The 72,028-nt window shown below is 34.4% G+C and overlaps 6 protein-coding genes and 1 long non-coding RNA gene across 13 annotated transcripts; 4 read left to right on the forward strand and 3 right to left on the reverse strand.

Moving 5' to 3' along the window:
- Positions 1 to 11,380: 11,380 nt before the first annotated feature.
- LOC106430303 lies at positions 11,381 to 12,565 on the reverse strand. The gene is made up of 3 exons (XM_048764005.1): positions 11,838 to 12,565; positions 11,666 to 11,786; positions 11,381 to 11,620 (listed from the first exon to the last, which is right to left on the reverse strand). Exons 1-3 carry the CDS (start codon positions 12,563 to 12,565, stop codon positions 11,381 to 11,383), a joined length of 1,089 nt encoding a protein of 362 aa, XP_048619962.1.
- An 883-nt stretch (positions 12,566 to 13,448) lies between these two features.
- On the reverse strand, positions 13,449 to 14,270 carry LOC125590442 (glutamic acid-rich protein-like). Its single transcript, XM_048764006.1, has 2 exons — positions 13,889 to 14,270; positions 13,449 to 13,816 (listed from the first exon to the last, which is right to left on the reverse strand). Exons 1-2 carry the CDS (start codon positions 14,268 to 14,270, stop codon positions 13,449 to 13,451), a joined length of 750 nt encoding a protein of 249 aa, XP_048619963.1.
- Positions 14,271 to 23,731: 9,461 nt separating this feature from the next.
- Positions 23,732 to 33,030, reverse strand: LOC111207140. Of its 3 annotated transcripts, XR_007325990.1 has the most exons (7): positions 32,739 to 33,030; positions 32,505 to 32,618; positions 32,308 to 32,410; positions 32,022 to 32,108; positions 31,432 to 31,906; positions 25,382 to 27,323; positions 23,732 to 25,300 (listed from the first exon to the last, which is right to left on the reverse strand). It is a non-coding gene; the product is annotated as an uncharacterized LOC111207140 (long non-coding RNA). The 3 variants fall into 3 exon arrangements; XR_007325989.1 differs by lacking the exons at positions 23,732 to 25,300; positions 25,382 to 27,323 and having other exon boundaries at positions 30,478 to 31,906; positions 32,739 to 32,782; positions 32,899 to 32,996; XR_007325988.1 differs by lacking the exons at positions 23,732 to 25,300; positions 25,382 to 27,323 and having other exon boundaries at positions 30,478 to 31,906; positions 32,739 to 32,991.
- Positions 33,031 to 33,811: 781 nt separating this feature from the next.
- LOC106430319 (protein LIKE COV 1) lies at positions 33,812 to 35,520 on the forward strand. 2 transcript variants are annotated; one of them, XM_013871105.3, is made up of 7 exons: positions 33,812 to 34,152; positions 34,266 to 34,318; positions 34,396 to 34,505; positions 34,591 to 34,758; positions 34,854 to 34,951; positions 35,021 to 35,147; positions 35,235 to 35,520. In XM_013871105.3, exons 1-7 carry the CDS (start codon positions 34,024 to 34,026, stop codon positions 35,336 to 35,338), a joined length of 789 nt encoding a protein of 262 aa, XP_013726559.1. In that variant the 5' UTR covers positions 33,812 to 34,023; the 3' UTR covers positions 35,339 to 35,520. The 2 variants fall into 2 exon arrangements, with proteins under 2 accessions (XP_013726559.1, XP_013726561.1); XM_013871107.3 differs by having other exon boundaries at positions 33,824 to 34,152; positions 34,278 to 34,318.
- A 19,405-nt stretch (positions 35,521 to 54,925) lies between these two features.
- LOC106430304 lies at positions 54,926 to 55,762 on the forward strand. The gene has a single exon (XM_013871092.1). It carries the CDS (start codon positions 54,926 to 54,928, stop codon positions 55,760 to 55,762), a length of 837 nt encoding a protein of 278 aa, XP_013726546.1.
- Positions 55,763 to 57,610: 1,848 nt separating this feature from the next.
- Positions 57,611 to 59,170, forward strand: LOC106430305. The gene has a single exon (XM_013871093.1). The coding sequence runs from the start codon at positions 57,611 to 57,613 to the stop codon at positions 59,168 to 59,170; it is 1,560 nt and encodes a 519-aa protein (XP_013726547.1).
- A 7,351-nt stretch (positions 59,171 to 66,521) lies between these two features.
- On the forward strand, positions 66,522 to 68,391 carry LOC106430287 (phytyl ester synthase 2, chloroplastic). Of its 4 annotated transcripts, none has more exons than XM_013871063.3 (5): positions 66,522 to 67,239; positions 67,360 to 67,399; positions 67,509 to 67,603; positions 67,690 to 67,820; positions 67,954 to 68,391. In XM_013871063.3, exons 1-5 carry the CDS (start codon positions 67,183 to 67,185, stop codon positions 68,033 to 68,035), a joined length of 405 nt encoding a protein of 134 aa, XP_013726517.1. In that variant the 5' UTR covers positions 66,522 to 67,182; the 3' UTR covers positions 68,036 to 68,391. The 4 variants fall into 4 exon arrangements, with proteins under 4 accessions (XP_013726517.1, XP_013726516.1, XP_048620424.1 ...); XM_013871062.3 differs by having other exon boundaries at positions 66,524 to 67,257; XM_048764467.1 differs by having other exon boundaries at positions 66,524 to 67,239; positions 67,905 to 68,391.
- Positions 68,392 to 72,028: the final 3,637 nt, after the last annotated feature.

Consider the following 72,028-nt stretch of genomic DNA (forward strand, 5'->3'; position numbering starts at 1 on the left):
GAAACAGATCATAAACATAGCATATTTCACGAAGGTTGTGCTGAATCCTTGTGAATAGCTCATTTTACAACATTCTCGCAATTTTAAGACATACCCTAAATAGCATGCAGTTTTTTCAGGTTCCTTCTAACGCCAGGGTGTGTGCATGGCGAAATAGACATGTAGGAGAGGCGAGGAAGTCATATTCTGGAAATTTGAAGGTTTTGTCGTATGTGTTGGAATATGGGTCAAGGAACGTCAAAAATCTCCACTGTAAATCATCTCCCATCTCAAATATGGCGTCTGGTTTAAAGGCAGAACAATGGTTTGCTGCGAACTACTCAAAGGTATATGTGGCTTCCATTTCTTTACCAAGGCATACGTAGAATATGCCAACAGCAAGGGTTGATAATCCATGCGTAGGAACATTTGGCTCTAATACTTTAATTGCCTCCTCAACCCCTAAAGTTGTTGATAGGTGAAGAGCTTCATAGTATATGGCCTCTATGTTGCCAACCTCAACGCACTTTAGGAAGAAGTTGCGAAAATGACCAAACTTTCGGATTCCAGAGGGCGTTTCATCAACAATAAGAGTCACTTTGCACGTCTTTAAGATGGATGGTTGATGGACAAGTTCGTATCCACGTTTCCCAGTCCGCATTAAGGCTCCAAGGTACCATGCTGATTCCTCTCTAAGATGCTCAATAATTTTAGACAGCAGTTCGTCAGGAAGATCTGGAATTTGTGACTTAGACATACTATTTTATTGATGGAGAAGATATGTTATTGCAGATTTATAAGAATAACTTAAAATGAGGATTTTTTATTAGCAGTTGTGTGACTTTAATACAAAAGTAATTGTGCAACCAATATTTGAAACCTAACCCCAGTACATGAAAGTTAATGGCATCTTATAGGCATGACATAACCACTAAACCCACACTACAGTTTAAGAGATTTAGTTTCCCAAGAAGGCAACCAAAAAGTTTGATTCATTTTAATAAAACGTATGAACTTGTTAAAAAGTAAAAGAAAACATGGAAGGGGTAAATTTGAATCCAAGTAGTAAAAGAAAATTGAGCGTTGAAGCCTTTAGTCACTTAAAATATAGCCGTTATATCTGAAAAATTCACTTTATATCTACTAGATATAGCCGTTACACTGACAATATGTCCGTTGTGGTTTTGGCAAATGCTATTTAAAGGGGGCATTATTGCTTCCTTACGCTTTCACTTCAAGAAAATGGAAATACCAAATCTTCCAGATGACATTTTAACTCAAATCTTAGAAATCGTAGGTGCTGACGGTTCATGGCGTCTGGGTCCTTTTCTAAGGGACGGGAAGCGGTCCTACGACCTTGTGCACCAACCTCAAATATTGCGTAACTGCAGCGTATTTTCAATGTGTCGTGATCCAAACGATATTTTCATTGGCGGCAGGTGTCGGGGTTTCTTTGAAAAGTGCTTGAATGTCGGTAATATTGATGCCGTCTACATCGAAAGTCTCCATTTGGCAAGTCGCCATCAGGACTTGGAAGCAGCGGTTGCGCTTTTGGAGCAAAATGTTCCTAACGATGATGAATCAACTTTAGCTTATGGAGTATTCAACGTGTGTCTAGGTGACATAGTCAAGGCCAGTGAAGCTTTTCAACAGTTTATTCAGCATCACGGCCAACTTCATTCGGAGAGAGTCAGGCAAATGTGTGATTCATTGGAGTGGAAACTATCATGGTACCATCCAGCACAAATGGACACCTATGCCAACAGTTTCAAATATCCAAATGATGAAGTCATTAAGGAGCCAGACTGCGCTTACGATCACGATCCATTCTTTGATCGTTTTTGCAACGAGTGCAATGTATTCTGGACTGCACGTAACGTTTGTAGTATGATATATGGGTCGTCGATAATGTTACCAATCTGTCATGTTTTTAATAAAATCTTCATCCTAATGTAGCATAAATGAAGTGTAAACCATATGCTACCTGACGTTTGTTGGGGTCAAAAACGGTCACGACGAAGTTAACATCCAAATCTCCGTAAAAATCAGTATGAACATTTTTACCGAAGATACTCATCGTAAAAAGAATCTCTACAAGGAATCTCGCGATAAAACTTTGTTCAAGTCTCCTTGAATCAAGTACCGGTTGTCCTAAGGCAACGGAAAGGTATCATAGCCAGCCATGGATAGGTTCGAATATGACGATCGGAACACGGACAAACCAAGCTCAGTCACTACGCAACTACCGTACATGCACACAGCCCGGTCAATGCGTAGCGACCGAACTCGAGCCAAGCTCGGTCGCTACGTAGCGACCGAGCTCTTCCGAAACGTCGATACGACACGAATCCATGCTCTCTCATCTACCCTTCGATGTTGTCTCCCGAAGACCATAGCGAACCCATTTCATGTTTTCCACTATTCGAAGTCATCAATGAAACTTTACGATAGAAACCGTGGAAAGTTCGTTTTTTATCGAAAAAAGTCGTATTAAACGCTTCAAGTCGAAAGACGGCCCAAAGGGACCTAAGACATGACTCGAAGCCCACCTTACGATTTCCTAACCAGCAGCTCGTAAACCATGGGACGGTTTAAGCTTGGTTCGCAAGGAAAGATAAATGTCAAGTTTCTGCGGATAAATACGAAATTTTGAAGATAATTACGAAGATCGGGAAAAATGGAATATCTCCATTTTTAGGCTATGACGGCTTAAGGGCAGAAGGGGAAAAGCGTAAACCGGCCTAGGAGCGAGTATATAAGGAGCCCTAGGCGAGAGGCATGGAAGGGAGAACTTTTTAGACTCTGAATTATCGGCACTTAGAAACTTTAGGCTTTATTCTCGACAAGTTCGGTTTCCATGACTGGCACTCAATTACTAGACGAACTCGCCCAGGCAGCCTTTAACAAGGTTCAGTCTGAAATCAATCAAAAACATTTTCTGTATCTTTTTCGTCTTTTGTTATCGACCTGCGACTCAACTACGTTTGAGCCTTAAAGCCGCTAGAACTAGGTTACTCGCTGACAGCCTTTGCGGTCAAAGCTTTTATGATCTCTTGTAATGATCGCAACGCTCTCACGCAGATTCGAAATAAGATCTATTGTTTTCTCTAAACTCATTTGTTATCTTTTCATGATTTCCGCATCTATTTGGTCACTAGTCGTTGGCTCTCGCAGAGATCCGGGACCTCTGGGAAATTAGGATTTTTCTAGTTTCCTAATTTAAACGTAAATCGACAGTGTGAATTTCGGTTCCCACAGTTTGGCGCTAGAAGGAGGGGGAGTACGGATTACTCTAACTCATAGTCGCAAAACGCTCGATCAAAACAATGTCTGGAAATATGAATGACAAAATCGCATTTCGCAACAACGCTGGTAAGAAAACTCCAGCCGCCACTGCTCCTATGGCCAACGCTTACGCAAACGCCACAGTTCTTGAGAAAATCAGAAACCTTGCCGCGACTTTTCGCCACAGGTAGTGCAATGAAATGAGCTCACGATTTCTCTTTCTAAACCTATAGGGAAACGATAAATCTTATCAAACCCCGTAAGTTTGGCTCATTACCAAACAAAAGAAATCTCAATGCGTAAGGATTTTACCAAAACACGTTTTCCGAAAACATTTCAAAAGGTTAATCGCGGAAAAAGGATGCACAACAAATCGATTACATAGCTCGGTCGCTACGTAGCGACCAGGCTCAAGCCAAGCTCGGTCGCTACGTAGCGACCGAGCACGCACACATCCCGGTCGCTACGTAGCGACCGAGCACGCACACAGCTCGGTCGCTACATAGGGACCGAGAAAGTACATGGCTCGGTCATTACGTAGCGACCGAGCACGCACACACTTCGGTCGCTACATAGCAACCGGGCACGCACACAGCTCGGTCGTTACGTAGTAGCGACCGAACTCCATCCATGCTCGGTCCCTACGTAGCGACTGAACAAGTACACGGCTCGGTCGTTACGTAGCGACAGAGCACGCACACAGCTCGGTCGCTACGTAGCGACCGATCTCAAGTGTACTCTCCACTCGCTACGTAGCGACCTGTCAGGCCTCATAAAGTTCCTCCTTTGCGTTCTGTTTTGAATCCTCATCGAAACGCTTTTCGTTTCGTCTCAATTGGAGTTTCCGTTGAGATTTTACGACGAGAACAAGTAGGACTCTTCTTGGCTTATTTCTACTCGCTACATAGCGACCTGTCAGACCTCCATATCGCTACATAGTGACCTTTCAGGCCTCAGAAAGGTCCTCCTTTGCGTTCTCTTTTGAATCCTCATCGAAACGCTTTTCGTTTCGTCTTAATCGGAGTTTCCGTTGAGATTTTACGACGAAAACAAGTAGGACTCTTCTTGGCTTACTTCTACTCGCTACATAGCGACCTTTCAGACCTCCAGCTCGCTACGTAGCGACCTGTCAGGCCTCAGAAAGTTCCTCCTTTGCGTTCTCATTTGAATCCTCATCGAAACGCTTTTCATTTCGTCTCAATCGGAGTTTCCGTTGAGATTTTACGACGAAAACAAGTAGGACTCTTCTTGGCTTACTTCTACTCGCTACATAGCGACCTGTCAGACCTCCAGCTCGCTACATAGCGACCTGTCAGGCCTCAAAAGCTCCTCCTTTTTGTTCTCTTTTGAATCCCGATCGAAACGCTTTTTGTTTCGTCTCAATTGGAGTTTCTGTTGAGATTTTACGACGAAAACAAGTAAGACTCGTCTAAACTCTTTCGCTTGCTCCTACTCGCCCTTACCTCCATCTTTGTGTTTTCCTTTAAATCTCGATCGAAACGTCTCTTGTTTCGTCTCGATTGGAGTTACCATAGAAACTTTACGATAAAAAAAAACCCGCAAAGACTTGTTTTCTCGCATGGATTCAGATTAATCGTATAAAACGGCAATGGTTAACTTAACACCTTAGCCGCCTCAACTATACGATTACGTTGAACCTTTTTATAAAAATTGACGTCGTATCTAAGGAGAAGATAACAGTCAAGTTCGAAAGATAAATGTCAAGTTTCAAAGGATAAACACCAACATCGAAAATGGTGAACATACACGAGAAGAGGAAGGGGAAATGAGCAAGCAAAACTGAGAAGAGACAAAACTGCATCTTCAAGAGAACTAAGGTATTTCCGACTTGAAATTTTTGAAATCAGACTTGGAATTATCGTAGGAAATTACTAAGAAATAAAACGCCTTTGAGACTGCCATAAAACTTTAGGGAACGTAAAACCTAGGTGGATAGTCTAGCGAATTAACTCTTAGGCGATTTTTCCTGTCTCGATATATCATTCCATAACTGTTCAGCCAAATCTTGCAAACTGATCTAAACTCTCGGAAAATCGAGAAACAATCGCCACGCGTATCCAGCTTGCTTCCTAAAGAGAGAAAAAACTAGAGACATGAACCTCGTCTTAAAACCGATTTGTTTCCAGTGATTTTCTCAAAACTGACATATCCCAAGTCGTCAACCTGGAAACAACCAAATAACAGTCCCAGCGTCGTCTTTAAATCGAACCGGATTGTCGATCATTCTAAACCTCGGAAGAAGAAACGTACACAACCCTTCAAAGTATCGGTTCAAACGTTTCCTTTCGTAAAAAAAAAAGGGGGAGTAGGTACATATACTATACTCTTATACTCCCAAACTTCAAAAATCTTTTGCCTTGTCATCAAAAAAATGCTTTCGTCAAAGCAAACTCTCGCAACAATAGGCAGAAAAAATTTAGGCAATACGATGCCTCCTTAAAATCGTCCCAAAAAGGCAAACGACAATCTAAAATTCGTCTAAACGCTAGCAACATATCCAGACGATGATGAACATAATCTTAAAAACTATACAACATTTCTTGTCGCAATCATGCGTATAGAAAACCTGTACCAATATCAAATTGAAACTCGTCAATTAGCCAAAGTCTTGAAGCCCTTTCCGGCTTTATAAAGCCAGCTTCGTATAAATATTTCTATGAGAAATCTTCAAGCATCAAAGCATTTCATTCCGTTTCCGTTGAACCAAGTGAGTCACGGAAAATCATCGAAAACATTTGCTACGAAAAAAACTCGAGAATAAATGTAGCATCGAGAACATTAAAGGGAACACTTTATTCCCGATCGTTGGCTAGATCTACTTCTGGGTTACCAATTCATTCCAGAAACGAATGTGTCATGAGAATCCTCTCAAAAAACCTATGGAAAAAGTTCTACGACTAGATCATAGTGAAATAAACTTCGGTAACACTGCATGAGTAACTCCAAGCAACTTTCACCTAAAATCGAAATCACAGCAGAAACGTTTCTCGTAAAACCCGCAGAAACAACGCTACTTTTACATGTGTATACATATCACCGATTTACAATCTTCGTAAAACCGGTCCCCATTATTTACACGAAAAATCCTTCGTACGATCAGACCAAGTCTTACGAAGAAACTTTTGAAAGTAAACATAACTGGTTTTACGAAGAAGTATATTTTGTATAGCAAACACAAAGCTGTAAAATTTGGCTGACCAATCTAAAGAGAGAGATCTTCGCATTACGATTTAATAGATCTCGTATTTTAGCCATGCGGCTCACTGGCTTCTGCGTTTCGTTCCCCTCGGTCACATCCGAGCAGGCAATCGTCCCGCAACTGACTCCGCACTGGTTCTGTATCAAACCTCTTGGGCTTTGTCTTCCTCCGACAAAAAAGACTCGATTTTCATAAGACTATATGTCAAATTATACGGAATATTCGTCGTATAACTGAAACCCACAGCGGAGAATCGTTTTCAACGACTATCGGCCATATTAGCACGAATAACTCTGGTAAACTTGGCCTATCAATCTCGACAAGCGCTCTTTGGCCCTCGGTCAATTACGCCTTCCAGTAAAGGTCCAAACCAGAATTTGCCATCTCCTTTAAAGACGATCGTAAACTAACACGACCTTACACGTTAAAGTACCATGGTCTAATCCTTGACCAACAACATCCTTGGCTATCTGAGTGAACACATCCTTCACGCCAAGCCAAACTATTTGAGAAACCATCTCTCCATCACTTAACGGCTAAACGACAATCTGCGATTTGTCTAAAAACGTCGTGAGACTATTAAGAGAATAATTACCGTATAACCCACGGTCGGAAATCATATGATAAATTCTTCGTAACGAAACTCAGTCCTAACAACTAAACGGTTAACGGAAAATCTAAACTTTTCGACAATCGACCAATTTCGATACATTTCACAATTCACTTTAAGCCCGCTATGTTTTACCCTTAATACGCGGCATGTAAGGAAAAATTCGTAAGAAAGCTTCTAGAGCTATACGAAACATCCTGAAAAATGCACGAAATAGATCTCAGAAGGCCAACACTTCACAAAGCACTATGAAAGAAAACGCTTCTTCCCATGGACAAATTTACGCGACACCTCAGTCCTAATTCCTCGATCGCAAATCAAATTATTAGCATCCAAATAGGAACAACAATTTTGGCTGCGAACATCCGTAGTAAAAAAAAAATGTTTCTCAAACGCAGGGCTAAGACTAAACCCTTGCAACATCGCAAAAGATCTTCAAGCCCGCGAACATTTCAAGCACGAAATGCGGCAAACGAAAGAATAACAAATCTTCAGCATCGCGAGATGTCGCAGACGCCTGAAGACTCGTTCTTCGACGAAATTTCCTTCCTCGGTAAAAACACTTTCTTGGAAGACCAGATAGTCATACGCACTAACATCTTCTCAAAACATATCCTTCGCGAAGACTCGAAACGTTATTTTTTACCATTAAGTTTGTTGCTGATCACAACAAACTCTTAACGTCCTAAACAGACTTAGCCATCTCGTGGAGATGACTCTCGTACATCCGACACAAGGATAATAGCGCTATAAAATAAACCCAAAATATTTGGTCAGCATTTCCAAGAAGCTTAAAAATTGTCCTTGGAGAGATGCTCGGTTCCAACCATACAAGTCGTATAAGCCGAGAACCTATCGCGGACTTTAAATCGGTATGGAATCAGGATGAAACTGAAATGGGATACGTAGGTCGAATTAGTCATCGCACCCTCTAAAACCAGGAGTAAACCTAGGTCTTGGCTAAACCCGGCGCACTGGTCTCTAACATCTCTAGGCGTAGTATCAAACACCCTGATACGAGATCCCAAAATTGTCTCTTGGCCAATATTCGAGCGTCTTCAGAAACCCCGTAAGTTTATACACTGCGGAAAAATCTCGAAACAGATCGCGGAGATAGCAGTTCTCACAGAGTTAGATTACGAGATGACAACTCGTAGTCTTCCCTCTACACCCATATAAAATGCCATCGGCAGCAACACGCCTGATAACATCTACATATAAACTAGACCGTAAAGGTCTCGCTGGAAAACTAGTCATAAGAACCTTAACTCCAGACGAACTACAAAAGACTTGATCCCTTCGACAAGGGTACGTAGGCAGCCTTCATAAGGCGCATCCCCAATTAAAAAAAAAACTTTTCTTTATATGCATAAGTTTTTCTTCGTCAATGATTGTCTACGAATCTTCGGATACAAACTTCGTCCAACATGCCTATCTTGCCTAACTCGCCTAACCGCACGCTAGAATCTCATCAACGATCCATGATTCTAACAGGCTGGGGGGCTAACTGTTAGGGTCAAAAACGGTCACGACGAAGTTAACATCCAAATCTCCGTAAAAATCAGCATGAAAATTTTTACCGAAGATACTCATCGTAAAAAGAATCTTTACAAGGAATCTCGCGATAAAACCTTGTTCAAGTCTCGATTGAATCAAGTACCGGTTGTCCTAAGGCAACAGAAACGTATTTAAGCCAGCCATGGATAGGTTCGAATATGACGATCGGAACACGGACAAACCAAGCTCGGTCACTACGCAACTACCGCACATGCACACTGCCCGGTCAATGCATAGCGACCGAGCTCGAGCCAAGCTCGGTCGCTACGTAGCGACCGAGCTCGAGCCAAGCTCAGTCGCTACGTAGCGACCGAGCGTCCGTCCCGCTCGGTCGCTACGTAGCAACCGAGCTCGAGCCAGGCTCGGTCGCTACATAGTGACTGAGCATCCGTCCCGCTTGGTCGCTACGTAGCGACCAAGCTCGAGCCAGGCTCGGTCGCTACGTAGCGACCGAGCGTGAGCCAAGCTCGGTCGCTACGTAGCGACCGAGCTCTTGTGAAACGTCGATATAGCGACCGAGCTCTTGTGAAACGTCGATACGACACGAATCCATGCATTCTCATCTACCCTTCGATGCTGCCTCCCGAATACCGTATCGAACCCATTTCATGTTTTCCGCTATTCGAAGTCATCAATCAAACTTTACGATAAAAATCGCAGAAAGTTCGTTTTTATCGAAAGAAGTCGTATTAAACGCTTCAATTCGAAAGACGACCCAAAGGGACCTAAGACATGACTCGAAGCCCACCTTACGATTCCTTAACCAGCCGCCCGTAAACCGTGGGACGGTTTACGCTTGGTTCGCAAGGAAAGATAAATGTCAAGTTTCCGCGGATAAATACGAAATTTTGAAGATAATTACGAAGATCAGGAAAAATAGAATATCTCCATTTTTAGGCTATGACGGCTTAAGGGCAGAAGGAGAAAAGCGTAAACCGACCTAGGAGTGAGTATATAAGGAGTCCTAGGTGAGAGGCATGGAAGGGAGAACTTTTTAGACTCAGAATTCTTGGCACTTAGAAACTTTAGGCTTTATTCTCGACAAGTTCATTTTCTATGAATGACACTTAATTACTAGACGAACTCGCCCAGGCAGTTCGATCTCTTGTCCATCTCTATCAATTGAACTACCTTCGGCTTGATCCTCGAAAGGGGTACGTAGGCAGCCTTTAACAAGGTTCAGTCCGAAATCAACTACGTTTGAGCCTTTAAGCCGCTAGAACTAGGTTACTCGCTGACAGCCTTTGCGGCCAAAGCTTTTATGATCTCTTGTAATGATCGCAACGCTCTCACGCGGATTCGAAATAAGATCTACTGTTTTCTCTATACTTATTTGTTATCTTTTCATGATTTCCGCATCTATTTGGTCACTTGTTGTTGGCTCTCGCAGAGATCCGGGACCTCTGGGAAATTAGGATTTTCCTAATTTCCTAATTTAAACGTAAATCGACAGTGCGAATTTCGGTTTCCACAACGTTCTTCACAACTCACCGAACACATAATAGGCGTATACAAACCGTTGTAAACATTGGTATACACTGAGAATGACTTTCAGAAAACAATTTGTGTACACTCATGTTACAACATTAGATAAACCTATCATACACTCACGGTTCTTATATGTTAATAAAAGTCGTATACCCCATTTCATATCTTGTCATTTGAAAAGGGGTGTACAAACAAATATAAGGTGTACACCGTATAGTGTTATACACCTTTGGTTGTAAACCCCATTTAATATCTTGTCATTTGATCTGTAAAATATAGTAATTAGGGATATAGAACTGGTTGAAATTAGTAATTATGGTTTAGGAATATGAAACCCTAAACCCTAAAAACCTAAAACTTAAACCCTAAACCCTAAACTCTAAACCCCACACCATAAAGTACGGAACCCTAAACTTAAATCGTTAATTTTCCACAAAACGCCCAAATATCAACAAAAAACGAGTTTATCGTAGGTCTAAAATACATTAATATCCAAAACACAACGATAATCAAAATACGATGATATCCAAAATAATGGGTTCGTCTGATTCCCAAAACACAATCATATCATAATTTGAAAAAAGGGTTCCTCCGAGTTCCATGGAATCGTGTTCCTCGTTACATTGATCAGGGCACTGGTTCCTTGCATGTAGTCTTCTTGTGACCTCCCTTAAAACACCTGGAACACTTGTTCAGCTTCTTCTTTTTCCTCGGCCCCTCCTATAAACGAAAAAAATAGTTAGAAATAGAAAGCGTACAATGCATTTCAAAAAGTATTAAGGAAAGGTATAAACAAAGGTTTTACCGCATAATCTGCGGCTCCAAGTTTTCTTTTAATGCATGGCCTTCCCTTCGTTCTTTTCGTCTTTGGTGGATAAAGGTCGACCTTTAGTATATCTGCGGGAATATTGACATCCGCTGGATCTGAAACCGGTAGTATGATACCCTTAACTGTTTCAGACCAAGTATCTTTGACATGGTATTATGAAACAAACAAGGCGTACTCCATATTCCGAATAGATGCAGTGGCAATAGCGTGTCGGCATGGCAACCCAAGCATCTGGAATTCAAGGCAGGAGCAAGTTCGTTTTTATAAATTAACAACAAAGCCGTATCCAGTTGGCTTATGTGTAACTTCAAATACCCAAGTGGAACAGGGCAAAACAAGAAGGCCAGTTGACAACACTAACTGTTCGACCATTATTTGATCAATTACCTTTGGAACAATACCCTGCATTTTACTAATATCGCAGCGCCTGCACTTGAACCATCTGCTCAACATCCGTCTTATAAACTCCAGCAATGCCATTAATAGGGCTATCACGCGCTGACAGCAGCGCTTTATTCAACGATTCAGCTATATTTGAACTCATCAAGTTAAACCTATTTCCTTCGAAATGTGAACGTGTCCATAACTTTTTGTCGATTTTCTCCAAGTAATCCCAACATCTCCAATCCATAAGCTTTATAAGGTCATAGATCTTTTGAAATTCCGAAACTTTGAAAGCTTATGCTGCTCTGCCCACCATCTGCTTCTGCTGCAGTCCTTTGTACTTATCGTCCACGTTACGCTTAAGGTGTACAAGACAAATACCATGGTGTGCAGATGGATACCATCTATCTTTAGCTGCAAATATAGCGGCGCATCTGTCAAAAATTATTGTTAATTCACAACTATCTTCTACGATTGTTGACAACCTTTCGAAGAACCACTTCCAAGAATCTGAGTTCTCGCTATCCACTACTGCGAAAGCAATAGGGAATATGCGGCAGTCTGCGTCTTGCCCGCTAGCACTAAGCAATACCCCTTTGTATTTCCCAAACATGTGGGTGCCGTCCACCACAAGGACCTTACGCAAATGCTGCCACCCATCGATACAAGCCTTCAGTGACATGAATGCATACAGGAACCTCGATTTTCCTTCTTTATCAAGTTCGGTTTTAATATCCGTGATTGTTCCAGGATTTGCTAATTTCAGTACGTGCAAGTACTGTGGTAACATCTTGTAAGACATTTCCTCTGTTCCTTGGGCAGACGCAATTGTTAGTTCCTTAACTTTCCAAGCTTTCCAGTACGTGCATGTATAGTTGAATTCCGTTCGAAGTACTTCTGGCAGTTCCATAGCACGAGGTCCATAGTGGAGTCCTTCGTATTTTGAGTGCAGAAGAGCAGCAAGAACTCTAGATGTTCCATGTTTTTTGTACAGCCTTCGCACATCAGATGTACATTGATGTCCCAAAATTGCCTTCTTTACAACATACGTAGGAGAATCACCCAGTTGCTTAGCACATACCCTCCAAGTACACTGTTTTTCAACGCATATAGCCATGACGAAGCGTTTGCAATGCCTGAATTTGAACCTGCACACCTCCGCGAGTGCATAGATCGACATCGTCAACTTGAACTGCGCTTTGTCCTTAAACATCCTTCCAATAAATATATCCGAGTCCTCCTAGCTGAAGTCGATTTCCTGCGGCTGAAACATGTTTCCTTCCATATCATTAAAAACAGGAACTACATCATTATATCCATACATTTCCCAAACTTGTATCCCTTTCATGAAAGCCTCTCCACCCTGAACTTGTGTACTCTCAGTTACAGGAAGATCCACAAACAGGTCCTCATCTTCGATCACACGGCTGTGTGTGTTGTGCTTTTCTGGTGGAGTAGTCTGACCAAGATCAACACTTGCACCTGTATCTGTTCCATCCGCATGTGTACAACTAACGGTTACAAAGGTAGATGGAAAATGTTTTCTTGGGATGCATGCTTCGCCACCCTCAAATTGTTAGTTTGGGTGAAAGGAGGACTAACAAACTCATCATCAGCTTCGATTACTCGGTTGTGTTTGTTGTATTGTTTATGTGGTGTAACAAGTACAATATGATCACTTTCGCCGGTAGGTGTTTCATCATTGTGAGCACATGAAAGGGTTCCTGTCTTCGGTGCTCCTCCACCATGAACAAGTGTAGTGTCGGTGAGAGGAGGATCAAAATACTCATCATCATCTTCGATCACGCGTCTGTGTTTCTCGTTTTGTTGTGGTGGTGTAACCAGAACAACATTGCCAACATCAGAGTTCCCGGTTGCAAAGGTAAGTGCACACCTTACTGTTTCAGATGACGATTTGGTGAAACGACGATCAACAGAATCATCGTCGTGGTTTTGTTGGTTTCTATCTTTTGGTGGAGTTACATGGACAACATCGACGCTTCCGCCGATATCAGAATCTTTGGTGTACGAAAAGTCAACCATTCGTGAGGTACATACGAAATCCCTTACTTGATCTGTGTTGTCTTCGTAATGTCTCATATTGCAACGCTGTTTGCTTGACGAAGATCCACCTGTAGCCCTTGACCATTGGCCTCTTCCAGACCCTTGACCTCTAACTTCGGTGACCCCAGAACGCTCATAACCGTTACGACCAGACCGTCCACCACGCCCTCCTTTTGGTGGACATCTACAAAATCATCATCTTCGTCTCTCTCACAATCATTTCCAACAAACTCATGCCAGCCATTATAATCATAGTCCTTGTCATCTTCGTTTGTGTCTTCATTTCCAACATCATCTTTATATTCATTTTCACCGTCATCTTCATCTTCATCATCATCTTCATCTTCATATTCTTCTTCATTATAATCATAGTCCTCGTCATCTTCATCTTCATCTTCATCTTCATCTTCATTTTCAACGTCATCTCTTTTGTTTTCTCCCGATGCTGCTTCAATGTTAGCCCGCTTTTTACTTCCATACTCCACTACTGTTCCTTCTCCACAGCTCTTTTCCTTCTCTTGTAGCATACAGTTTTGTTGATGCATATTATCCGGATTAACCCCACAAACGGCATCTTCAGCTGTTTCAACGTGAGCCCGCTTTTTACTTTCATTCTCCATTATTGTTCCTAGTGCACAGATCTTTTGCTTCTCTTGTTGCGTACTGTTTTGTTGAAGTATATTACTCGAAGCCGGATTAACCCCGCATACGGCATCTACAGCCGCTCCACTATCTTTATCCTTGGAACCTTGCACCCGTTCAGCCGTCTGTGAGTTCAATCCAAAAGATGCTTCAACTGCTTCTACTTGCCTAATTAAATACTCATCATCATCCATTCCGAGTGATGCATTCATTTGCGACAAGATATCTCGTTCGGACCTTAAAAATATCATTTTTTCTCCAACAATCTCTCCAAATGTCACGAAAACATTAAAAGACTTGTTTGTCCTATGAAGAGCCTTGAATATTTTATAAACAGTGGTGGTTGCTATCTCCACTGGTGCGGCCCCTTTACCAACCATTTCACTCTCTCCATCAATTACCCAATAACACATTTCAACCTCTATGTCTCTTCCCAACTAACCATAAGCAGCAAGAATACTATCTTTCAAACCGTTAACGCCTTTGATTTGCGAGAAGTCGACTGCTCTACCCATTCTCTCATTATCTATCTTGAAATCCCAACCACCATTATCATACATTATCCACCGACCAGCCATAACAACAACGTGTGACCGTGAGTTTCCTACACCCCAACGAACAATTACAATTAAATTTATACTAACAAAAACGCAAAGATTCGGCGATGTCGAAGGGAGATAACAGTGTACCTTCGGTGGTGTTGCTACTGCTTGCCTGAGCTTTACCACCAAAACTTCCACCGGAGCCACGCACACCGCTATTAGTTTCCAACATTTTCAGATCTGGTGGATGCATTTCGCCGAACATCTCTTCTTCTACTAGGGTTTCTTTATATTATCCACCAGACCATATTATGTCTCACCATTATCAGTTAACCACATCCACTAATTATTTTATTAAATTTATCACCAAGGATTGTACGGCTACTTAAATGGCGCGAAAAAATTAAGAGGTAAAACTACCCAGATTTACCTAGGTAAAAAAGTATTTCACCTTCACCGACGAGGTGACAAAAAAAAAAAATTTAACCACCGAGTCGGAACCGCCGAGTTTCGCACATGTGAGAAAGTCTTCGGATCGAGTTTGATGAGTCGCATGGGTTAAGTCATGTGGGTCGCTCGCGTTAAGTTTTTGGGTCAAAAGGCTAAAAGTGTCATCAATTATTTATCTCTCCACTAGGTATGCAAATGCCCAATAAAAACTTGGGCTGACCCATTCCCACAATTAAAAACTTCACGCGACCCTCGTAAAAAACGGACTCTAACTAGAAGGCAGAAAGATGAAGCTTAGGAAATGGTGGTAGCCTGGTAGGAATGAGGACTCATGTTTACTTTCTAAATTAAACCAAACCTCAGACTGATTTTTATATTTGAAAATGTTTTATAAACTTATAAAACATTATTTTTATTTATTTTCGAATCCACATATCACATTTTTTAGATTTTCTCAAAAACAAAATTTGAAATAAAAATACCATTGGAAACTTAAAAAAAAGATTATTAAGAGAAGAAAAAAAAGTAAAAATATACATGAGAATAACAAAAGGATTACAAAAATACCGATGTCAATTATCTATAAATGTTGATGTTTTCCATGAATTTTAATATCTAAAAAATATTATTTACTTGGAAAATAAAATTCAATATTTTATATTCATTTTTTTTTTCATACTTGCGAAGCACGGGAATATACTAGTAAATAGAATAAGGTAGAAAAACTAAGTTCCAATACAAGCTCTGGATAAGTCTTGGATCTTATCTTCTCTCCAAACTACTAAGAACCCTAAATTGTTTGTGTGAAAAGTATGAAAAGTAAAGAAAGTAAGTGTTGGCTAAGAAAAAGACAAAGCACATAAATATTAGGTTAAAATTCGATCAGAGGCATTCTTGTAATTATGTGAGACTTGGGTTTAAGTCGGTTGGGAACCAAGTCGGCCTTGGGCGCTTTGTTGTCGATCGACGACAGAAGGTGTTTGTCGATCGACGATTGACTCAGATGTCAACTTTTAACTGGTTCGATGAACAACTACGAATTTCTTCTATCTTTATCTCCAAAATGCTTAAAAATCACCATATTGCTCCAAAACATTCTTGAACCTGTAAATATTCTAAAAAGACTCCAATACATAATATATAAACTTTAAAACACTTATATACCATGGTTAAAATTGGTAAAATCAAATGTATATCTACTCCTCCAGATTTATCATTTTGTTTGTCCTCAAGCAAAACACATAGTCTTTAAGAAAAAAGTTTTAAAACAACGGGACTCACATAGCTTAAAATCACTACTCTCACTTCGGCAAATATGATGATGGAAGTGAATCATTACTAACCTTAGATGATTCAATGTACTACACTCTAGCTTATTCTCTGTATCATACAATCACACAATCAGGTCGAGGATATTGAATCGTATGAAATATTATCCAAGGACACAATTCAATATAAAGTACTCACTTTATTATTAGCTTTCTCAAAACTCAAACTCACACTTTATGCTACAACATTAGTATCTCCTTATATAACAAATCTAATTTCCTAATCTCATTAGGAAACATATCTTATAGATAACTCTCAATCTATATTAATCCTAATCTCATTAGGATATCTTATACTCTAAGTTATCTCAAGCTTAGGTCAACATTCTCCCCCTTGAGCTTGAGAACATCATTTGACACATCTTGACTTCCAACAAGGTCTCTCATCTCCTTGAACTTCAATCTTCCAAGAGGCTTTGTTAGTATATCCGCCTTTTGCCTTACTCCTGCAACATGTTCAACGGTTACTAGCCCATCTTCAACACACTCCCTTATGAAATGGAACCTTGAGTGTATGTGCTTGCTGCGGCCGTGAAACACCGGGTTCTTAGTCAATGCTATAGCCGATTTATTATCAATGCGAATGATCGCCTTTGTTGCCTCCCCTTCCGTGATCTCTCCAAGTAAATCTTGCAGCCAGATGGCTTGCTTTGCTGTCTCTGTAGCTGCCATGAACTCTGCCTCACATGAAGACAACGCGACAATCTCTTGCTTCTGTGAACACCAGGTGATTGGACATTCATTTAGATAGAATATGTGCCCTGTCGTACTCTTACCATCATCTGGATCGGAGTTATAACTACTGTCACTATATCCTATAAGCTCGAGACCTCTCCTTTCATTGCTTTTGTAGTAAAGACCAAGTGACTGTGTCCCTCTCAAATAACGCAAAACTTGTTTCAATGCAGCTCCATGAGACGCTTTTGGACTATGCATGTATCTACTCAAGACACCAATACAATGCGAAAGATCAGGTCTTGTATGAATCAAGTACCTCAGGCAGCCAATACACCTTCTGAACTCTTTCTCATTGACCGGTTCTTCTTTCGGTGCTTTTGTTAGCTTTACTCCTGCGTCCATTGGTATATGAACGGCATTGCAATCTCCCATTCCAGCTTCTTCCAGAATCTTATTTGCGTATCTCTCTTGCCTTAAGACCACTCCATCTTTCCTTTGAATTACCTCGATACCAAGATAGTAATGTAGAAGACCGAGATCACTCATCTCAAACTTGGTTGCCATCTCATGTTTGAACTCAAGTATATCCTTAACTCTAGAACCCGTGACTAGCAAGTCATCAACGTATACCGCTACGAGCACAAGGGATCCCTTCGTTACCTTTCTAAATAATGATGGCTCCTTAGAACACTTTCAAAAACCAAGCTCCTTGAGAATGGAGTTAAGCTTAATGTTCCAAGCTCTTGGAGCTTGTTTCAAACCATAAAGAGCTTTGTGTAGTTTGTACACCTTTTCCTCCTTGCCTTTGATTTTGAAGCCTTCTGGTTGAGGCACAAATACTTCTTCTTCTAGTTCTCCATGAAGAAACGCCGTTTTTACATCTAAATGATGTATTTCCCAACTGTTGGATGCAGCCAAGGTGATGATGGCTCTTACGGTTTCTAGCCTTGCTACAGGGGCAAATACTTCCTCAAAATCAATACCCTCACGTTGCACATAGCCCTTTGCTACAAGTCTAGCTTTATGTTTGTTGACGCTTCCATCAGCATTGCGTTTCAACTTGAAGACCCATTTCAACCCAATTGCTTTGTATCCGCTCGGTAGATCCACTAGAGTCCATGTTTTGTTCTTCTTTATCGATGCTTTCTCATCTTCACAAGCATCTCTCCAAACTCTCTCATTCTTCGCCTCATTCCAGTCCCATGGCTCCTCGTTGATCATAAGTAGGATCTTCTCGGTCTCAAGTTCTTCCATCAGAAGTATATAATCATCTAAGTACCTTGGCGTTGTACTTTGTCTCTCCGATCTTCTCAAGATCGGTTCTGTTTCCTCATGATCATCCTCATTACTCTGGACTTCATTTTCTCTCTCTTCTTCCTCACTATCATCCTCATGTAACGCTTTGTTGTTGTGATCTCCAATATCTGTCTTACTTTGAACATCAAACGTGATCACATCCGTCTCGTGTGACTCTTCTTTATTTGTTCTCCACTTCCAACGTTTGAACTCATCAAAGATTACGTCTCGGCTTACTGTAACCTTCCTGTCTACTGGATTGTATAGGCGATAAGCCTTTGATCCTGGCTCGATCCCTAGATGAACCAATTCTCTTGTTCTATCTTCCAACTTTCTAAGATGCGGTGCTTCGTTCCTCGCATAACAAACGCATCCGAACACACGGAGGTGTTGAACACTTGGCTTCTTGTTCTTGAGGCATTCATATGGAGTCAGTCCAGGTAGTGTTCGTGTTGCGACCCTGTTAATCAAATAGGTCGAATGTCTTACTGCTTCTCCCCACAGGTAGTTAGGCACTCCCATGTGCTTCATAATGCTCTGTGTCATCTCCATAAGAGTTCGATTGCGTCTCTCGACGACTCCGTTCTGTTGTGGTGAGTACGGAGCCGTGAGGTGTCGTTGTATTCCATGGCTTTCACAAAAAACCCGAAATTCTCCAGAACAAAACTCTCCACCTCTATCCGTTCGAAACGTCTTGATTTTATTACCTGTCTCTTGCTCCACAAGCTTCTTAAATCTCTTAAAGCTCTCAAATGCCTCACTCTTTTCGGTTAACAAGATCATCCACATGTATCGTGTATGATCATCAATCAGTACAAACACATATCTTTTCTTGGCTGCTGTTGGTGGAGATATCGGTCCACAGAGATCTCCTTTGGGAACGATTGACGTGTTTGCTTTCCCATTAAGCATGATGCACATGTCTCCTTATCAACTGTTATGTTGGGGATGCCTGTGACTATCTCTTTACTGATCATCTTCTTCATGGTTTCCAGGCTAACATGACCTAGTCTTGCATGCCAAGTCGCAGATACACCGTCTTTAGAGAGCTGGAGACACTTCAGTTTGATTTTCTCGACCTCCATAGTTACCTTATATAGCCGGTTTCTTGATCTAACTGCTCTTACCAAAAGATTTCTGTCACGGTCAAACAACGTAAGGTAGTTGTCTCTCATTCTTACATCACATCCGGCTTCAGTAGCTTGCCCCAAGCTGATAATATTACTTCTAAGGTCCGGAATATAATAGACGTTTGCTAATATTTTCTTCTTACCCTCCTTACCAATGAAGATTATTGAGCCCTTTCCTTTGATGTCTATGCGAGAATCATCGCCAAATCTCACTTTTCCAGTGACGTGTTCATCAAGCAAAGAGAAGAATTCTCTGTTTCCAGACATGTGGTTACTTGCCCCGTTATCTAGATACCACATGTTATCTCCATCAGTGTGTGTCTCGAACCTTCTTGGTATCACATTCCCCTCATTTAAGTACACAATCTCATGTACCATTAACTCCTCTGCTTCACGCGTACTCTCATTATCATTCTCATGAACTTCTTGCAGCTTAAGAAGTCTATCAGGACAATTGTAAGCATAGTGACCTGTTTTGTCACAACGGAAACAGACCACTCTCGTCGTATCTCTTCCATCTTTCCAGTCTCGTTGGTTATTCCATCGACCACGTCCTCTACCTCTGTTGAAGCGTCCACTACGTCCTCTTCCTCTCCCATAGGTTTCTTGAGCCTCAGAAGAATCAAGATTAGCGTACATCAGTTTGTTACCTTGATCCTCTGGTTGATCGTCTTCTTTAATTCTCTCTTCATACTCTTTCAGACGTCCAACGATATCCTCGAAGCTTGTGGTATTGAGGTTGAGAACTTGCTCTAGAGCTGCTATGACATGTATGTATTTCTTCCTCGGGAGACTACTCAAGAATTTCTTGACCATTCTAGGTTCTTCTATGTTCTCTCCTAAGGAAGCCAATCTTGCTGTCATCTCCGCAAGTTTTCCGGAAAACTCATCAATTGTTTCTGTCTCCTTCATCTTAAGCCGGTTAAAGTCATCCATCAAAGTTTGTAGTCTAGCCTCTCGAACTCTTTCGGCTCCTACATTCCTTGATTTTATTGCTTTCCATATTTCTTTTGCTGTCTCAAGATTCCCTATTTGTAGGATCAACGTCTCTGGTATGGACTGGAAAAGAAGAGCTCGAGCCAAGTCGTTTTTTTCTCCATCTTCTTTACCTGGCTCGATCGCCTCCCGGACTTTATGTACCTTAAGGGCAACCTTCATTCTCATGCTCCAAACTGTATAGTTTGTGGTGTTGAGCATAGGACATTGAATAGTCGTATGACTACTCTCTCTTGGTTTGCTTGTCGCCACAACAATATCTTTATCCTTATCTCCCATGTTTTTTTTTTTGTTTCTCTTACGAACTTCTTTCTTAGATCTTTTGGCTCTGATACCACTTATTGAATCATATGAAATATTATCCAAGGACACAATTCAATATAAAGTACTCACTTTATTATTAGCTTTCTCAAAACTCAAACTCACACTTTATGCTACAACATTAGTATCTCCTTATATAACACATCTAATTTCCTAATCTCATTAGGAAACATATCTTATAGATAACTCTCAATCTATATTAATCCTAATCTCATTAGGATATCTTATACTCTAAGTTATCTCAAGCTTAGGTCAACAGAGGAATCCTGATCGAGTCATAAATTTTGCTGATAACGAACTTGTTGTTAATGTCTCCAATTCCTGCCGAGTTCCAAACCGGGCGACTGTTGATTTGTTAAGAAAAATATTACTTTTTTTTTGTTGCAATCCAATGAAGGGAGAGATAACCGTCTTATTGTTTGTTTGTTGCACATGTTTCGAATAGCCTAATGAGGATTCCACAGCTCAAAACGACCAAAGGCTTTGCTTCAGTCAATACGCAAGTTGAAGCACTCTCTTTGGTATGGTACAACTGTTTCTGGTTCAGGACTTGTTATAATCTCTCCCTACTCTATATATATATGCTTTCCACTTTCTCTTTTGGTTCTCATTTGCAATCATAGTCGTGTAAAAATATACAAGCTTTGCATCTGAAGATATTTCTTTTCTATGCTCAGAGTTTAAAATTTTCTTCAATCACCACCAGGGTGTCTGCATTTTCTTGAATCTTATGTTTGTCTTTCGATGATGCAGAGGGATTTATAGCAGGAACAGCTGGAGTTGTTGTAGAAACAGCTTTACACCGTATTGATACTATAAAGACTAGACTTCAGGCAGATCAAAGGAACTTAAAGTATATATTTTTTCTTTGTTAAGACTTGTAACTAAACAGTTTTGCGTTGGACAATGATTTAAATTTCATTTTAATCAGTCATGACTAACGATTATTGTTATTATACAATGTTTGCTTTTGCAAAAGCCTTTTGATTTGTGTGCTTTCTTTGATAATGATATCTAGTTGTCTTGTTTATGGTTTACGTACTTAGGTGGTAAGTTCTAGGCAGTGGCCTCTAGTCTCCAAATACAGAGCATCTGTTCAAATATAGAGAAGTGGCTTTTAGTCTCCAAATACAGAGCATCTGTTACGTAGATGGTGAGTTCTAGGCAGTGGCCTCTAGTTATATTTATATATGTTTGTTCTTAAGATGATGTGAATGTGTTAAACGTTTACTAACACATGTTTTTCTCTTATTTGTTATGATATTGGGTGTTTTTCTACACTATGTGCAGTAAGAAATTTTTTAAATCTAACTTATATTTAAAAATAAATTTTATTAAATATTATAGATTTTAATATTTTTTTACTAATATTTAATATAGATTTGATATATATTAAATCAATTTGTATAAAAATAATAAAATGATATAACATTGTATAATTATCAAAACTTTAGCCTAAACAATATTTATAAAATTTATAGGTATATAAAAAACTAATAATCTTACGATTAGATATTTAAATTTTTAAAAAAAATTTGAAATTTTTGAAAGTTTTAGTAATACAAATTGTATAATTATATAAAATAATAATATTTCGAAATTTGAAATGTTATATATGAATATATTTATTTTATAGATGATGTATGAGCTATTACCATATTTAAAAAAAATTACCAAAAAGAAATATCAATATTAAATGTAATATATGAATTATTACTATATTCTAATAAGTTTGTCAAAAATATAAATCAACATTAAATGAATTTTTCCGGAAGTCATGTCATCAATTTTAGTAGTCATGTCATATTTGTTTTGTGAAATTGATTATAGAGAAGACATGTGGCAAAATCACTTCGTAAATATAGTTTAGGGGATTGTAAATAACTGAAAAACAATATTTTGAATGAAAAAGAGAAGAATACATTCCAAAGCAATAAGACAGACAATACAAAGGTTAGTAACAACCTTGTTTGAAATTAAAGCACCAATTTTGTGTTGTTTAGCATGAGTTGTTAAGTTCGTCGGTGACTGATTAAAATTAAAATCAGGGTTCCAAGCAAAGATCTCAGGATCTAAAGAAGAACCTCTGGGTTCCTCTATGGCCTCAGGGTTCCAAATATGATATCAGGAAAAGGCTAGAACCCCTGTGTAGCCTAAGGCGCATCGGGGTCATTGCGATTTCAAGAACCTCCGAGTTCCCACATGACCTCAGGGTCCAATTACGATCTCACGAACCTTCGGGTTTCCAAATGGCCTCTCGGTTCCAAATCTGGTCTCAGGATCTAAGGAAGAATCTTCGGGTTCCCATTCAGCCCCCGGGCTCCAGTCATGATCCCATGATCTAAGAAGAACCTCCGTGTTCCAAACGTGATCCCATGATCTAAAGAAGAAGCTCCGGGTTCCCAATATGATCTCAGGATCTAAAGGAGAGCCTATGGGTTCCCCTAAGACCTCTGGGTTCCCCTAAGACCTCTGGGTCCCAATTGTGATCTCAGGGTCTTGGGAAACCTCCGAGTTCCTAGATGACCTCCGGGTCTTTACGCAACCTCCGAGTTACGAGAGCAATCTCTAAACTCCTAGAGTCCATATTCCAGAAATCTTGCAACCTCCGGTTCAGAGCCTGTCTCACAGATACTAGCCGTAACCTCTGGGTTCCCTGGCGACTTTCTGGTCCTTACGTAATCTCTAGGTCTGGGGCAACACCAACATCCAAAGATTGACTTCCAGATTTTCACAACATCTCCTAAGGCAAAACCTAGGTTCGATTCTCGGAGTCCCGACTCCTGCATTTGTGGCTCTGGAAGATGCGCCCTGCTACCTCTCAAGAAGAGAATCATCGACGAAAACCCTGTTTTGAAGACAAGTTTGATACATAGCTAAGAGGTCCATTACGCGGAAATTAGAACAGAGTTAAAAATTCAAAAGAGTTAAAAATTCGAAAGCATTCTTTTTATAGAAAAAAGAGGCCACATCAGGGCCATTGTTTGACAAAACAAAAATAAGGCTCGAAGGCCTATAGATAAGTTTTAAAACCCTCACAGAGGGTGGGTACAACACAAAAGAAACCCCTACAAGGGGTTGAGAGTTAAGATGAGGATCAAGGATCAGTCGACGGGAGGATCATCAGCAGTAGGCTCCGAAGTCTTTTCAGCTTCAGTCTTGCTCGGGATCATCGGCTCTCCCTCGAAGGAAGGAGCGGGAAGTTCCTGGAGCTCAGCTTCGGAAGTCTTCACCATCTTATACCGCTCTAGAGCGCCCTCAAGATCCGAGCTGTCGGTCTGATGGTTGAGCCACTCCCTCATTAGCTCCCAGCGAGTCACCACTATGGCACCGTTTGATATCACTCAAATTACTCTAAGGAGTGAATTACTCTCTCAAATAAGAGGTTCAGTTGTAGTACTTAGGGATTGAATTCACAAGGAGCTAGGGAACCTAATAAATCTAATCAGAGTGATTAAGCTAGGTATGATTTTTTTTTTAATGTAAATAGCAGGTTTGTGAGCAAGGTAATTGTTCGATTGGGGTTTTGGTACTTAGATGAAAATAGCTAGACGTATGGCTTTTATTCAGGTAATGAGGATTATAATCCTGAGATGCTTAATAAGTTATATGCATGATATTGTAGAGCTCAACACTTATAAATAAATCACGAGGCTCTCGCTTTCTAGGTTTTTCTATTGACCAGTGTCGATCGATAGGAATATCGATCGATACACTTGTTGAAACATCGACCGATTATTCTATTGGAATATCGATCGACGCTTTTGGTCAAGCGTTAATGCGCGGGTTGAATGTGCTCACTAAGCTCACTAGATCAGCTATCGCCTTACTCTTAGCAAGTCTTAGCTCAATTAGGATGGTTTCAGGGTGAGATGCAAGCTATATATCTTACACTTTTAAAAAAAAAAGTTATTATGTTGGATCACAATATAAATTAACCTTGAGCCATTTAAAGAAAGTCTCATTTGATGAGATCGCCGAGTATTAAGTTTATCATATCATATACATTTATGTTTAGGTTAATATAAGTTTTCCTATCGATTGGATTTTGGACTTACTAAATTTTCAATTGATTCTTATTTAGCCACATAGGCCGAATTGACATTATAATTAAGTGATACTTAAATAATTTAAAAAAAAAATTAATATAAACTTAAGGTCACAATTTTTTAAATATTTCTCTATTAATATATAAGAGATTGTTATGGTATTAATCATGGTTCGTGGACATAACGTGGCAAACAAAATATCTATCGCCTAAAGGTGCACGTAGTGGAAGCCCCCTGGATCCAGTAGTTTGACCAAGAGTTCATTAATGTTTCTACATTATGAGGTTTGGGTTTCAAATTCCGGAAAAGATGGAATTATGTGAATTAAGAGAGAAAAAGCTTACAAGAGATTCGCAGTATGGCGCAAGGAGTACCGTCAAGCGTGGATCTCATAAGGCGTCTCAAGTGATGTAGTCGGATGTGAATCTTCATACGACATATAGAATTATCGGCTGTAAAATCGTATTATAATATTTATCATAGTTGTAATAGCATAATTATCGAGCATTAAAAAAGTGCACGTAAGAACTTACAAGTTTGAGTTCATGAAGCTTCTACACTTTTGCGGAAAAGATAGACTAATTATTTATAGTCTCTACCATCACATACATAGTGCTACCAACAACACAGTAACGAGGAATTGTCTCAGAGCAGTTCCATCTCTCAAAACCTGAAATAGTTCTTAAGAAAACAGAATATATCAATTTTGTAATTATACAATTTAATTGGTTCAACTGTTGAGTGACATATGTTATTACTTATTAGAGTTCTGAAAGATATTTGAAAAGTTCTTAGGTTAGCACTTTTCTCCGTTCTTTCTCATGTTTTTAATTATTTTTGTACTTAAAAATTATTATATACTAGAGACGTTGTCCGCGCTACGCGTGGAAAATGCTTTTAAATATATTAAATTTTTATTTATCATAATTTTTTTTGTAATTTTCAAAAATTGTATGAAAATTTTAAATATTTTATATAATTCAACCAAATATTATATAATATATACACAAAAATAGTTAAATGGTGATAACTTGGTTATTACATTGTTATTTCTTAACTTGATAAACTAATATTTATCACAACTTTCATTCCATTTCTCAACTAAAAAAATTACAAAATATAAACACTTTTTTTTTATCTTTTTCAATTTTCTTTACAATTATTTTTATTTTAGTTATACATTTAAATATTATGTATATTATTTATAATATAATCTTTATTATTAATATCATTACATTCGACTCTAAAATATTTAATAGTTGAAATAATCAAAACTAAACCTATATTATATTCTTATAACTTTAGTGATATAAAATATATAAAAGTAATTCAGCCATATGTTCTATGATAAATGATATCCCAATTCAATCATGTTATTGTAATTGCATAGGTTATTACCGAAAAAGACTCCTTGTTATAAAATTTATAAACATGTAAAAACTGATACATTTATATTTGGATAAACATAAAAATTTACACCATATATAATAATCATTCATTTACTGAAAATATAATAATGTGAGCTTATGTAAAAATGAATCTTTTGAAATTACTCAAGCATAAATTAAGAAGTTGGTAATATTAGTTATAATATTCATCAAATAAAATTTAGATTTATTTATACATTGTTTTTTGGTAGTGAAGAATTTTTTCTACCGAGATAGTTTTGATGGGTTAGACTTCTAGAATTCCTTGTAACCCAATTTTCATTTTTTATTTATTCACAAAAGAACACTGAGGTTGGTTTTTGAACAATTTGAGGGATAGACTTTGAACTGCTTCAAGTTGTTGAACATATTGTTCCTTGAGTCCCAAATGCATTGGCTTCATATAAGCGGTCCTTTGTATTCTCAGTGCACACTGATCATCCAAACAACTCTCATGGAACATGGCTTGAACAATCTCTGGGTGTCACATCCGATAAGGAAGACATTTCCCCAGTATTTCATCTGGCTATTTAAAAGGACGAAACAATACCGTTGTGCTTCATAGTAGACAACTGATCCTGCTCGATACATTTTTGACTGTAACCGAATAAACCAAGTTAGTTAGTATCCCAAGAAGTCTCAGGAGACGTCTGGTTCTCATTTGCAGCCTGACATGAATGCTTGAAGAACACTTTTCAAGTTGTTTGTCCCATGTACAGTTCTTCACTTTCTCCATCTTAGTATTACTTTTCTCGAAGCATTCTTCTATGGTGTAAGTTATTTGTGGAGCTGATTTCTCTGAACTTGCTTATGATATCTCGGTTTTTGCTCTCATCTCTCAGCTATAACTGGCTCCACGACCATCTAATCCCCTTGCCTACTCAGGCAACACACAATGAGACACATCCATGCCACATGCTGATGGAACTCATTGGCTTTGTTAATAAAGAACTACTTCCTCTTCTTATACAGCCTTATCCTTGTCTCTTCGTTCGTCTCTTCGTTCGTTGTCCTCACCGTATCTACCATCTTTCGAGCCGGAAAGATACTGAATACAAATATATCATTTGTTATTATTGCCCCCATGGTTTCTTGCAGAAAACGTTGGCCCACTATCTTATCTAGGATAGTGAGCATTTTAACCTGGACCCGAAAACCTGAACCGGAACCGACCAAAAATACTTGATCCAAACCCGACCCAGAAATATATAAGTACCTTTTGTGTCTAAAAATTCTTTACCCGAAAAAACCTGAAACTGAAAGGAACCGACCCGAATAGACGCGGACCCGAAAAGAACCGACCCGAGTAGACACAACCCGGTAAAAATCGACTTGTACTTAACTTGAAAATATGTATATTCAAAATTTGATGTTAGATTTTATATATATTATTTTATGATTTAGTTGAAATATCTTATGTTATCAATATTTGTTATTATTTTGCAACATTTTTAAGTAATATGAAGTTTTAAAATGAAAAATTTAGAGTTTGAAAATATTTTATTTTATTTATTAATAGTTTAGTTTAAGTTATTTTGTAAAATTTTAGATATATATGACAAATATTGATTAAATTTGATGGAATTAGAATATTTCATGTTTTTTTTAGATTTTAAGTAACCGAACCTGATCTGAACCCGATACGGATCCAAAAATTACGGGTATTTTAATTTTAGACCCGAACCGATCTGAACCTAAGAAGAACTGACCTGAACCCGAACCGAAAATTAGTAAATATCTATTGGGTCCAAATATTTAAGACCCGAAAGAACCTAGAGCCGAAGGGAACCGACCCAAACCCGACCAGAATATCCGAACGTCCAGGCTTAATCTTATATGTGACATGACAAGTGACTATGGAATAATGTATTATGATTGTCTGATTTTCAAATCTTATGTGTACACTCTCTCCTTTGAGCATATTTCCGTTTTATTTATTGTATTGTATGATTCATGGAGAACCTGAGCAATGGAGATGCTCTCGGTATCAATGCACTGTCTCTACGTTTGACTGACGACAATTTGAAATGAGTTTCGATTGAGTTTTCGTTATTAGCTTCATCCATCATGAAAGTATAAACTACTTTCTTCAAATACTCCCTTAAGAAGAACAACTGAGATGATGAAAATTTTACAGAAAAATCTACTATTTTTATTAGATTTCAGATTTACCAAGAATAAACTATTAATTTTCAAAAAAAATTCTTGAAGATGGTCAAACTAAGAAATTTAGGGGTTTTCTAATGAGGTGTAAACCATGTCCTAGAAATTTAGGTCCAATAAGTCATAAATCAAAGGTTGGAGTAAAACAATACGAAGTGGAAAGGTATCAGGCAAAACAGAAATTTTAAATGTTTTCTATAGTAATTCTTACAAAATCATCAAAAATAAAGAAAACTATATAATCTAAGATTCTCTTTATTTCCAAGTCAATTAGATTATCTCATTTTCCTGGCTAAAATTCTCCAAAGTTTATTGTATTTCTGAATTGATAACGACTTCAAAAATTATTTATTTATAAAATTTTAAGGTTATAGCTCTGGTTACAATAGGTACTAGGATAAGACCTGCGCAAAAGTGTAAATTTATATAAAAATTATTTAAAAAATATCATATGGAAAAAAATTTACATTATTGATCGAATTAATATATTTGGTCTTTAGACAAATTTTTTAAAAAATATTTTTGTTAATTACATAATTTGTTTACTAATGAACTGATCTCATTTTTAAAAACATTTTAGGTCAAAAAATTATTTATCGCATAAAAACCTAACGTTTAGGCCGAAGAATCTCATGTCTACTATTTGGTTACAATAAAACTATGTCAGCTTGGTTTTATATCATGATTTAGCAATTTAAAGTTAATTATGGTTATGAGAAGTTTACATTCACGTGGCAATTCTATCTATCTTCGATATTTTTCTCCTTTTTATGTCATTTTAGTTATTGCTCGATATAAATATTGATTTTTGAGTTTATTTTCATCTCTTTCTTTTATTTTGGCCAGAAATTTAAAAAATATTTAAGATTCAAAATTATTAAAGATATACATACATAGGTTAAGATCTACGCCTTGTGCAGAATAAATACTTATTTTATATTTTTATGTATATTATGAAATAATAAAATAATAATTATATATTAAATAACTAAGAAATCAGTTACTATTATGTAATAAATTGGCTTGCACATATAAATCAAATGACCGCTCTTGTTTATTCACGATCATTTTAGAATAAATAAATCAAAACAATCAATCTTATCTATCGTATATGATTATATAATTAAATTTAAATGATATGAAGTGTATATATATATATATATATATTAACATAAATACCTATTAAAATAAAATTATTTATTTATATGATTTTATTATCATTGTATCTTATTATAAAAAAAAAATTTAAACATTGATCACAAAAGTTTATGTGAAACTTTTAACAGTTTTAGTAATTTATATTCGTTTTGAAAAATTCAAAATACATCATATACAAAAAAATCTAAATTTTTAATATATGATTGATGTAATTGTGTAATTTATTTTAATAGTAAAGAATTAAAAAAAATGATGAAATCATAAAGATTATTGGTAAATCTTCATTATTTAAAATCATTAATTATTATATATATCTTAATTACATTAGGTAATTCCGTAAGTTTTATTTAAAGAAATAATATATAATAAATAGTCACCTTGCTCTAGTTAATATCATAAGATATCATATAGTTAATATTAAATGTTTCTAATGAGATATAAAAATCGAATTGGACCAACATGTTTTTCAATTTCAATGTGAAGCTGACACGTAGAGCTAATTAAATATTTTATTAATTGATACATAAGAAAGAAATCTTTTTTTAAATATTACAAAATTGAAGTTACATCTTTTTCTCAATTAATATTTTGGGATTTGGCCTAATCGTATTTGAATAATCAATACTATTAAAATTGAAGGACTTTTTTTGAAGTCACCTTCAAGTTTTGAAGTATTTACAATTGAATTATTTTTAAAGCTATGATTTCAATTAAATTATTTTATTTAACCATCCTATTTTATCGAGCCTTTTTCAACGCCTTTATTTAATTTACCATGTGTAATCTTACTTTTAATCTCTCTCTGCTATCGTATATGTATTAAAAGATGTATTCACATAAACAATTATACTTTTCAATCTTTCCATTGCTTAAACAATATATTCACGTAAAAAGTTGTACAATTAAATCCAGATATCAAGTTCCATCAACGATGACATGTTTATTTCATTAACAGAATTCGATTCTGTGTTTGCTTCAACACCATACATAAGGTTTAAAACCATCTTGAACTGCTATAACGCTCTTTTCCATTGCTTAAACAATATATGGCAGTAAAAATTTGTACATTTAAATTCAGAACATCAAGTACCATCAACGATTACATGTTTATTTTACTACCAGAATTCAATTTTGTGCAAGCTTCACCATTAAACAATATATGTATGGTCGGCGTTATGAATGGTTGAAATACTCATGTTTATATATTTGTATGGTTGCATTTTTAGATGTATAGATTGAGATACAGAAGAACCCCTAAACCCCTTTTTCATGCATTTATTTATTAATTTAAGTAAAAAAACTAACAATTGGGTTTAAAAGTACCATCTATGGAATAAACTTTTTCTATACAAAATACCCATATTTTGAGAAAAATACGGGATTAAACCACTTTGAAACATACTCGCCAAATTATTGTATTTGCAAATCTGTTTCAAATGCAATTATTAAAAAATAAGATATATACATAATCAAAAGAAAAAAAATCGGCAAGTAAATTCATTTGGAAAAATATATATACAAAACAATAAGAATAACTAAATCATAAATATCCGTCCAATCATTGTACTTGCATATCTTCAACATATCAATAAGAGAAAATCAAAACAAGAAACCACGAATTTTGGTAACGAAAATATCTATTATAATATACCCAAAAATCCAATTTCCCATTAATTTACTAAACTAACTGCATATATTCTTTAACTGTATTGAATAGGAAAACCTAAACCCACGACCTTTATTTTTCTTATATATACTGTCTTTTAACCTCAAAGCAACACACATTTTCTCAAAACGTTTCTCATAATATGTCTTCCAAGTAAAAGATGGTTTACCTTGATAAGATTAGGCAATGGAAGACGGGTTGGTCGAAGCCAGGGCCGGCCCTGGACCAAGCCCAATGAAACATTCGCCTAGGGCCCCCAAAATTTTTGAAAATCTTTATATGTAAATAGGCCCCCAATTTGTAAAAAAAAAATTTTTAGGCCTCCCAATTTTTTAAATCTTTACTAAATGGTCTTGGGCCTCCAAACTTTCTGGGCCGGCCCTGGTCGAAGCCAAAGTCACCACACCTGGAAACCATCCAATGCTGGGCTTGGTGAAAGTTTGGAAATCATATTTGCAGACAAAAAGGTAATAAAAACAATAACATGGAAATTCTGTTAAGTCATCATAGTTTAAATTCCTAAAATTTTGACCAAATGAAACAATGAATGGATCAAATTAAAACATGTATGGATGTATTCAGTAGAATACTTATCTTCGTACTGATTGTTTGTAGTGCACAGCATGACAACTGGATTGTAGTTCCTGAAAATGTATTTGTTTTAAATCAAATTATTTTTTAATCTTATACAAAATACATTATATTTCAATAGACTAATAATTGACAGTAACAGTATATATTATTTCATTCAGTACGCACCTGTGAATCTGTGATAGTTTATATCTCTATCAATGTTTAATGATACAGATTGTTTCATTTGTATGTTTGTGAACTCCCGTTGCAAACCTCACAATAAAAATAAAAGGAATATATTTTTTTGAAAAATCAGACGAAATTACAGGTGAATATGTAAATATTTAAGTTTTAGAGAATATGTGAATATTCCTTTTAATGAAAGTATAATATATTTTATAAATATTTATTTAATTTTATATGGTATAAGAATCTACAATTTTAACAAATGGGACTTTATTTAATTGTATACCTTTATGTTTGTACGGCTTACACTTTAAAGTTCCATTTTACTTCGAAGTCATCGCAACAAGTTCCCATCTCATCGGAATAAGAAAGAAAATCATCGGACCCAACTTGCAAAACAGATTTTAAAATTAGTTAGATCTGAAAATACAATATTTAAAAGAAATGGATGAAGAAGAGACAAAAAAGTAACATTGGAATTACCTTTTACGGATCGGATGGAGTTATACTTTCGGAGATTCCATCTTCTTATGTTTAACCAAGAGGAACCGGCAGTTAAGAAAGAAATGTTCTTTTATTTCTTCTGTCGAATGAAACCTGAAAGAAAGAAAGAAATGTAAATCGGTTCATCTAATGGGCTTTAAATAAATATGTTTTAATTAAAAATTCTTAAGTAATCATGTTATTAATGGTGGATTTACGAACATGAAGACAAACCTTTGGAGTTTTTTGTCTGTTGAATCAGCTCACCACGATATCAACTTCGATTATATTTAAGCCATCGGAGAGACATGCAAAAAAAAAAAAGCTTTATGTAAGAATTGATTCGAGTCAACTCTCTGTCAAGGATGAAGAAAATAGAGTAACAATGGGTAACCTTGGAGATGAGACTGAGTCGATTCGTGGAAGACACATATCGTTTGTTGGTTCAATCGCTATTAGAGAGTTTGTTTGTTTTTTTGGAAAACGAAAAGCTGTCTGAAAATGGCAAAAATATCTGGTATCTATCGTGTAAAAGCTATAGAATTTGTGTGGGCTTGGGCCGATTTTATTGAATTCCTTATGTAACAGAATTTGCTTAACATAAATATCTAAATAACAGCCCATCTTGATAATTTTATGAGCTTAAATATAGTCAAGCCACTTTCTGGCTCATTTAAAAAACAAATCACAATTATGTAGCAAAGAAAAATAATTAAATTATAATTAAGTCAACATTATAATGTATTAATAATATAAAGATTATTTTTTTCTTAAAAAAACTATAACAGTTTTTTCAAATTCATTAAAAATAATATACAATAAAGATAATTCTATTATGAATATAAAACAAACAATATAATGGTTTATTTACATTTATATAAAATGTATATAAGTATAATTATTAATTTATAATTTGAATTGGATGATATATTTACTTTACATTTTTCAAAAAAAAATATTATCTTATTACTTTATCGATTTGTGTCATATTTTGAACCTGTCCAACTTGGAATAATATTGATCATACCGCATTCCCAAGTTAAACTTTACCTTAATATAAATATTATAATGTGTTCAAAATAATTTATGTATAATTTAAAATCCGAAAGGAATAAAAAATTATAGTTTACCTTGACTTTGAAGTTAATAAATAAGAAATCATCTATACACTATTAAAGTAGATTGATATATTATCATTATGTCAAAAACTTAGACAATTTTATCTGGTGCTCGATTTAAAATTACACATTAAGAAATATAACCTCCTATAAATACAATCCAAACATACATATTTTCATTTTCATCAAAATCTAGTAATAATGAATTAAAATGAATAGAGACATTGTATAAGTTGAAAAATAAAAAGTTTTGCGAAACAGATAATCTCTCTTTTTCTGTGACCGTCGAATCAGGGATTAGGGATTTTCTTCATCGTTGAAGGCTTTGACAAATCTCCTCCTCATCCATTGTCGATCTCCCTTCCCTCTACTGCTTCTGGGTTTCAATTACTTCACTGTTTATGGGAGACGCGAAAGCCGGGATCGTGATGGCTAACCGAGATCGGGAGCTTCTGATTCCTGTCGGCGAAGATGACAACGATTCTACAACTAAACCCTCCTCTTCCTCTTCTCACAACGCTGGTCAGGAGGTAATTGCTCATATTTCTATCGAGTTCTAGGTTGTAGATTTCGAAAGTTAGCTTAGGGATAAAGATTTCAAGAAACTATGATCTGATGTTCTGTGTCTAACTGATGATTTAAGACGTTTTACAAGTTGATAAGAAGCTGGGCATCGAAGAAGTTCATGACTGGATGGTTAGTAACCTCTTTTCTTCCTTCACTTTCTATTTTTCGCCTAAGCAAGCAAAGTGCCTTTTTGTTGCTTCCTGCAGTGTTATCTTGCTGCCCATGGCCATCACTTTCTATGTCACGTGGTGGTTTATTCATTTCGTTGATGGCTTCTTCTCCCCGATATATGCTCACCTCGGAATTAACCTTTTTGGTCAGCTTCTCCCCCAATATATATATATATTTATATATCTTCATTGCCAATCTTCAAGATAAATATGTATCAATTTGGTTTCCAGGACTTGGGTTTATCACATCCATTACATTTATCTTCTTCGTTGGAGTGTTCATGTCGTCATGGTTGGGGACTTCGGTTCTTAATTTGGGAGAGTGGTTTATCAAGCGCATGCCTTTTGTTCGCCACATCTACAATGCCTCCAAGCAAATCAGTACTGCCATTTCACCAGGTGTCTTTCCCTTAAATCTCTCTCTCTCTGTTTTGGTGGAGTCTTCATTATATATATATATGATGACTTTGTCTCACCATTTGATTCTATTCCAGATCAAAACACACAGGCTTTCAAAGAAGTCGCCATCATAAGACATCCACGTATTGGTGAATACGCTATTGGGTTCATCACATCCACCCTTGTTCTCCAGGTCTGTTTACCAGAAACTCTTTACCTTTCTTTTCTTTCAGGTCTAAACAAAACTTCGAAATCCTTGCAGACTTACTCGGCTGAAGAGGAACTTTGCTGTGTATATGTTCCCACAAATCACCTTTACATCGGGGATGTGTTCCTTGTAAGTACAAAGGATGTGATCAGACCAAATCTCTCAGTTAGGGAAGGCATAGGTAAGGAAATGATCAGTTTGATTTCATCATTAAAACGTTGACAAGTGTTATGTTCTGATCTTTAGGGTGTGAATTATTTATCTGCAGAGATCGTAGTGTCAGGAGGAATGTCAATGCCGCAAGTTCTGTCAACACTTGATATCAGATCGCCTTCAGAAAGAAGTAGAAGTAGTAGAGTTGAAAGAAACTGAAGATTAGTCCTTTGCAGAAAACAAACAGATTCTCAATTCTATTTTTTTCTTCATGTCTTCTCCTTTTGGATTCAGTTAATTTCACATTTGATGTTCAAGCATTAGAAAGCATTAGTGTTCTCTTCTTGATACCAAGTCCATTTGTGCTAACACTGTTTCTGTCTATATACTAGATTCTGCTACACCTCTAAGTTATCCGTAAAATATATTTATTTCCTTTAAAAGCTTCTCATGGACTCGGTGTTCCTTCTATCTAGGGATGTTATGATGGGTTTACCCAAATCCATAAGTATTGGGCTGGGTTTTTTACCCTAAAATAAATAGATGGGTTTATTATGGGTTATTAATTTTAGAGTATATATCAATTTAGGTAAACCTAATAGGATAAACTGGGTACCCACCTTACCCGCAGACTAAAAAAAATTAAACGTAGTCGTTTGTTGAAGTAGTCTCTCTCTCTCTCAACGAGGTTAGATGTTGGAATTTATATGATTGATTCTTTAACTTTACTGGCATATGATAACGATATGAGCAGTAACTTTACTGTTTTGTGTAGATGGATTCGCAGTCACTTAACACACTTGCACAACTCGAGGCTATAAATGAGCAAATGGATGAGGACAGAGAGGAGGATGAAGCTGAACCTCAAGCAGCCCACAGTGAAACTCAAGAGACTCTACAACCAGGTTCAACACAAACGATATTTCTGTCTAACAAACGTTTAAAGGCTGATGTTTGGAAAGAATACATAGCGATAGGTGCAGGGTCAGATGGAAAGAAGAGAGGTCGTTGCATCTATTGTAGCAAGGAGTTAGTAGTAGAAGTTAGGAATGGAACATCAGCTTTGAAATGACATTTAGAAATCTCTCCAATGAACCCTATGGATGAAATGGTGAAAGGAAGTATGATCACAAAGTAGATCGCGAAATGACTAGTGAGATGATTATCTATCATGATTTGCCATTTCGGTATGTCGAGTACGAGAAGGTTAGGGCAAGAGATAGATATTTGAACCCGAAAGTTGTGCATATATGTCGACAGACTGCTGCTGCCGATGTCTTTAGAAGATATGAGATGGAGAAAGAAAAGCTCAAAAGATTTTTTGCAAAGCTCAAAAGTCGAGTTTGTTTTACATCAGATCGATCTTTGGACAGCTCGTAGCACGGTAATGGGATACACTTGCTTGACTGCTCATTATATTGACGAGGGTTGGAATTTAAACAATAAGATCTTAGCGTTTTGTGATATCAAGCTCACACGGGTGAAGAAATAGCTAAAAAAGTTTTCTATCAAAAGCTTCTTAGTTGTGATCAATCTTAACATTTGTTATTAATTTCTTACAGTGTTCTAAAATATGGTCCAGATGGCTGGTAATCATTTGTATTGTTCTTATGTTATATTGTACAATGCTTTATGTGGATTTATATAGTTTGGGCATAATACATTTAGACAGCTGTTATGCAGTCTACGTGGACAACTAAGTAAATTTTAAACATTAACTAGATTTTAACCCGCACGGTTGTTCTTATGTTATAATGTATAGTGCTTTATGTGGATTTATATAGTTTGGGCAAATAATGTTTTTTTTTGTTTTTGTCAACGGGCGAATAATACGTTTAGACGGCTCTCGTAGACAACTGGGTAAATTTTAAACATTAACTAGATCCTAACCCGCACAATCGTGATGGTTTTATTCTTTCTATACTAAAATATTCTAATTTATATAACTTTATTATGTAACAATACTATTTTACATACGTTTTCGTAGTTTGTAAAAAAAATTATTTTGTAAAAATTATTTTGTAACAATACTATTTTACATAATTGTATGTTTCATTTCTAAAATTTGGAATTTATATGGAAATTAAATTAAATTGAACCTATATAATAGAGAAGAATTTTTTGGGATACTATTAAAAACAACAAAACTTTTTTGGGAAAATTGTTTTTTTAGGCCAAAAAATGATAATTATGTCCTATTAGGCTAATTTCATATACTTTATGACCTATTACTCTAAATATTTTCAAAATGGCAATATTATCCTTAATTTCAGTTAAAAATTCGAAATTACAATTAATAAAACAATGGTTAAATATTAAAATATAATTTTAACTAAAATAATTAAAAAAAATATTAAAAATCCCCCCAAAAAAACCTAAAGTTTGAAGTTTTTTTTCTCAAAGGGATCGATCGATCCCATAAGAAAGCGTTTGATCTGAACCAGTCGATTCTGATAAATATATCCAGTCAACGAAAATATGCGGAACATATATTGATCGGCCAAGCCCAGGTCAGTCGATCGCAGAAGCTCGATCCCACTTCGATCGATTGGTCGCGTCTTTGGGATCGATCGATCCTGTGTCTAGGTAAGTCTTCCAAATCGATTTCCTGGTTTTCATCGGTTAAATCTGGTTTGATTCCCACTTGATTTGAACCAAACAAACACGAGTTGAACTCTTAAAACTCGATTTCTAATCAATCAAACCCATTTTTCTCTTCTCCTTGAAGAACAAAGGGGAGAAGAAGATGGCGTGAGAAGAAGTTTCCAAATCAGTGTTTTAATTTTTTTATTTAAAATTTAATTTTATAAATCACGATTTTTTTTTAAATCGATTTAATAAATATAAGGAAACATAATATTTTCAAATATTATCTTCCCATATTTTTGGAACTGATTATCTTTATCCATAGAATTTGTATTCTACTATATGTAGAACACAATAAACATGTTTGAAATCGTTTTCTACTAGTTTTAGACTAATAGTAATGTGTAGATTCCAGATTCTACAGATTTTAGAACGATAGGTTAAGCGCAGAATGTGTTTTCTAAATATTTTTAGATTACTATTATTTACGTAGATCATGTATTATAAACATATTAGATTCAATGAAAAATGTGGATTACATTTTCTACTTTGTAGAATGTCAATTCTACTTTTTGTAGAACAAAATATGAAATTATTATTTAAACATTTATAGAACTAGGAAAAAATATCAATAAGTTGATATAGGTTTTTCATCGGTAATTACTGTTTTTGAATTTTTTTTGTTTGTAAAACTATTTATTTGATTTATTTTGGAAAATACTAAATTGTACTAGAGGAAAAAGTGATACAAAAAAGACTTTAGCCTAATAGGACATAGTTATCATTTTTTTGGCCTAAAAATCAATTTTCCCAACATTTTTTAAAACTATAATATTTGTACTTGCAAAATAATTTTGTAGTAAAATTCTTATTTGAGAAATTGCTTGAAATACACCTAATTTGACAGCATTTCCAAAAAATAAATAAAGATATCCTAACTTTTGAACTTATGATTTAACCATTATTTTGAGTTATAAACTTCTGTAAATAATTCTTATACAATTATAAATGTTTTGCAAGGGTTAATTGTTTCTTTTAATTATAAATGTAACATATTTATGAAAAAATGATAATAATTTAAAGGTAAATTTGAAAAATAACATCAGATATGAAGTAAAACTAAAATTTGTTCGATTTTGTTAGAATTTTCTTAAATAAATATTTGTTTATTTTAAATAAAAAAGGCATTAAAAGATATTATAATGAGTTATGTACATTTGATAAACTTTCTAAGAAATGGTCCAATTTAAAATATCATACATGGAATGAAGTTGTCACTTCTATTTTAATAAAATAGATAAATAGATCTTTATTTCAAAATTTAAATAGAAATGGATATTGCTTCCAAAAAATGTTTTAAAAATCTTTGTAAACTGAATCTCTGAAAACTAATAATTTGAAATTGTCAATATCATGAATATATTTTATATAATTTAAATTTGGTTTATAAATCAAAGTTAAATTAAATTTAAATTTCTTAATATATTTTATGATAACTAAAATTAAAATTAATAAATTTTCGGAAATATATTTTAAAATGATTTTGAAAATATTTTAAAAGATTTTGTTAGAATTTTCTTAAATAAATATTTATTTTATTTTAAATAAAAATAAACATATTAAAAGATATTATAATGAAGTTATGTATATTTGATAAACTTTTAAAAAAATGGTCCAACTTAAAATATCACACATGAAATGATGTTGTGACTTCTCTTTTAATAGAATCGATATACAAAAATTAAAATATTCTTACATATATTATTAATGTTAGTATTGATATTAAGGGTCTAAATGGTGACATAGGAAATGAAGGGGAATAATCAATTCCTACTCATTTCTTAGAAATTACACAATTTATGAAGAATATTTATTGCGTATTATTTCTTGTCGTTCCTTAAATTTTAAAGAATTAAAGAACAAAATCATTCTTTATCAAAATTGATATGGAACAAAAGTAATAAATTTTTCTTTTCTTTTCATTCATTTTATTTTGTTTCTGCTCATTATTTTCTCACTCATTCATATTCTTATTTTAATGGTACCAGTTAGAGCCTAATTGTTATGTATTTTAAAGGATAATTCTCTCAAATAGTCTTTTCAGTTTTTATCACAAAAATAACCTTCAAAAACTAAAATGACTAAAATAGCTATTTTAATTTTTAAAATTTTGAAATCCCTCCAAAACTCCACCCCTTAACTCTAAACTCTAAACCATAAACCCAAAATTTCACCCCTTAACTCTAAACCTTAAGATCTAGGTTAATTAATGCTAGGGATATAAATGTATATTTACCTCTTTAATAAAAAAAATGTGGTCATTTTGATCATTATGAGCTATATTTGTAACAAAAACTTTTTTAGGGCTATCCTGAGGAATTTTTCTATTTTAAGCATATATATGATTATTGGTAATTGTCTGCAAAATAATTTTAAATTTATAAATTTCTCATCTTATATATTTAGCGTATTTCATTTTTATAATTTAAAACTATTTATATATGTTAAAATATACTTTATACACACAATTACTTGAAGGATAATTTTGTGTTTATTTTTAAAAACTAATATATGTATTTTATATTTTATGTTAAAACATATATCAGTTTAGGACCCGTTTAAGCGTTTGCTTTTACAGCTAGCTGGTAGAGGTTTATTTACTGTTTGATGACCATATAACCCGTTTTAGAACACTGGTTTATTATGTATATTTATCGGATTTTTTGTTTGATAAATAAATTTATTAATGTTTTGATTTTCATGAATTGTGGAGTTTCAATTTATTGTCTTTTGTGTTTGAATTTTTTTACTATCATCACCTTCTCCGGAAGAGTTTACTTTTGTCCTAAACGAGTACTAATTAGAGTTGGGCTTTCGAATTCTGTTCGGGTAAGGTTAGAATATCATTTATAAAAGTTGGTTGAATATTCTTTTTTGTTTTTTTTGTTTTTTTTTTTTTTTTTTTTTTTGAAGATTAAGTTAGTTGAATATTCACATGAAAGGAAATAGAAAAGAAGAGAAGCTGACCACATCGGAAAGGAGAGAAGAAAACACCACATGAAAGGAAATAGAATGAGGAGAAAGAGCCTCCCTGGCGGCTGGCGGTGACGGAAGCCAAACCACCGGGGAGGCAATGGACACGAGAACGAAGGTTTGGCGGCTGGGGACATAAAATATATGTATAAAAGTATCTATACATAGACATTATTTGAAAAGTAATTTTTCAAAATTTTCTTATGTGTCTTCTCTATAAAAACTTTTACTTAAAATGACATGGCATACTAACAATTGTGACATGACTTATGATAAATTGTGATATAGACAATTATATTTACAGTAGATTATATTTTTGGTACACTTTTCAAAATACGAGAATAACTCATACATCATCTTTAAAATAAACGAATTCAAATATAACATTAAATAGTATAATAGTTGACATATAAAAAATAAAATTTTCAAAATATTATTTATTTTATTTTTTTAATTATATATTTTTTACTACTAAAACAATTCTTAAACTTTTATGCAATTTTTATAAACTATAAATATTTAATATTAATATCATTTGTTTCTTTTTGATATTAACAAACTTTAGAAATATTATTTAGTTTTATTTTTTGATAATTATACAATTTTATATCTAAATGTTTTTCTTAATTTTGTACAAGCTGATATAATATATTTTAACAAGAATAAATAGATAAAAATATATCTAAGATCATAATTTCAAATTATACATATCTATTTGTAATTATAAATTTAAAATAAAAAAAAATTATTTTATCTGAAGTTTAGGGTTTAATTAAATTAAAATTAAAAAAAAAATATTGATAAGAAAATAATAAAACAGATTTCTAAAATTTAAAAAACAAATATTGATAGGAATATTTCAAGTATTTTTTAGTTATTTAATACATTTAATTTTGGTTATTTGTATAGATTTTAGGTATTTTAGACAACTTCAGAAAATGAATATTATGGATATTAAATCAAATAATAATCATTCTATATTTAATATATATAATTTTGGTTCAGATATTTTTGGGTACCAAAAATATTTTACTTTAGGTCGGGTTAGGTTTCAATTTTCTAAATACCAAAATTTTGACACAGTTCAGATATTAATCCATTTCAGTTTCGATTTAATACTATTTTTTTCAAAATCGGATTTGGTTTGGTTCTTCTGATTCATATACTTTGTCCATCCTTAACTTTAATGCTTTAGAAATAACCGAATATGAACATAGTAAAAGTATGCAATATTATTTGGTAAGAAGTCATTTTTCTACAAGCCACGATCACGTTAATGTTATAATAATCAATTAGAATGATAGTCTTAATTAATTATAAATATCATAAATAATGTTTTTAATAAATTTTCTATTTTTAATTTTTAATTTTAACTATTTTTATTTAATAATATTTTAAATTTTTATTCAATTATATTTTAAATTAAAACTTAACCTTTAATTCCTTTTTTACCATCTGTTGTATAACATACAACCTATATTTGCAGTATGCCTTGAAGAGACTCAAATATCAGTGACAAAGCAAAGAAGACCACTAAAATTTATGATTGTGTCTGTTAATGGCGGACCCAGGATCTCATTTTAGGGTGGTCATAAAATACGGGTCTTGGCCCAATAAAACAACAATCAGAGAAAACAAATTAAAAAATGCACTACATGTAGTGCGAACCTGAGTTATGGTGTGTCAGTAGATAGATTATGTAACCAACTGATCTACCAAAATCTTCAACAATACGTGCTAAAAGTACAATTATATAATTTAACCTGTGTCATATGACACCCTATTACTCCACATAGGTCCGCCTCTGGTGCCTGTTAATGTAATGGTAACATGCTTATGTAACAGGTTTATCGTTAAGAAACAACCCTAGGATGCTCGGGAGGGTCGATCTTGTAATGATTTGGTGGTGATTTATCAGGTTACTAACACTGATTGATAGATGATCGATTGGTGATTGATAGAAGGGGAGTGATGGTCGATGGTAGAGATGGATTCAGTGATGATCTGCGGAAGGATCATGCACTGGTTTGTTTGGTCTTAGTCCGTGAGAGGCAGCCCCACTAGTGAACAAGACCGAGGCTTAGGAAGATCTCTTCTAGCCAAATTCGATGTCCAGCAATTGAACAAAGGAATCACAAGTTTGTAAGAGATTTTTAAACAAGAAAAGTGATTGATTTTATTCAGAAAGTTGCAAAGAGTTTATGTAGAAAGAAAGGAATACAAACCACTCTTAAAACTTGTAGAAATCGAAAATAACTTAACTAGAAACTAGGTGATCTTGAAGACTGAACAATTGAACAACTTGATGGCTTCTTTCACTTGGTTTGCTTCAGATGTCGACATTAGTTTGGAGTAAACCAGGCCGAGAATTGCTTCCTTCAATTGTCTGGTCTTTGATCTGGTTATTGGCCCATTGAAGAAATGAAATGGGTCTTTGTCATTGTGTTGGTCGGATTGGGATGAAGATGGCCGAACAACATTAGGCCTAAGGTCTGGTCAATCCGCTTCAGGTTTGGGCTGTCCATCACCATCCAGCTCGCCCAGCTCACCATCCTCACTCTCGCCCAGCTCACCATCCTCACTCTTGTCCAGCTCGACATCCTCACTCTTGTCCAGCTCAAGTAGATCAGCTCGTCCAAGTGTACTGTTCAGCTCGTCCAAGTGTACTGTTCAGCTCATCCAGCTTCTCTTCAGTGTTACTCTCTTCTAGCTGGTTCAGCTCCTCATGCGGAAGATACTGATTCAGCTATGGTCACATCATTATGCCCTTTTTGTTGTTGATTATGTTGAAACGCAAATGTTGCCGGAATTTGCGGATTTGGATAGCTGTGACTTTTAGCGTTTCATAAAGTATTTTTTTCGTTTATATATTTATATATCTTTATTTGTGTATAAATTTTATAGTGAATATTCTTGGTTTATAGTTTTTATAAAATAAATTATGATACTGTTATTAAATTAAATTAAAATATAAATTTATAATATTTGATTTATAATATTTTAATTTTAAAATATTCTAAGAAATATTTTCATATTTATTTATTCATTCACAACTGTCCAAACCATAAACGCGAGCTGAAACCAACTTTTGATTTTAAAAGTTTTGTAGCGGTTTGAAACAATTTATTGCATTTTACGATTGTAAAACACCAACAACCACTACCAACCGCAAAAGTTAGTTTGCAAATGGTAGCGGAGAGACCAGTCATACCTTATGTCTTCCATTCACTTGTCAAACTAGTTCATTCTCTGCAATATTGGATGTTGCAGACTTCCAGCCAAGAAATGGTAATAAACTTACTTCTTTACACTGAATATATTAAGGCTAAGGATGATTCTAATATTCTGATCCAAATAGCTTTAAGCAAGAATGTTCTCTCACCTGATGAAGACTTTTATATGTGGCGGAATTCAATCACTGAGCCCCCTTCGTTATTCTCAGCTTCAAAGCTTTGGAGTTCTCTTTACCCAAATCCTGGCCCAGTTCCTTGGTATAAGGCTGCATGGTTCAAAAAGAGGATTCCTAAGCATGCGTTCATAACATGGATCATAGTGTGGGACATAATGAAAACAAGAGACAAGCTGATTTCATGGGGATTGATGTTCCTGCTTCTTGTCTGCTCTGTGGTCAGATGAACGAATCAACTCCACACTTTTTCTTTGAGTGTGATTATTCCATTGAGGTTTGGAGCAGACTGTTTGAAAGAAGCCGTATACAATGCCCTACTATTCTTGCGGAGATTGTCCCTTGGATCATTGCAGGTCCAGCTGAGGGAAAGTTCACCAAAATCATATATAATATTTGGAAAGAGAGAAATTCAAGGCTGCATTCCAACATCTCTAAATCGGCTTACTTAGTGGTAAAGGACATCTTCCTGCAACTGAGCTCTAAACTTTTCTCGTTAATTAGACAGAGAAGATCAGCATTGTAGGCCCCAACCTCAACAAAACCAAAGAGTATCTTCATATTTATCAGTCTGGTTTGACAGAGTGCAAACATAAATCCTATTCCAGTTCGTTGTCTAATTATCCTTCTTGCTCCATCAGAGTTTCTTCTTATAAATGTGTTTTATATTAACTCCACTCCTTTCTGATGTAAAACTCTTTGAAATTAATCAGAAATGGTATCTTATGAAAAAAAAAACAATTTCTCAAATAAACCTTTTTAAGTTTGTCACAAAAATAGGCCTTAGAAAATAAAATGTCAAAATAGCTTTTTTATTTTATAAATTTTAATTTTTTCTTATTTTTTTATTTGAAATCTCATCCATAAAACTCCACCCCTTAACTCTAAACTATATACCCTAAAACCTTAAGCTATATACCCTAAACCTTAAACTCTATACCCTAAACCCAAAACTCAACCCTTTAACTCTAAACTCTAATGTATAGATTAACTAACCCTAGGGGTATAAGTGTATATTTATCTTTTTAATAAAATATTTTGGTCATTTTTATCCTTAGAGGCTATATTTATGATATAAACTTTTATAGGGCTATCCTAGGGAATTTCTCATAACATAGTTTATAAATTACTTCAAAACTATAAATATATTATATGTTTTACACATACTTAAACTTTAAAATATTACTAGAGTTGAACCCGCACGTCCGTACGGATATAATTCTTAAAATAATTCATACAATAAATTATCAAATATATATATATTTTGTATACAAATATTATTTTGAAAATTTTACATGTATTGAAATTTATTTTGATAAAACTGTACTCATCATATATTCACCACTCACTTTGTTTAGTTATTGAAAAATGTAACATCATATTAATAATTTACTTTTAAACATTAGTTCTATATGTATTATTATAAATTTCTTATTATTTTTATTTAAAATTTTTGTATTCTTGAAATATATTAAATTAAATTAGTTAATACTATATTTTGAATTTTTTTATTAATGTATTATATTTTAGTTTTGTGTTTTTAGTTTTACTATAAAAATAAAACATAAAATGATACAACCAAGAAATTTCTATTTATTTTTTTATATATAAAAAGTTAATATGATAGTTTAAAAATGAATTAAGCTATACTAACTATTTTCGAGATTAATTACCCAAAATACATAAAATATGGCCTAGATTAAAATTAGCTACGAACTTAACATTTTTTGGTTTTGTCGCTATCCGTGGCAAGTTTCATCGCTAATAGTTATGGCTACGGAAATGTCCTCTCGAGTCCTTTGCTATTTTCAATAATTCTTGTAGTGATGGTAAAGAAAAACAATAATTGCATAATAGAAATGTATTTGGATTTTACATGAAATCTTATTGTTCAGATTTACATTGTTTTCTGCTAGAAAAATATCATATATGAATAAATTTAGGGAGTTTTTCAAAACCAACCCATATTTTCAAGTCAAACCCAAAATCAACCTATTTTTTTGTCATTACTATTCATCAATGAATTTTCTATATTATCCCTATATTTTGAATTATTTACAAAATTGCCATTATTATTTAGGTTTTTATTAATTTCGAAATTCACAAAAAGTCAAATACACCCACACTTTTTCTTCTTATTTACAATAATGCCATTATCATCAATTTTTCCAACCATCATAAACCACCATGTTTGAGCTCTTAAAGCTCTAGAATTCAATTTTTAACCACTTTTTCTCATTCTAAACCAACAAATCTTCATTTTCTCTCATTTCTTCTATATTTCCATCTAAAAACTCTCATAACTTTCATTTTCATAAACACAAACTTCATATTTTCGAGTTTTTTCATTAGTGAATCGTTAAAGCCGGTTCTTTTTGTTCATATTTGGAGTTTGGACGGTTGAGAAGGTTGGAAACGAGTTTTACACCAGAAAAAGATTACTATTTACATGGTTTTCATCATTTTTCAGATATGTGTCGAGATAGTAGACTGTTTTGTATGTCTACGCCTATATGTAGACGTACGATACACTCTACTTGTCAACACACAGGTCAGTTTTGCATTTGACCAAACAATTTTTTTTTGTACCGCAGACTTTCCTAGCAGTCTTCGTTTTTATCTTTGCCAACAAAAACAAAAATTTAGGTAGACTTACTAACACGTCTATGTAAAAGAGGTTAATTTTGCATTTGACCGAAATTTTGACTTTTTATTGTAGACTTCAACGGAAGTCTACGAAGTGTAGACTGCATGAGAAGTTTGCAAAATGTCAGTTTTGCATTTGACCAAAACTTTGACTTCGTTGAATATGTTACTTTTGTGTTTGACTAAAAAGTTTAAAAATTAATTAAAATTTTATTAAACTGTAGACTTCATATGCAGTCTTCTTAACTTAGAAAAAAAAAGTAGACTACATGTGAAGTCTACTATTTTATTTTGGTCAAATGCAAAACTAACCTGTCGAATTTGAGAGTAGACTTCAAACGAAGTCTAAAAATATGTAGATGTTCGTTTCCATTTACTCGTAGAAAGTCAAACTTGGTCAATTGCAAAACTAACTTTTTAAAAAAAAATTAAAAATGTAGACTGCATATGAAGTCTACTTCCGAAAGTCAAATCATGGGTGAATTTTGGTCAATTGAAAAAACTAACTATTTTGAAGTGTAGACTGAAATGGAAGTCTACATGTATAAAATCACAACATTTTTTCAAATATAGAAAGTAACCCGTAAAATTTTCAATTGCAAAAAGTAACCCAAAGAGTAGACTTATTTGATAGTCTACATTAGTAAACTGAAAAGAATGTCTACATCTACGTAGATTGAATATGGAGTCTACATAAAAAAATTATATTAAAAGTGAATTTGTATATTATTCATTAAGTTTTTTAATATTTTTTTTTGTTTGACAATGTGTATTAGTTAATCCTAATGGGTTCGAGTGATTTTGAAAAGAAAATTTGTTATAATTATGAAAGTATAATACTTTTGATTTGACTATATTGTTAGCTAATAATTGTAGACGTATTTGTAAGTCTACCTATATAGTTTTATGAAACATAAAATATTTCTCCGCTAATTATGTAAACTGTATTTTTTCTGGAAATAGTTATGTTACCTGTTGTATACGGAGAATGGGTGGTGAAAGATTCTTTGTAGGAGTTTGTGGTCAATAATCGGAAAGGAGGAAGAATGTTCCTTGTGCATGATGGCTGTACACATGGTAAACTTTTTGAAATGGCACAAGAAGATTATGATCTGGACAAGAAAATCGAGAAGATGGTGCTAACCTATTCCTTACCAGACGTCATGTTACAACAAATGACTCCGAATAGGCAAATACTCCTCTTATGTCTGTCACGAATAATCGACAAGTACGGAACTTGATCAAGTTATCTAAGACACACTTTGTACGCCTTTGTGTATCAAGCCAGCGCCAAATACACTAGAAATTTTTGGATTGACTATATGTTAGATAATAAGTGTAGACGTCTTTGTAAATCTACAAATGTAGACTGCGGTTGAAGTCTACGTCGTAAATTCTATTAAAAGTGCATTTGTATATTATTCATCATATTTTTTTCATGATTTAATTATTTTACAGTGTATGTTAGTAAAATTTTAATGGTCTTTGATGAATTTCAAAAGTTAATGTGTTATAATTATACACTTGAAACTTATTGCAAATTTTTTTGATTAGTTTTACTCTTGAAACTTTTTGGGAAAAATTTGTATAGATTTTCTTCTTCTCACATGTGTGTTAGTTATTATTTTAGCTTATGGTGGTTTTACTTGTTTGGTTGGTTAGATCTTGTGAAAAAAATGATATCTAACAAAAAATTAATAATATCAAACAAGTGAAACACAACTTAAAATGAATACAATGTTTATAGATTATGCATTAAAAATTTATTTAAAAATTAATATTTGATTATGAAAATTATTACAAAGCAATATATTAAAAAGTATTCTTGGGTATGTTTGATTTTTCATAATCTTGATGCCTCAAATAAAGTCTTGGAAAAAATACCTGCAAAATAAGATAGAGTTATAAGAAAAACATAAGATAAAAAAATTAAATCATATTTTAGTAGACTTTAGTTGAAGTCTACACTAATGGAAAGTTTTCATATCTAAAAGTGTAAATTTAGAAAATTTGAAAATACTTTGTTCTGGAAAATATTTCAAAAATAGTTTTTTTTGTCATCCTTGTAACAAAGCAAAAAGATAAAGTATGAATTTATAAAATTAGTTCATTATAGACACAAAATATCTTATAATGAATATATGTAAAGCTTACATTTTTGGGAAGATGATTTGAAAACTTTGGAAGAGAATACTTACAAAATAGGATAAAATTATGAAAAATAAGATAAAAATTAAAATCATATTTAAGCAAACTTCTAATGAAACATGCTTAAAAGTCAAGGCTAGTAGGCTTCATTTGAAGTCTACCAGTCCTAACTTTTAAGTAGACTTCAAATGAAGTCTACTCTATTAAAAAAACATAGATCTGAAAAATATATACAAAAAAAAATATGAAATAAGTTTAAATCTAAAAACCTTTTAAAAATATAATTTAATAGACAAAATAGTAAAAAAATAAAGACATAGAATTTTAATATGTAACTTTATTTAAATATAAATTCTAGAACACATATTTAAAAACTATAGATGTAAACCTTACATTTCTGGGAGGAGAAGAAAACAGCTATGGAAGAAAATACCTGTAAAATAAGATAAAATAATTAAAAAATATAGAAAAAAAATTAAAGTCATATTTTTGTAGATTTCCAATGAAATTTGCTTAAACTTTGTGGTTTAGTAAACTTCATATGAAGTCTGCAAGCTTTAGTAAACTTCTTTAGAAGTCTACACTGTCTGATAATTTTTAGATCTGAAAAAATCTATACATTTTGAAATGTGAAAATAATTTTAAATCTGAAAATACTTTACAAAATAGAATTTATAAGATAAACTAGAAGCAAATAAATGCACAGAGCTTGGCCTATAAATTTATTTGAATATAAACATATAAATACATATTTAAAATGTATTAATCTAAAACTTACATTTTTAGAGGAGAAGATGAAATCCATGAGTGATAATACCTAAAAAAAAGATAATATTGTGAGAAATAAATAACATAAAAATTCACATTTAAAATCTATAGATCTAAAACTTCCATTTTTTTAAAGGAGAAGATGAAAACCATGAATCATAATATCTAAAATGACAAGATAATATCGTGAGAAAGACTTGAAAAAATTTTAGAGAGAAAGAAGATAGATGAGAGAGTTTTAGAAACAATTGAGAGAATTTTAGAGAGAAGGGAGAAAGTTTTAGAGAGAAAGGAGAGAGTTTTAAGAACTTGTGCATTCACTTTAGAAAGAGAATGTATAAATTTTGTTTATATAGGGAGACAAAAATGTAACTAGGTTAAAATTTACGACACTGTAGACTTCTTTTGAAGTCTACTAAAATTAAAATTTTGGAGTAGATTTTACTGTAACATAGTAGACCTTTTTGGAAATCTACTATAATAATTTCATTATTGTTGTTTATTCTTTATTATTTTAATAATTTTAATATATGATTTATTAAATTTATTTCTTTATTTTTAATAGTTATAGTATATTATTTCACTTTTTTATTCTTAAGAAACTTGACTTAGTTTAAATATAATGATTTTTTGTAAAACAAATTGAAAAATATAGACTGAAAAAGACATCTTCAGATAAATAGACTTTATTGTAGGTCTACGAAACCCTAAACCACAAATCTCAAACCCTAAATGTTTTGCTTGATAATCAAAAAGTCTCAATTATACAAAATATAAACTACTATACATTAATATGCTGATTTAAGTTAATAAAAAAAAGAAAATCTAACCCTATGAAATCAACCACTATAAACATAACATATTAGAACTTTTTGTTTCTAAACTATGAACATTGTCTAATACATGATAACCAAATTAGTATATATTCTTCAAAATTGTTCAATTATATGAAATTTTAATTTATTTACTTCATATTATCCATTATATTGATGATTAGTTAAAAATATTACAATAATTATTTTTATACATTTTCAAAATTAAATTATTAGATCAAATTAGAGTGTAGACTACAAAACAAGTCTGTAAGGTAGACTTCGTAGGAAGTCTATATATATGTAGACTTTTTTTATTACGTGTAGACTTCCGAAGGATAGAAACGTAAAATACATTTATGTTTTTTTGTTTGGTCATAGGGGCTAAATAGTACTTTCACTATCCCTTTAGGTTGGTTTTGCATTTGACTGAAAGTGGGGTACACTTTTAGGTTTGACTAGAATATTTGGGTTCGTTTTAGCAAATGTCCCATAAATTTAGGATATTTTGTTAAATTTTTAGTTAATGATCTAACATAGACTTTTTATGGTAGATAAAATTAAGACTCTGTTTTAATATAGTAAATTCTAATGTTTTTAATTACATTAAATGTTTTTGGAAACACTCACGTATAACAAACATAGTTTATAAATTGCATCTTATATATTAAAACATAAGTCACAACTTTGACTCATGTGTGACTTTTTAAAAATGGACCTAATATTAGACCTATTACTAGAAAGTCATGTTACATTTAATCTCTAAACTTATCATTATTATAGGTCTAAATAACTCACTTTCTAGATTATAGGAACTAAATAATATGTCTATAACACAATATTATTACATTATAGGAACTAAATAACTAGCAATCCTTTCCAAGCAAAAAAATTGATCTGGAAACAACCAACTCAATAAAAAAATATACGATAAAATTATTATGTTTTAAAAGTGATAGACACACCTCATATATATATATATATATATATATATTATAATATATACCAATTTAGAATTAAAAACAAAATATTTATATAAAAATAAATGAAAACAAATACTTGCGCGGTTGCGCATGTCGAGATCTTGTGTATTTTTTAAGAAACAACATATTAGTTTTAAAAATAAGATTTCTTTATTATCTATATATCAGTTATAAATAAAAGAAAAATACTAACTAATTATTATGATTTAGTTATTTTGTAGATATTTATATTTCTGCAAGATCAAGGGAGAATCATCTAGTTCAAATATATGTATATGCAAACCAAATTCCGATTCTTAGTTTTCTACTAATTATGCCACTTTTTTATAACGCTCATTTATTATGATATTATGAGAAAGATTACATAGACGATTCAACAACCGACAATACTACATGTTTTATGAGGATCTACGCCTAACTGCATCATCTGAGCCGTCCTATGAAAATCCACGACTGACAAGATTTACTTGCACCATGTTGAGGATCCCTTGTAAGCATTTCTTCCATAGTCGCATAATTGTTGAATAAATCGCTTACTCTGGGAATTGAAACATGGACCTCCTATAATGTTCAATCTACAAGAAATTGCATTTGAGATTCGAACCCCAGATTTGGGCGTAGAAGCCTTTAAACCTTAACTAGTAGACTATGGTGCTTCCATTAATTATGCCACCAGTTTTTGTTTTGAAAAATAAATAATGTAAACTAATATATAATGACACGAACTAATTCATCCAATACCAAATTTTTATATATCTACTAAAATAATACAAAAAACGTTATATTATTCTGATACAGGAGACTATTTAGTACAACTTATTTCATTCGATAGAGTTATATCACTTTGGCGTTTCCTAAAACTAGTATAGGACTGAACAACAACAACAAAATTCATTATAAGCTAGTTGATAAATCTAGTTTTTCAGAATTATCCTAAACTAAGATAATATTATTATTACTTTGGTGATTCCCAAAACTTGTAGGACTATGACTTGTAGTACCCTTTATATATGATGAAGATATAACAAACTAAGAATAACTTCGAACATTCGTACCCCCTGATCTTCGGTACAAATCAGAAAACTCTCAAAGCAAAAAAAAAAACCTCTAGTTCAAAAACAAAGAGATGTCGATGAATTATCTTATTCTCCGTTTTGTTTCGGTATTTAGTGCCATGATCATGATGATGAGTAACACAGCCTTGTCGTACACAGGAAACGTGTTGATCAAAAACTCCCTGCAAAACCAAAAGGACCTCATAGTCCATTGCAAGTCCGCGCACAAAGATATGGGATACCATAGGGTGCATCCCACAGGATCCTACAATTTGCTCTATAAACTTCATTATGATTCAGATTTTCCTTATAACGAGAACAATCATATATGGTGCCATGTATGGCAAGGACAAGGTTTCAAGCATCACCAAGTGTTTAATGTTTATGATGGCGACCATTGGGAAGCTAAAGAAGACGGAATCTATCACCAGTGGGCGTTGATGTACGTTTGGGATGCGGCTATATCAAAAGCTTCTTCGTTTGGAGCGAGTTGTATCTCCTTAGGCTTGTTGTTAGCTTCTTCCTTGTTTTTCTCTTTTATTTTACCTACTCTTGTCGTTTAGTAAAGCTTGTTTTCTTTTAATTTTCTGATGAATTTCGGAGTTTTTCTTTTATACATATTTTTGTGTGTTGGAAATTCTACTGTCCAAATCGTGAAGAGAGTTTATTTCCCCGTGTCTTAAACGAGTTCGAGGTGATGATTGTTTTCATTAGTTTTTAGTTTAAGTTTTTGGTTTTTAAATTTTGGTTTTAGATTTTAGTTTTTGGTTTTAAACTTTTAGGTTCTTGTTTTCTATTTTTAGCTTTTGGTTTTGTTTTTAGTTTTTGGCTATGGATTTTAGTTTTTAGTTTTTGGTTTGGATGTATTCTTGGTTTTTCATAAAATAATCAATATGTTGTTTTAAAATAATAAAATAAGTAGCAATAAAATATTTTAAAATTACCATTAAAATTTATCAAAATATAGTGGTTGTTATTTAAAATAAAAACAATTTACATGTTTTAAAATTATTTTATTTTAAGTCTTATACTAAAATATAAATAATAAAATATAAAAAGTTTAAAAAAAAAAAATTTGAAATTTTGAAACTATTTATAAATTCATTAATGTTTTTTTTAACGTTGATTTATTATGACATTATAATTATGAGAAATATTAATATTTAAATGATAAAAAATGTCTAGGAATTTATTTCATTATTAATTAATAACTAAATAAGTAATATTTTCATAATTAAATAAATAAATAATAATTTCATGATAATTTAAATACTAAAAATTAATAATTTTTTTATTAATTATTTAATTATTAATAACTTAAATGATAAATATTTGTATAGGAATTTTTTAAATTACTTACAGATATAATATTCTTTATAAAAATATTGTTTTTTTAATTATTAATTAAAATATAGTATTTTATACAAAATTCGTTTTTGTATTAAAACCGCACAAAAGTTGGTTTTTGTCTTTTTTCACAAATTGGTTGAAAATTTGAAAAACTAGTTTTCCTAAATTTTAGGGAATCTATTTGTTAAAATATTTGATTGGCAAATCAAATGGTTTCTAAAAGATAAAAACTAACAGCTATAATTTGATTGGATGAAAATGGTTTTTAGAAAAACTAAAACCAAAAACTAAAACAAAAACCACAAACAATCATCAACTTAGTTTTTTCCTCATTATTTTGTTTGTAGTAAACCTCTTTTTTTTCTTTGACTAACTACGTGGATTTTGTACATTCAAGAACCTAAAATAATAGGGGGGTGTAAGTTTTGGATGGTTATTTACTTATTTAGCTTAGGCTTTAAACAGTTAATGATAATACGAAACCAGGATAAGTTTTCGTTTCAGCCGTTTGTTCATAGACGCATGAAGTTTTGAGATTTCTCAGTAGAATAAGATTTGTATCTTGCAGACCACCTATTTAACGGATGGTTGGCCAGATTTTGGTTATGAAATAAAGTAAAAAAAATCCGTGAAACCTAAACTAAATAATATTTATTTATTTTTTTGTGATAAAGATTAATTGATTTAGATATATATATATATCATTAAGATTTAGATTAATTGATTTAAATATATATATATATATATATTTATCGCAAAATTAACGTAAGATATCCACTCCCTTTTTTGGGCTCCCGTTTTCTCTCTTTTTGTTAGGATCCCTCACCTAAGGGAAGTAAAGCTACTAATTGGGTTTTTTCCTCTTTTGCTTTGAAAAACACAAAAGCTTATTCTTTTGGTTGAGAATCTACCAAATCTTTAAGTTATTCTCAATTTTTCAAGGGATTTCGGTGAGCCGCCTTTTGGTTTATACAAAACACGAAGAACATTGTTCCAAAAAACATATTGTTCTGGCGGATATGGGGAATATTGACCGTGCTTTTGAGTCCATGTCACCGGAAGAAGAAGAAGTGGCTTTTAACTTGTTTGACCTACCTCAGTTCAGTGCAAACGAAAGGAACAAGTTGAGTATTATGGGACGTACGCTATACCCTGAGAAGCAAAATATTGCTGATCCCATTAGGGATATGCCAAGGAAGTGGCAAGTTGCTGGGAGGGTGCAAGGAGTTGCCCTATCTAAGACCACTTTTCAGTTCATCTTTAAGTATGAGCATGACATGGAAGAGGTGTTAAGGAAGAGTGTTTGGACGTTTAATGACTGGAGTATTGTCATTGATCGGTGGAAGGAGAAGCCAGATGAGGACTATCTAAAGTACTTACTGGTTTGGGTTAGGATTCGTAATATCCCTGTAAATCACTACACTGTCGAAGCTATCACAGCGCTAGGGGATCTTATTGGTAGAGTCAACGTGGTGGCTTTTGATCCCGACATGCCGCAAACTAACGACTATGTTCGAGTTAGGGTTTTCTTTGATGTATCAAGACCGGTGAGACGATCTAAAGCGGTAAACCTACCAAAAGGTGGTGGCTCAGTCACGATCTGGTACGACTTCGAGCGGATACAGAAACGATGCCATCATTGCCAGCAGTTAACTCATGAAAAGGATAAGTGCCCTATTCTCATTAAGGAGCGTAGAACGGAAGCGCAGGTCCGAAGGGATCTAATCATACAGGAAAAACAGAAGTCGGAGGATGTAAAACAGACTTATGTTGTTACCATTGAGAAAGATGACCCGCTATATGGAGTTTTAAACGAGGAGCAAGTTGGTGTGGACAAAGCAACGGGCGGAGAATAATTAATGCAGAGGTCCTCCAATAGATGCGAGAATATATTTTAGCGGCTGAGGGAGGGGAAAAACTAGTCAGACAGGAACGGGTGAGGAAATCTGTTACAGATTTGGATAATGATCCTATGGCTCAAAAGAAGTTCTTGAGATTGGAAGCTCCCCCGATAATCACTAATGAGGTCGATAAAGGGAAATGCCTTGTTTATGGCTATTCAAAACAAACAGCTCCACTCCAGAAGGAGGATGAAGGAATACGGGGCTCGAGTTCGAGTGCGGACATTGGAAGCGCTGCTTCAATGAGGTTACTTCTGGGATGCGAGGAGGAGCGTGGATCACATCAAGAGGGGACCAGGACAAACCTTTTCGTTGATTGTTCTACGGGTTTTAGCATTGGTTCTTCCATTGCTAGATCTTCCGGGACACCAAAGGTTAAAAAGGCTGGTAGGAACAGACCGCCGAAACGGTTTCGTAGACAACAACTGAGGTTAGACTTACCGCAGCCTGGAAAGGGGGAAGATGCCTCGCAGGGAGAAAGTGTAGTCTCGAAAAGAAAGGCAAGAGAGATGGCGGGGAATTTTTCAAAAATCGCAAGGCGTAACAATCAAGAGGTGGTCCCGAATGGGGGACTGCCAGATCAGTAATGAGTATATTGGGCTGGAATTGTCGAGGCTTTGGACGGTCTCAAGACTTGACGATTCCCCATCTCAAGGAGATACGTAAAAAATATTTCCCGGAGATAGTTTTTCTAATGGAAACGAAGCAGGGAAAGGATAGGGTGGTGGATGTAAAGATAGAGTTGGGGTATGAAAGAGTCTTTACGGTAGAGCCAGAAGGTCTGAGTGGAGGTTTAGCTTTGTTGTGGTCACGGCAAGGGTGAAACCACTGCTGGGGGGAATTGTCTCTCCTACTCAATCGGCTTTCGTCCCTGAAAGGTTAATCTCGGACAATATTATCATAGCTCATGAGGTGGTAAATGGTCTGCGCACTCATAGGACCATAGCCAGTGAGTACATTGCGATTAAAACAGATATGTCTAAAGCATATGATCGGATTGAATGGAGATATCTGGAGAGGTTATTGATGGCTATGGGGTTTGAAAGGAAGTTTGTGGACTGGATAATGTTTTGCGTTACTTCAGTCACTTATTCGGTCTTGATAAATGGAGAGGAAAAAGGAAGCATCATACCTCAGCGGGGGTTGAGACAGGGTGATCCCTTATCACCCTTTCTCTTTGATTTGTGCACTGAAGGGCTCTCTCACCTCCTGAACCGGGCCGAGTACAATGGAGCCATTGAAGGAATTAGTTTTTCTGGTGAGGCGCCGTCGATACATCATCTGTTTTTCGCTGATGATTCTCTCCTTATGGTTAAAGCGAATGTCTCGCAATGTACTGAGATACGACGGATTTTGTAGCTGTATGAGGTCAACTCTGGTCAGATGATCAGTTTAGCAAAATCAGCGATAACCTTTGGAAGGAACATTGAGGTATCTCGGAAAAACTTAATCAAAGGAATCTTGGGTATCGAGGCTGAAGGGGGGACTGGTAAATACTTAGGCCTTCCGGAGTGTTTCAGCGGATCTAAAGTGGAGATGCTACGGTATATTAAGGAGAAGATGAACTCGCGATTCCATGGATGGTATGGGCGCTTTCTGTCAGCAGGAGGCAAAGACGTGTTGTTAAAGACAGTGGCTATGGCAATGCCGGTCTTCGCCATGTCTGTCTTTAAACTACCTAAGACCACATGTAAAAACCTAACTAGTGTGATGTCCAACTTTTGGTGGAATGCACAAGATGGGAAGTCGAAGATCCATTGGATTGCCTAGGACAAATTGTGTCTGGGTAAGGTTCTAGGAGGGATGGGGTTTAGAGACATTGAAAAGTTCAACCAAGCTTTGCTTGCGAAGCAAGGTTGGCGGCTTATGATGGATCCTGACTCTTTGTACGCTAGGTTTTTACGGAGTCGATACTATCCCAATGGGAGTTTCTTGGAGGCGTCTCTGGGGTCTCGGCCTTCGTATGCATGGAGGAGTATAATCTTTGGAAGGCAGCTGCTGGAGAAGGGTTTTAGAAGAACCATTGGCTCTGGATATGAGACCTCGGTGTGGATGGACAAATGGCTTTTTGGTGAGGTTCCAATGGCTCCTCTACGTAAGCTTGTTCTGTTTGAAGTCGACCTAAAAGTGTGTGATCTTATAAATCCGCAAACTAAGGCTTGGGACAGGGGGAAACTGGAAGAGAATTTTTTTCCTCCTCACCTGGAGCGTATATTAAAACAGAAACTCATCCCAGGAGAAAAGGATGGTTATGAATGGGTTCACAGACACTGGAGAGGTTACACTGTGAAGTTTGGGTATTGGTTAGCCTCTCGCTTAGATGACTCAGATGTGAGGAAGGAAAGCAGTGCTCAACCATCAATTAACGGTTTAATCCAAAGAGTATGGAAGGTGGAAACAGTACCGAAGATTAAGATCTTCATGTGGAAATCCTTATCAAATGCGTTATCAGTAGATGACGGTCTGTTAGCAAGGGGGCTGAAGATTGACCCTAGATGTCAACGGTGTGGTATGGACGGTGAGTCTATCAACCATGTACTCTTTACTTGCCCTGTGGCTAGAAGGGTGTGGGCTGAATCCAACTTCCCTTTCCCTCGCCGGAGTTTTGAAAACAGAACTGTGTTTGAAAATTTCTACTATCTACTTTTCCCGACGAATGGTTCAAGAGTCCCTGATGAAGTAGCTCATTTGTTCCCGTGGTTGCTCTGGCTCCTATGGAAGAATAGGAACTCCTTTATTTTCGATGGTAAAGAATTCTCCGCTCAGGATACGGTAGCAAAAGCAAAGGAGGATTCTAGTCATTGGTTTGAAGCTCAGAAATGTGCGAGGGAGGATATGGCGAAAGATGCACAAGAAGAACGAGCTCAAGGCAAGTGGCAGGCGCCAACGGATGGTACTTTAAAATGTAATGTGGAGGTACAATGGTTTAAACAGAAACGGATTCTCGGAGCTGCTTGGGTTGTGAGGAATCATCGGGGTGATACTCTTATCCATAGTAGAAGGGCTTTTATTAATATAGGATCCTTTGTGGAGGCTAAGTTCTATGTCTGGTTATTGGAGATTGAATCAATGCATAGCCATCATATTGGAAGTGTGCTCTTTGAGATGGAGTTTGGAGATTTATGGGGGGCTGTCACTAAACCGAGAGCATGGCCAGCCTTTAGATATGAAGGAGTAGAACTGCGGAAGGCTTTGGATTTAATTCAGGAATGGGACGTGCAGGTCGTTAATTCTAAAGTAAACAGATGTGCTCATGCTATTGCAAGAAGTGTAACGAGAGAGAAGAAATACCAATCCTACGTAGCACAGGGTAGTCCCCGATGGCTGAAGGAAATGTTTGAGGAGGATCAACAAGGTGTTTGATCGTTTTGTAGAGGAAGCAGGTGGAACAATGCTTTGGATGATTTTGGTGCGTTCGGGTGGAGCTGTATGCTCGTTTTCCCTTTTGGTTTTGTTTCTGGTTTTGTTCCTATTTTTGTGTTGGACTTGTGCGATTTTGGCTTTCCTTTTGGAACTAGTAATAAATCTTACTCAGAGTTAAAAAAAAAAAACTATACTAGTTCTAAGTTTTGTGTATATTTTACAACTAGGTGATTTTCCCGTGCTCATGCACGGACATAAATATTTATAAAATAAATATACTATAATAATTGATTGATATTTACTTTTAGTTTTAAATTAATTTATAATTTGTATGTATAATTTATATTAATAATATTATATTACTTTAATTATACATTTGATTTTAGATATTTTATATCTAATCGGTTTTGTTATTTTTACAGTCGATTCAGTTATCATTTGGACATATTGGATTTTATCTATTTCTTTGAATTCAACTATAATATTATTTTTTCCGGATACATTAATTTTTTGATTAATTTTCTTATTTGTATCTAGGTTGCTTGTTGTCTTAGATACGTAAGTATATTTTAGTAAAATTATGTATAACTTAAGATATATTAATTATGCTTAAAATGAAATAAAAAATTAAACTAAAGTGTCTTTTCCAAATTACATAAATTAATATAATTATAATATTATAAAGTCTTATCCATATATATAAATTTTACAAAAGAAATAAATTGTAATATTCAGTTAATATTTTATTTATCATTTGTTAATATGTTTTAAGTCATCCTTTAATTTAAATTTATAAAATAAATAAATTTTTATTATATAATTATATATTCTTATAAAAAAAAATTTATTATATAATTATATATTCTTATAAAATAAATAAATTATATATTCTTATTTTAGTTAAATCTATGATTTTAGATATAAGTTGGATTAGGAGAGTCACTCATGTTGTAGTTATTTGATCAAAAGATGTTTATTGTTGAAATTTATTTTTCGTTTTTTTAATATCTCTTAAAATATGCAGTAAAAATGTGATTGTTTTTGAGAAATTATATTATATAAGTAAAATAAAATTTATTTTTTTTTGCTGTAATTGTAAGATATTATAGTCAACTAAATATATGAAAAATAAAAGAAAACATTTCAAAATACTAATTATAAATTATGTTTTTGTTATAAATCATATTGTGGATGTCCATAACCGGCCCGGTTCATAACCGGCCCAATGCTAGAGAGAGAGAGAGTCGACCGTGAGGAGAGAGAGAGAGAGAGAGAGAGAGAGAATCGGCATCTTGCCTTTTCCTTATTAGATTATGATTTGTACTCTTTCCATATTTGTATTTCCCTTCTCTAGTCTTTCCATTATTCTATGACGGTGTAATTCCCTATATATAAAAGGCCCCTTATGTTTATGAATAAGAGAAAAACATACATATTATATTCTCTAGTTTCACAACACGTTATCAGCACGCTAGAATCTAAATCCCTAAGTTAAAACAAACCGCCTAAAACCCTAACCCTAATCGGCGAACATCCTTACCGGCGAACCATCATAATCCCGATCGCGAAACCTTACATCCCGATCCTTGTTTGCAATCTGTTCCCGATCAACTTCAGCTCAAGGCGTTCCTGATCCTAGCTCAGACGATCTCGGCTTGTTCAACCTCAGCTCGCAAACAAGACGATCTCAGACAGCTCGCGGACAGCTCGCGACTTGATCAGCACGTTGGACAGCTCGCGTTCCCAATCTTAGCAATCAGACAGCTCGCGACAACATCAGCTCGCGTTCCGATCAGTTCCAGCTCGCGGTTCATCTCTTTGGTGGTCCATTCAACCCTACTTGAGGTTAAGGTAATTCGAAACCTTAAAGAGAACCCATAATCGAATTTGATTGTTTGATAAATCGAAACCATAAAAACTACAAACCCTAATAGTATGATCTAATGTTGAAATCAAAACCATAGGATAATAGATCAAAACCCCAATGAGTAAATCGAAACTCATAATCATAAGTTTGATACCCCAAACCCTAATCGAGATTGATTGTTTGATCAATTAAAATTGAAACCTTAATGGTTTTGAATCTCAAAACCCCAATGATCTAAGATCAAAATCGAAACCCTAATATCCATGATCCTAGCCGCATACATGCTTATTGCATGAATCCATGAAATCGATTTTATTTAAAACCCTAATACTAAAACACATTCGATTTTATAAACCCTAATTTGAAATCAAATTGATTGATTGAATGAATTAAAATCGAAACCCTAATCGCTTTGAATCGAAATTGATTGTTTGAATGATTGTATGTTTGGATATAGTATGCTAGCCTTGATTAATTAAAACCGTATTGAATTTGATCACATAGAAATCGATTGCTAGGATTGATAATCTCATTCTTGAATTTGGTTTTTTGAATTGATAAAACCGATTGAATGATTTTCAAATTGAAGTCGTATTGATTGTTTGATCGAAACACTAATGTCTTGAAATTAAAATCGAATACTATCTTGTTTAATTGATTAAAACCGAATGCTTGAATTGAAATAGAAATCGCTTGCTAGGTTAAATGATTTATGCATTCTCGTCTTGATAATGATCCGGCTAGTATTGATAGTTTTCATACATTCTCGAATGAACCGTAATTGTTGCATTGCTCGACTAATTGATTGCAATTACACATTGAACTCTTAGAAAACCATTTGCTAAGATTGAAAACGAATAACCATTGTATTGATTGCATTGAAACCGTTTGCTAAGATTGCAGCCGTGCGGCTTGTTTGCATCATGCATGCATAATAGTACGAACTGATTGCATATAGAATCTGAATGCTAAGATTGAACATGTATGCATCATATACGAATGACCTATTTGCATCATACCTAGAATCCGGATTGCTTGAGCATATTGATTGCATTCGCTTGAACACTTTTAAATCTAAATTATGAAACATATGATTTCAGATGTCGAAAATCAACAACTTGGATTTTGCTTCCCTAAGTCTCTTTGGAGATAATTACTTGCAATGGGCACTTGATGTTAAGATCATCTTAAAATCCAAGGGACTCGGTGAATGTATCACCGAGGGCAATAATGAAAGTGAGAAAGATAGATACAGTGCGATGTTAATTATACACCATCATCTTATTGAGAGTCTCAAAGATCAGTAGTTGGCTATTGAGAATCCTCTAGACCTTTGGACAGTGTTGAAAACGAGATATGATCATCAGAGAACGGTGTTATTACCAAAGGCTATGTATGATTGGAGGAATCTCAGAATCCAGGACTTCAAGTCCGTGGATGAGTATAACTCGGCCCTGTTTAAAATAGTTTCAAAATTGAAACTGTGTGGTGAGGATATAACGGATAAGGATATGCTTGAGAAAACCTTTTCCACCTTCCACACAAGCAATGTGTTGTTACAAAAACAGTACCGTGAGAAGGGCTTCACAACTTATGCTAATCTGATCTCTTGTCTCTTGCTCGCTGAGCAGAACAATGAACTGTTGATGAGAAACAGTGAATTGAGACCTCCTGGAACAAACCCATTACCTGAGGCACATGCGACCGTAGAGGCTAAGAAAGAGTCGAACCATGTCCAGAGTGATAGCCAACACAACTGTGGTCGTGGAAAATGGCATGGACGTGGTGGTCGAGACCGAAACTCGTTTGGTCTAGGCCAAGGCAACTCATATCGCCGTGGCTCCTATGGAGGCCGTGGACATGGCCGAGGCCGTGGTACATCTTTCAAGCCACAAAACTCGACCAAATCTGTGTGCCATAGATGTGGTATGGATAATCATTGGGATAAGACATGTAGGACTCTCAAACATCTCGTTGACCTCTACCAAGAGAGTTTGAAAGGGAAGAATCCTGAAGCTCATATGACTTATCAAGATGGTGAAGATGATTTCAATCATGAACGAGACGATCTTATGGATTATGAAACTTCAGATTGTTTAAAAGAATGAAGTTGAATTCGACATCTATGTTTTCGTGTTTTTTTGCTTTATGTTTTCTATGTTTTGATTGCTTTGAACTTATTTTATTAATGAATGAAATTTTTTATATGAAGTCTCTAAAGTATCATTCCAGGTATAGCCAGTCTCATAGAGGGCTACGGCCAGGCTAACATCTTGTTGCCTAAGGGTACGCATCTAGAGATATTTGATGCATTGTATTCACCCAGCTCTAAGAGAAGCCTATTGAGCTTTAAAGACATTCGAATGAATGGCTTTCATATTGAGACTAAGGGCGAAGGAAACAAAGAGTTCCTTCAGATCATAGAGATCGGCCAAGGCTATAAGAAAGTCCTAGAGTCTATACATGCGCTCTCTACTGGCATTTTACTATGCTAAGGTCGGAATGATAGAGACCAATGCTAGTGAGTTCACGTCCCAAGCGTTTAATGATTACTGTATGTCCATTGGGGTAAGTGTGGAATACTCCGTGGCACATGTACATACACAGAACGGCTTGGCCGAATCATTCATAAAACGAATTCAGCTAATAGCTAGACCATTGCTTATGAGGTCTAAGCTTCCGGCCACAGCTTGGGGACATACGGTCTTGCACGCGGCCGAACTGATTCATATAAGACCGTCTAGTGAACATAGATATTCCCCATTACAATTGCTTACGGGTCATGAGCCAGACATATCCCATCTTAAAACATTTGACTGTGCCGTCTATGTGCCAATTGCACCACCACAGAGAACAAAGATGGAACCTCAAAGGAGGATGGGATATATGTTGGATATGATTCTCCCACGATTATAAAATACCTTGAGCCAACTACGGGTGATTTATTTAAGGCCAGGTATGCGGATTGTCACTTTGATGAATCCGAACATCCAACATTAGGGGGAGATAGCAGTAAACTGGTAAAAGAAGATTACATGGAATCAAACATCCTTATCTTGGCAAGATCCTCGGACTCAGGAATGTGATTTAGAAGTCCAAAAGATTATACATTTACAAAAGCTAGCTAATCAATTTCCAGATTCCTTTGTTGACCCGTAAAGAGTGACTAAGTCATATATACCAGCTGCTAATGCACCAATCAGAATTGATGTTCAAGAGGGACACAATCAAGTTGCTACAGAGTCTAGACAACGTTTGAAACGTGGTAGACCAATAGGTTCCAAAGATAAGAACCCTCGAAAAACTAAGAAAGGTGCAGAGAATGAAACCGGGGTTGTTGAAACCCTAGACACGACCGCGGCCGTTCCTAAATCTCGGGACTTAACCGCGGCCAATCCCAAAACCCTAATAGCGATCTCGGACGATCATGAATGCTTAGATGCGGCTGGCCCTGATGTATATAATACTGATTCTTGGGACGCCAAGATTCAAGGTACTGAAGGTCCTGATAATAATGAGATCTCAATAAACTATGTATTGTCTGGGATACAATGGAACAGAAAGAATGTCGACATTGATGATATATTTGCATGCAATGTAGCACTTGAAATCATGGATGATAATGAGGATCATGAACCCACGTCTATTTATGAGTGCACTCAACGATCAGATTGGATCAAATGGAAAGAAGCTATAAACGTGGAGTTAAACTCTTTAAATAAGATAGATGTCTTTGGACCAATAGTCCGGACACCTTATGATGTTAAACCAGTCGGCCATAAGTGGGTCTTTATGAGAAAGAGAAACGAACATGGTAATGTCGTTAGATATAAAGCACGGCTTGTTGCACAAGGAATCTCACAAAGACCAAGAATAGATTATGAGGAGACATACTCCTCTGGATGCTACTACTTTTAGATTCCTGATAAGTCTGGCTATAAGAGAAAAAATAGACTTGTAGTTAATGGATGTTGTAACTGTATACTTATATGGACCACTGGATAATGAGATTTATATGAAAGTACTAGAGGGTATAGAGTTGAAAAACAAATCGAGTACTCGAGAACAACACTGTATAAAGTTGAATAAATCACTTTATGGATTGAAACAATCAGGCCGAATGTGGTACAATAGACTAAGTGAGTACTTAGTGAAAGAGGGATATAAGAATGATCTGATCAGCCCTTGTATCTTTATAAAGAAATTCGGCCAGGGCTTTGTAATCATAGCAGTGTATGTTGATGATTTGAATATCCTAGGAACCTCTGCAGAGATTTCCCAGTTGAATATCTTAAGAAAGAATTCGAGATGAAAGATCTAGGAAAAACGAAATTTTGTTTGGGATTGCAGCTTGAGTACATAAGAGATGGAATCTTTGTGCATCAAATGGCATATACAGAAAAAATACTCAAGAGATTTAACATGGCCGAGTCTCACCCCTTATCTAGCCCGATGATCGTGAGGTCTCTCAGCCTGGACACTAATCCATTCCGTCCTAAGATGGACGATGAAGATGTCCTTGGTCCCGAAGTGCCATATCTCAGTGCCATAGGAGCTTTGATGTATATGGCTAGTCACACACGACCATATATATGTTTTGCCGTGAATCTATTGTCTAGATTTAGCTCTTGTCCAACCCAAAGGCACTGGAACGGGATTAAACATGTTCTTTGTTACCTGCAAGGAACGAAAGACTTGAGTTTATTTTATATTAACCAAAACAAAGAAGGTTTAGTTGATTTTGCTGATGCAGGTTATCTTTCGGATCCACACAATGCTCGATCACAGACAGGCTATGTTTTCACACATGGTGGAACGGCCATATCATGGTGTTCCATGAAGCAGACGATCGCGGCCACATCTTCAAACCATTCGGAGATCTTGGTTGTTCATGAGGCCAGCCGCGAGTTGTTCAGAACAGGGGGAGTAATACGTGTTGTACTCTTTTTCCTTCACCATGGTTTTGTCCCACTGGATTTTCCTGGTAAGGTTTTAATGAGGCAACATCTAAAGCGTATTACAATCTTTGTATGGTTATGGCATCCAAGGGGGAGTGTTATAAATCATATTGTGGATATCCATAACCGGCCCGGTTCATAACCGGCCCAATGCTTTTGAGAGAGAGAGAGTCGACCGTGAGGAGAGAGAGAGAAAGAATCGGCATCTTGCTTTTTCCTTATTAGATTATGATTTGTACTCTTTCCATATTTGTATTTCTTTTCTCTAGCCTTTCCATTATTCTATGACGGTGTAATTCTCTATATATAAAGGACTCTTTATGTTTATGAATAAGAGAAAAACATACAGATTATATTCTCTAGTTTCACAACAGTTTTGTCAGTTAAAAATATATCAGTTTATGTTACTTAATTATTGGGGAAATATCACTTTTACACTTTCTGTAGTATTACTATTCAACTTTACCTTCAATAGAAGGGCATTTTCATAAATACCTAAGATGTGTAATTACAATGACTAAACTAACCCTAAACGGCTTGCTTCTTTGTGCTCGATTGAGGATAAGATCCTCCACGCGGCGCTTAGAGATCCTTTCACGTTCTTGTACGCGATTGAGAGGAGGTTTCGCTCTTCCACCGTAAGCGCCTCTGTTGGAGTGGCGTCTGTGACGAATAGCTCCATGAACTGTACCATCTACTCGTAACGCTCCGCTTGCTCGGCGAGCTTTGCCACGTAAACGTACTGGTCTCTTCTTAATTTCACCGTTGCCATTGGAGAGAGAGAGAGTTAGGAGAGCTTGGGAAACGAGGAAGAAAGATTGCAGAAGCTGCGAAGAATACAGAGACCCTTGCCATAAACTGATGGCAGCACTTTGAGTTTTTTTTTTATCTATTTCATATCAATATTTTTATTGTTTAGAACTTGAAATTATAGTATCTTGGATGAATATTAACAAAAGAAAAACTTGTTGGTGTGTAGACTACACAGTGTAGTTGAATAATGATAAAGCTTTTGTCGTATGTGAAAATTTACATTCTAATCAAGCAAACATCACAGTAGAAAATGGGTTTGAGGATGACTAGCAAACAAGTTTAACTGTTTATGTGTGAGTTCTGTAGTTTGTATATGTGCTGTCTGCTTTGTATATCGTTTACTTGTAGGAGTCTAAGAATGACTGAAGAAAGTGATGCATGTAGAAGAAGCTAAAGAGATGGCTGTTGAAGAAGCTAAGGGGTTGAATCAGGTCGTTGAAGATGCTAAAGTGATGGCTTGCTTTCCTTTTTGTTTTGTTTGTTCGGGTGTCAAGTGACTCCTTTCATAGTACCTCATTTCTGTACTAAATCAGATTGATCTTTTTTTGCAGATGTGTACACAGTTAAAACCCAAACACTTATACTTCTCAGGTCCATAAAGTTATTTTATTTTCATTATTAATTAAAAATTGAAGTTCAGCGATCTTTTTGCTTGTAAAGAAGCTAAGTGGTAGCTATAATACGGCTATGGATGTTGCAGTGGACGTGATCAAAGAAGACACTGAAAGACTCCGTTGTGCATTGCCAAAATGTGAAGTCCTTGAGTTTGTGAATAATGGACAGTTCCTCTTCTTGGTAAGGTGCTCACATCTTCTGCATGTTTGAATCAAATATTGTATATAGTTTACTAATCTACAGCACGATTGATCTACATATGTTAGGAGGATGGGGTAGATATGGCGACTATTCTTAAGATTGCATATTATTATCGACGTGGGAAGAAACTTGATTACATTTATGATTACACTCTGCCTACTCCTTTTGAGCTCAAAGAGTTTGAACAATCACAAAGGTAAGTGAGTTCAGAGCTTTAACTACAACACAACATCCTGCTTCTGTTACTATAAGAAAAGACTGAAGTATTATTACTTTTCAGTGACTCAGATTGCTAACCGCTGTTGTTCTCGTCTTTCTCTCAACTCTAGTCAACGGTACAATAGAAAGAACACTTGGAGGAATACCTTTAAAGGGACCGGTTCTGTATGTTGGCAATCACATATTCCTTGATCTTGAACTGCGTCCAGCAGCAATTCATTTCTTGAAAAAGAGGAACATTATCTTCTGTGGCCTGGCACATCCTCTGATGTTTGCCAAAAAGATAGGCTCAAAGCTCCCTGATATGCAGATGTTCCTCACAGTTAGGATAATAGGCGCAGTTCCTGTCTCGAATATGAATTTCTACAAGCTGCTTCGTTCAAAGGCTCATGGGGTGTTGTATCCTGAAGATGTCTGTGCAGCTTTGCACAGAAAAGTAGTTAACAGTTTTTGTTTTCTCCATGTATGGCTTTGACACATTTTCTGTAGATCATTTGTAAAGGATAATAAATCATTTACAGGACTTTATAAATATCTGTTAATCATTATTGACGTTCATAAGGTTTATAAATCATTTTTAAATGATAATAAATAATATATATGTTTGTAAAAGTCTACAAATCATTTCTAAATATTTAAAAATCATTTAAAAATAATTTATAATGGTTTATAAACCATATTTTAAGGGTTTATAAATATTTTATAAAATCTTATAAATATTTTATAAAATCTTATAAATCTTTTATAAGAGTAATAAGGAAACTTATAAGTTTTTATAAGACAATTTATAGATTATCTATAAGGGTTTATAAATCTTTTATAAAATCTTATAAATCATTTATAAGAGTTTGTAAAGACATTTATAAGATTTTATAAAACAATTTATAGATCCTATATAAGGATTTATAAAACCATTTATTAGGTTCATAAATCTATTTATAATTGGTTATCAAAACAATTTATAAGGCTATCTAAATATCTTATTAAAGTATAATTCATTTATAAGATTTTATAAAATCAGTCTATAAAGATATGTAATAACAAACTTGAACTTAGTTTTCTATAAGGCTTTATCAGGATTATAAATAATTTATAAATGTTTATAAATAATTTCTGAAGATTTATAAATCATTTATAAATTATTTATAAGGGTTTATAATTCATTTATAAGAATATATAAAAATATTTATAAGGTTTTATAAAATCATTTATAAAGATTTGTAAAAATTTCTAAGGGTATTTCGTTTATAAAGTTTTAAAAACATTTTAAAAAAGCTTATAAATCATTTATAAGGATTTGTAGAAAACTTTTGTCTAATTATATACTAATTTTTAAGGGGTTTATAAATCATTTATAAGAATATATAGAAACTTTTTATAAGGGTCTATAAAGCATTTATAAGGGTTTATAAAATCATCTATAAGGATTTGTAGAATTTCAAAAGGTAATTCATTTATGAAGTCTTAAAACATTTTATAAAGGCTTATAAATCACATAAGGGTTTGTGAAAACTTTTTCTAAATTATAAACTTGTTTATAAGGGCTAATAAAACATCTATAAGAATATATATATATATATATATATATATATATATATATATATATGTAAACTATGGGTCTAAAGGGTGAATATGGGTGAATATGAAACTAAGGGGAATAATCAATTTCTACTCGTTCATTAAGAATTACACACAAAGTTTAAAGGCTTTTACACCTAAGTCTGGAGTTCCAATCCCAGGCGACGCAATTTCTACACCAAGAGGTCTGGGTTTCAATTTCGGAGAAGGCGAATTATGCAGAAAAATTGGAAAAAATACTTACAAAAGATCTTCAGCATGGCGCAAGGAATACCGTCAGAAATAGATCTTATAGGACGGCTCAGGATGTGCAGTCAGACGTGAATCTTCATAAGGCAAGTAAAATTGACGGCTGTCACATCGTCTATATAATGTTTCTTATAGTTTGTAATAGCATAATAACCAGACAAAAAAAAAGAATTACACCATTTCTGAAGAACTTTTGATGTGTCTAATTCCTTGTCACTCCTTAAATTTTAAGTTCTCTATAGAACAAAAACATTTGTTATCAAAATTGATATGGAACAAAAGTAATAAATATTCTTTTTCATTCTTTTTATTTTGTTTCTATTCATTATTTTCTTATTCATTTTTATTTATATTTTAATGATCACCGGTTAGAGTCTATATATAAAGATTCATAAATCATTTATAAAATTATATAAACTGTTTATAAGATTATACAAACTATTTATATGGTTTATAAATTATTTAAAGCTCTATAAGTCATTTATAAGGGTTTGTGGATCATTTATATAAACTTATAAATCATTTGTAATGGTTTATAAATCATTTAGAAGGGTCTATGAATCATTTAAGAGTTTGCAAATTATTTATAAAAGTTTATAAATCATTTGTAATGACTTGTAAATAATTTATAAGAGTTTATAAATTATTTATAATGTTTATTTATCATTTATAAGGGGGTTTTATATCATTCATAAGAATTTATATAACTTTTTTTGAATAAATGTTAAATTAATTCAAAAACCAAAATATTTCTTTTTACAACGTGATATTCTCTATCAAACAATCAAATCAAATCTAAAGATTTTTTGTCACCGAAAATGTTAAACTTGACGAGTTGCAATCCACAACCTGAGGCGCCTTCATACTTCACCTGCCCTTGCTCACGAAGAGTAGTTAGCTTGTTCCGAATTGTCTTGTCAACAAGAAGAGCTAATTGAGTCCATGGCATTGCTTTCTCCCCATGCCTCCTGTTATTTCGTTCCGGCCAAAGATGATATATAGTCGCTTGGAAGGTATAACCAAGCAAGAAAAGTTGCAGACTATTATACTCCCTGAGATGCAGAAGCAGGAGAATCTAATCATGTACCATTGTGTAGTTACTGCCCAAGAACACAGACATTAGTGAATGCCATAAACTTGAAGAGTACCCACATTCAAAGAACAAGTGATTGCCTGTTTCCTGAGGATGACCACACAGAACACAATCCACTCTCTGTCCTGTTTGCCAAATTTCAATGCGATCACCAGTGGAAAGTCTATTCTTCATTGATAGCCAAGTGAGAAAAGTATATTTTGGTGTTCTATGTGAAAACCATATATCCTTCGCCCACTCTAGCTGCTCATTCTCTTGCCTCAGCATATTGTATGTTTCTTTTGTAATAAACGTGTTTTTGAATTTGTCTCCTTTGAATCTCCAAAGTGAAACATCCACCGCTTCACGACGTCTACTTCAAACCCCCGAACGTTCAAGAGTTGTAGGCATGAGTTTCATGTGATTACCAAAAAATTGACCTTGTCAGTAAAAATTGACATTTCGTACTTCTTGATCATTTCCGCCAAACATTCCACTTCAGAACCTAAGATGGATAAAAAAAAAAATGCCCAGATGATAATGGAATGAACTTTACAGTTTACAAACACTAACTAGAGTCCGAAACTTAACCCGTTCATCTATTAACTTATTAAAAACTACATCTTTGATCTCATCAACAACGTATAAACACTAAAGGTTTAAACTTTACTGGCAATATCAATGGCAGAAGCATGATACTTGCAACAGTCGTATCTTCCTTTAGCTGTTAGAGCACCAATGGCCAACTCGAATCTGGAGCCGCGACGATATTCACCGATGATACTTGCTTTGGTCGTCCTTCGTCAGAGCTTGTCTTTCTTCGCCGGAGCTCTTCGTTCTTCGCCGGAGCTCTTCGTTCTTCATTGGAGCTCTTCCTCCTTCTCTATAACTTCTCCGTGTTAGCCTCTGAGATTGATTTCATGCTGGAGAGAGATTAATTCATATTTAGGTTTCAAGGGTAATAAGGTATTTTGACCATTAAAAATTAAAGGTAAACTTGATTAAGTTTTTAGGAAGGTACTATTGAAAAAGTGAACCCAGTCAATTCCCTTTATTATGTTATGTCATCATCTGAGAAAATAGATGGATATATAAAAAAAAAAATTCTATTACTGTGAAAATATATATATTTGTACTGTATAAAATTATATTTTAAAAAAAAAATATTTCTTTTTTTCTAATATCAAGATCATATGTGTGAATCTCTTTTTATGAAATATATACAAATATTTTTTCATCTAAGAATATATATATATAAGGAAAGTATTTTATTACTTCAAAATATA

Source organism: Brassica napus, chromosome C7 (assembly GCF_020379485.1).
Source record: "Brassica napus cultivar Da-Ae chromosome C7, Da-Ae, whole genome shotgun sequence".
Lineage (NCBI taxonomy): Eukaryota > Viridiplantae > Streptophyta > Magnoliopsida > Brassicales > Brassicaceae > Brassica > Brassica napus.

Excerpts from the sequence above, each read along its gene's own strand:
- LOC106430303 (XM_048764005.1), bottom strand. The coding sequence starts at position 12,565 with ATGTTTAAGGACAAAGCGCAGTTCAAGTTGACGATGTCGATCTATGCA. Across the intron at positions 11,787-11,837 it reads TGGAAGTGGTTCTTCGAAAG|ATGCGCCGCTATATTTGCAG; the intron begins GTTGTCAACAAT and ends AATTTTTGACAG. Across the intron at positions 11,621-11,665 it reads GACTGCAGCAGAAGCAGATG|ATCTATGACCTTATAAAGCT; the intron begins GTGGGCAGAGCA and ends GAATTTCAAAAG.
- LOC125590442 (XM_048764006.1), bottom strand. The coding sequence starts at position 14,270 with ATGAATGCATCACTCGGAATGGATGATGATGAGTATTTAATTAGGCAA. Across the intron at positions 13,817-13,888 it reads AACAGTAGTGGAGTATGGAA|ATGAAGATGAAGATGAAGAT; the intron begins GTAAAAAGCGGG and ends ATGAAGATGAAG.
- LOC106430319 (XM_013871105.3), top strand. The coding sequence starts at position 34,024 with ATGGGAGACGCGAAAGCCGGGATCGTGATGGCTAACCGAGATCGGGAG. Across the intron at positions 34,506-34,590 it reads CCTCGGAATTAACCTTTTTG|GACTTGGGTTTATCACATCC; the intron begins GTCAGCTTCTCC and ends TTTGGTTTCCAG. Across the intron at positions 34,759-34,853 it reads CAGTACTGCCATTTCACCAG|ATCAAAACACACAGGCTTTC; the intron begins GTGTCTTTCCCT and ends ATTCTATTCCAG.
- LOC106430304 (XM_013871092.1), top strand. The coding sequence starts at position 54,926 with ATGGGGAATATTGACCGTGCTTTTGAGTCCATGTCACCGGAAGAAGAA.
- LOC106430305 (XM_013871093.1), top strand. The coding sequence starts at position 57,611 with ATGGGGTTTAGAGACATTGAAAAGTTCAACCAAGCTTTGCTTGCGAAG.
- LOC106430287 (XM_013871062.3), top strand. The coding sequence starts at position 67,183 with ATGCATGTAGAAGAAGCTAAAGAGATGGCTGTTGAAGAAGCTAAGGGG. Across the intron at positions 67,258-67,359 it reads AGGTCGTTGAAGATGCTAAA|ATGTGTACACAGTTAAAACC; the intron begins GTGATGGCTTGC and ends CTTTTTTTGCAG. Across the intron at positions 67,821-67,953 it reads GAGTTTGAACAATCACAAAG|TCAACGGTACAATAGAAAGA; the intron begins GTAAGTGAGTTC and ends TCTCAACTCTAG.